This window comes from Sus scrofa, unplaced genomic scaffold (genome assembly GCF_000003025.6).
Source record: "Sus scrofa isolate TJ Tabasco breed Duroc unplaced genomic scaffold, Sscrofa11.1 Contig2162, whole genome shotgun sequence".
NCBI classification, from domain to species: domain Eukaryota; kingdom Metazoa; phylum Chordata; class Mammalia; order Artiodactyla; family Suidae; genus Sus; species Sus scrofa.
This window is the reverse complement of record NW_018085037.1, coordinates 61,601-122,898: the sequence shown is the minus strand read 5'-3', so window position 1 is coordinate 122,898 and position 61,298 is coordinate 61,601. Positions and strand designations below refer to the sequence as shown.

At 38.4% G+C, this 61,298-nt stretch overlaps 1 protein-coding gene and 3 pseudogenes across 1 annotated transcript; 2 read left to right on the top strand and 2 right to left on the bottom strand.

Annotated features, from left to right (window-relative positions):
- Nucleotides 1-17,368: 17,368 nt before the first annotated feature.
- LOC110258486 lies at nt 17,369-18,838 on the bottom strand (annotated as a pseudogene).
- Nucleotides 18,839-29,509: 10,671 nt separating this feature from the next.
- Nucleotides 29,510-30,448, top strand: LOC110258482 (olfactory receptor 2J3-like). The gene has a single exon (XM_021081745.1). It carries the CDS (start codon nt 29,510-29,512, stop codon nt 30,446-30,448), a length of 939 nt encoding a protein of 312 aa, XP_020937404.1.
- Nucleotides 30,449-36,309: 5,861 nt separating this feature from the next.
- On the top strand, nt 36,310-41,635 carry LOC110258485 (annotated as a pseudogene).
- Nucleotides 41,636-43,751: 2,116 nt separating this feature from the next.
- LOC110258484 lies at nt 43,752-44,950 on the bottom strand (annotated as a pseudogene).
- Between the last annotated feature and the right edge of the window lie 16,348 nt (nt 44,951-61,298).

Here is a 61,298-nt window from a genome sequence, read left to right as displayed (position 1 = left end):
TTACAGTAATTCAGTAGTGATAATATATCATTATCTCCACTTGTCATGTATATGGTAAAGCAGGCAACCAAATTACTATTGGTGGTAAATGCTTATTATAATTTTATAATATTGTAATATGAAATGATTAAACTATAAGTCACTTTCTCTTTGTTTCTGGCATGGTACTGAGATCATAGTTTTCAATAAATGGAAGTGAAATCAATGGCTAGTGGGAGATATTTGTTTGTTTAAAAGGCATGGGAAATAGGAGGACTCTATGCAGCAGGTATTTTATTTTTTCTACTTCTTTTTTTTTTCACATATACTCTTCCCCACATTTTATATGGCACTAGTGTCAGCTCATCCATCAGTTCCTCTTTAAATTATCAGAAAAATGAACTCACTTCTTGACAACCATGTTTGGTCCTCTGTCATCTTAACTCTTTTCTTATTTCTATATCCTCTATTAATCAGAAGAAGCCTTAAATTCTACTAATTCTTTTTTTTTTTTTTGCTTAAAAATTCCACTGACTTCTTTTGCTTGGAGATGTAATGAACATTCGTTTGAAGTAGATAAATAATAAGAATATATTGTATAGCAAGGGACTTTACAGCCATTATCTTGTAATAACTTACAATGGCAAATAATCTGAAAAAATACTGAATCATTTCCCTTTGTACCTGAAGCTAATATAACACTGTAAGTCAGCTATACTTTAATTAAAAAATAAAATAAAGAGTGTAATGAAACAGGAGGTTTGGAATCCCTGAAAACACTTGGCATTTATTTCAAAATTCCTAGGAAACAAATTGAACACTTTGATTATTTAATCTGAAGCAATCAGAGGCAAGGATGTGGGTGAGATGATCTTGAGCGATTTTTTCCCCTCATGGTAATGTAATTCTCTGCAGTAGACATTACTTACCTTTTTCCCCAAATGTCAGAGAGATATCCATGCCTTTCTGTGTGCCATGTTTCGAAGGAAGTCTGGTCCAAAGATAGGTTGATAAATTCAATGACTTACTAGCTTTCAACCCTAGTGACGTCCTATTATTATCCTTTGCCATAATTGAGATAATTACATATAATTTAACACATAGAACATAAATGAGAAAAGTCCTTAAGATAAGTAACAGTTTTTATAGATATTGTCTCCAGTCACTGAGGCACTGTTGATTGACTCAGCTCTTCTCCACAATTCCTAAAGATTTTAACAAGAAAAGCTATTGTATAGATACCAGAATGTGTAGAGTCATGGAAAGGGGGTTGTACTTTAAATAGAGGGCTTATTATTCATACAATGCTCTATCCTATATTTAGCTCTAGGGATATGAGAGTCCCTTCAAGTTTAATTGGTCGTTGTGTCCAGAGAGGAAATAAGTGAACTCTATTCCCAGCAGCACTGGTAGCATAACAGTGACATGTAGATCGTTCACAAATCTAAAAACTAAGGTGAAGATAATAGTCATGAAACATAAACCATAAAAAAATAAGTTTGGAATTGTTTAATCAGGAGAGTACAAGTCTAAATAAATTATATACCTCATTCTTTAAGTGGTCTCAGGTCAAATACTGAGTCCATTGATGGTGCATATGGGAAAATAGTATTTTGTTCATTGATTTTTGTGATGTATGTGTTTGGACTAAACCTACTAGAGATCTACAAATTAAGAAACTGTATCATGCAATGTCACAATATATAAATTAATGCATCGAAGTTAAGGTTAGCATAGATTCACTGAGACAGAACTAGTAAAATAGTAGGATTGAACAGAATAGTTTTGAAAATTAATTGATGTGTTCAATTTATAACTTAATATGTTATCACCTAATATAAAATTGAAACTGAATTGAGCATCAACATAGATACAACCTTAAATAAAATTCTGTTATTATTTTAATGTGTTTTTTCACTCATTTTTCTCTTGTGTATAATACATTTTATAAATTATAAAAATCATATACAGAATATAATCATTTTATAAATTTACATTTCTCATTTTATAGCCATACAATTCTTTTATTTATTATTTTCATATTAATTTTTTCTACTATTAGATGTTTGCATTTTTGATTTGTCATTTATATTATAGATCACTCAGAATAATTTCTTTTACTTTTTTTTTTTTTTGCTTTTTTTAGGTTGCAGGTGTGTATGGAAATTCCCAGGCTAGAGGTCGAATTATAGCTACACCTGCCAACCTACACCACAGCAACAGTAATGTGGGATCTAAGCACCCTGCAACCTACAGTGCAGTTTGCGGCAGCGTCAGATCATTAACCTGCTGAGCGGGCCAGGGATTGAACCTGCATCCTAATGATACTAGTCAGTTCTTTCCATGGAGCTTCTTGCATTATTTGATCTTCTCTAGATTATCATAATGAAATTAGTGTTAGCATGTGCAGTACATATTCTTAATTAGCTTTCAAAATAATATTATTTATGGACTTGGATTATAACATAAAAGCAAATTTAGAAGGAGATAATAGTAGGGAAGCATAGAAGCATAAGTCCTGCAACATATCACTGAAGAAATATATATGTATATTTTTCTTTTTTTTGGTTCTCCTTATGTCCTGCCAATTTTAATACTGCACACTGAATTGTCCTTATGGTTCTAAGGTTGCTTTTATTTTCTTATTTATTTCTTTACAATCTTAAAAATGCTTTGGTTGTAGTCCCTGTCATATCTCCATTTGCTTCACCAGTCAGCCCACTGAAAAAAATAAAAAATCTTGGATGATAACAACAGGTTGCCACAATTCAAACAAGTCATAACCCCAAGTGAATTATCTGGACAGATGTGTCTTCTTGGTAGAGCATATTAACTGGGTATTGGGTGCTCAGTATGCAGTCCTTCATCTGGTAAATGTGTTATTTTCATTCCTATCAATAAAGATGATCAGAAGGAATTTACATTCACTTAGAAATGACAATATATATCATCCCAGGGCTATCTTTAGTCTTTCACCTTCTGTCATCATATAGACTGAAAAGAACTGAACTCTCTGCACATTCTGCAGGCCATCACACTGGTCAACTATATCAAGAACAACATGCTAATCAGACTGTATGAGCACAAAATAGTTAATACATGCAAAGTTTTGAAAAGACAGCTGTGCTGTAGAAGGTGAGTGAGAAACTGTAAGGATTCCAGGGCCTGACTCATCAATAAAAGTTTTATAAATTCATTGGTCTGAGGCATCATGGGACATCACATCCAAAGTAAAAGATGCATTGTTGCATTACGAATTTCCTAGCATAAAAAAAGAAGCAAAGTGCCTGGCAGATCTCTTTGTTTTGTAGTAAATTTATTTGACACCATAGAATTCTACTCCAATCCATCTTCTGGTAACACAGAAGGATGCCAGCTTTGAATGAAAGCCAGAGTAAGAAAAGACTCTATAGCATGTCTAAGATCTAGTGTAAGTCATCCTGAAACTTGGCGCATATAATTTGTAAGGTCTACATACTAGAGGTATAAGTTGTGGTAGGAAAGCATCAGGTGGAATTTATGCAAGTTTATGGGAAACTAGAAACAAAACAAGTTTAGGGTTTGGAGGAAAATCCTGCTATCTGTGGCAGGAGATTATACATCTTTTGAAAAACAGCTTCTGTCATGTCTCTGTGTCCTGGCAGAGACAAAACACCTGATCTCAAACATCAGATAACCATGCAGCTAAAAGTACCCCCCATGAGCTGGATACTTTCTGACTCACCAAGTTGTTAATGCCAATGGATATAGAGGCAATCATTGTAACAGGATATTGGTACATTCAGGATTGATCAGATGGAAGAAACAAACTACATGAGCAAGTAGCTCAGACTTTATGCTGTCCACCACTTTTACATCAATGTTTCTTCCTCAGGTCACATCTATGTAGCATGGGAGAACCCTTCTAACACACCAATAAAGGAAGAAAAAGACCAATCTTGATTCATGAATAGATCAGCTTGGTATATGTATGCAAACAATAAGGATAAAGACTGAATTATAGTTCCACTCATGGGTGACCTTGAAAGATAGTGGTGAGGGAAACTGCTCCCTGTAGGCAGAATTTCAAGTGATATACCTGGTCATCCACTTTGTGTGAAAAAAAAGAAGTAGCCTGAATTAGACTATGTATATATAACTCATGAGGAATAATAAATGATTTCAGAGGCTTTCCAGGTGGCTGGAAGGAAAAAAAGTTGGAATAAAGAAATCTGGAACAGAGGCAGGGTTCTTTGGAGATATATGGGAATGGGCATATGAAGCCTTTTGTTCTTTGTATTACATGTTAACATCCACAAAATAGAATCTACCATAGAAAGGAATTAAATAACAGAAAATAAAATTGGCCAGAAAATATTGTCAAGTTTCTGTCATATGCCTTGTTCTACTGCCTGTAATACTGGTACAGTGAGCACATGAATACAGTAGCCATGATAGCAGGGATGGAAGCTATGCACGGATTTAGCAGCATACACTGTAGACATTGCCAAGTATCCAATCTTCTATGTATATCTCTCCTATTCTGCATTTAGGGACACAAGAAATACCATAGGGTAGGTCCACAAATCCATTGGACTAACTATAAATTGAACTTAGGCCAGTGCTCCATTTACTTCCTATCCTCAGTTCCCACTCTAACTGGGGGTCATGATGGCATCTTGTGTATCCTGCCTGGCATGTGTCAACTAAGACTCCATATTGAATGACCCTCAAATTCTGGTCTCAATATTTGTCTCTCACCTTTGTAAATTAATCTGGTAAATGGCTTGAGGAAATATTTTGTGGAATATTTATTGTATATCCTTATAGTGGCAGTCCAAAATTCTTCCTTAAGGGATCCTCCATTCCCTTTAATTGATAGGATCTAGATCTGAGAACAGGCTTAGTTATGAAAACTGGGCAAAGATCATTATTTTTCTGTTGCAGCTTCCATTTCACCAACTCTGATTTTTTTCCTAACCAATCAAATCAACTAACTTTCTTATTACGTCTACATCTGTCTTACCCCTAGAAGAATTACAGTTTATTATATTAGACACCACCATAGATCTTTGTGAAACAAGACACTCTTACTGTCCATTATGTTAATTTTATCTAGCTGGCTTTTGGTAGTTAAGAGCTGCCACCTGGACCCTGCTTATCTGGAGTCTTATCATAGGAATTGAGTAAGGAGCTAAGTTCTCTGAAAGCATCTGCTATTATCAATATTGGTCTGCAGAGGACATTAAGCTTCTCAAATATACTTTGCCTCTTCTACTGATACATTTTCTACTCTATTAATAGAGTGTGCCCTCAGGGACATCATAGGGAGTCTAGTTAGGTGATAGGTTCTCTGTACATAATAAATGCATTCCAATATTCCTAACTGTGATCCTTGTGACACTTTAATATTCTGTCAAGGCAGCTGCAGCAACTCCATTGCATTTACTGTAAATATAATTGTGTTAAAATTTTAATAAGATGTCCTTGTAGTATATTAGAACAGAATCTAGTGTTCATTTCCAGGAGTTTAATTCCTAAGTCTTGGGAAAATGTTTTCGTGTCTTAAACTTCCCCACATCCAGCTTTATATTCTGTTTCTCTCCTAAGAAAAGTTCCTGATAATACATGTTAGCCAGGTCCTACATGTTTTAAAAAAGCTATTTCTTTTTATAGCAGAGGCTGTAGTTATTGCTCTGAAGGTGGTGAGTTAGGGCAAGGAGAGATTGTGAGAAGAACTATACCATTTTTCAGAGAACATGTTTACATGATCTCCACGTAGAGGTGCCTTCTCTCCTCTAGCAAGAGGGAAAAAACTACTTCCAGTTTGCAAGGTTCAGAGAAATCTAGATATTCATGTTTTTGAGGTGCCACTGTACAGATATCCATCATTACAGATGCAAATGTCTGACTCTTTCCCTTTTAGGATCCTGACTTTAATATAAACAGTCTGTTCATGTGCATTTTGTATCCTTTGAAATCTTGTGACCCTTATAATCATTTTAAGTGCTTTTCTCTATTCGGGATATAAAAATATCTTTAAATGCTTTCATGGAGGCTTACTTACTGTTACAGCATTCCCTAGTTAGTGGTTCTTTTTTTTCTATTTCTTTTATGGTTTTTATTTTTTCCATTATAGTTGAATTACAGTGTTCTGTCCATTTCTACTGTACAGCAAAGTGACCCAGTCATATTCATGTATATATATATATACACACACACACAAATATATATATTCCTATCCTCCATCATGTTCCATCACAAGTGACTGGATATAGTTCCCTCTGCTGTACAGCAGGATCTCATTGCTTATCAACTCTAAATGCAATAGTTTGTGTCTATTAATTCCAGCCTCCCACTCCATCCCACTCCCCTCCCTCTCCCTTGACAACCATAAGTCTGTCTTCCAACTTCATGAGTTTCTTTTCTGTGGAAAGGTTGATTTGCGCAGTATATTCCAGATATAAGTGATATGATATGGTATTTGTCTTTCTCTTTCTGACTTACTTCACTTAGTATGAGAGTCTCTACTTTCATCCTTGTTACTGCAAATGGCATTGTTTTGTTCTTTTTTTTTGGCTGAGTAGTATTCCATTGTGTATATATACTACATCTTCTTAATCCATTCCTCTGTCAATGGACATTTAAGTTGTTTCCATGTCTTGGCTATTGTGAATAGTGCTGCAATGAACATGTGGGCACATGTGTCTTTCAAGGACAGTTTTGTCCAGATATATGTCCAAGAGTGGTATTTCTAGGCCATATGGAAATTCTATATTTAGTTTTCTGAGGTACCTCCATACTGTTTTCCATAGTGGATGTACCAATTTACATTCCCACCAACAGTATAGGAGGGTACACTTTTCTCCACACCCTCTCCAGCGTTTGTTATTTGTCAACCTGTTAACGATGGTCATTCTGACAGGTGTGAGGTGATACCTCATAGTAGTGTTGACTTGCATTTCTCTAATAATCAGTGATGTTGAGCAATTTTTCATGTGCTTGTTGGCCATCTGTATGTCTTTGGATAAATGTCTGTTCAGGTCTTTTGCCCATTTCTCAGTGGGTTGATTTTTTTTTTATTGTTGATTTGTAAAAGTTGTTTGTATGTTTTAGAGATTAAGCCCTTGTCAGTTACATCATTTGAAACTCTTTTTTTGACCCAGAATCGCCAAAGCAATCCTGAGAAACAAAAACCAAGCAGGAGGCATAACTCTCCCAGACTTCAAGAAATACTACAAAGCCACAGTCATCAAAACAGTGTGGTACTGGTACCAAAACAGACAGACAGACCAATGGAACAGAATCGAGAATCCGGAAATAAACCCTGACACCTATGGTCAATTAATCTTTGACAAGGGAGGCAAGAACATCAAATGGGAAAAGGAATGTCTATTCAGCAAGCATTGCTGGGAAACCTGGACAGCTGCATGCAAAGCAATGAAACTAGAAAACACCCTCACACCATGCACAAAAATAAACTCCAAATGGCTGAAAGACTTACATATATGACAGGACACCATCAAACTCCTAGAAGAAAACATAGGCAAAACACTCTCTGACATCAACATCATGAATATTTTTCAGGTCAGTCTCCCAAAGCAATAGAAATTAGAGCAAATATAAACCCATGGGACCTCATCAAACTGAAAAGCTTTTGCACAGCAAAGGAAACCAAAAGAACACAAAAAGACAACTTACAGAATGGAGAAAATAGTTTCAAATAATGCAACTGACAAGGGCTTAATCTCTAGAATATACAAGCAACTTATACAACTCAACAGCAAAAAAACCAATCAGTCAATGGAAAAATGGGCAAAAGACCTGAATACACATTTCTCCAAGGAAGATATACAGATGGCCAACAAACACATGAAAAAATGCTCCACATCGCTGATTATAAGAGAAATGCAAATCAAAACTACCATGAGATACCACCTCACACCAGTCAGAATGGTCATCATTAATAAATCCACAAATAACAAGTGCTGGAGGGGCTGTGGAGAAAAGGGAACCCTCCTGCACTGCTGGTGGGAATGTAAACTGGTACAGCCACTATGGAGAACAGTTTGGAGATACCTTAGAAATCTATACATAGAACTTCCACATGACCCCGCAATCCCACTCTTGGGCATCTATCCAGACAAAGCTCTACTTAAAAGAGACACATGCACCCGCATGTTCGTTGCAGCACTATTCACAATAGCCAGGACATGGAAACAATCCAAATGTCCATCGACAGAGGATTGGATTCGGAAGATGTGGTATCTATACACAATGGAATACTACTCAGCCATAAAAAAGGATGACATAATGCCATTTGTAGCAACATGGATGGAACTAGAGAATCTCATACTGAGTGAAATGAGCCAGAAAGACAAAGGCAAATACCATATGATATCACTTATAACTGGAATCTAACATCCAGCACAAATGAACATCTCCTCAGAAAAGAAAATCATGGACTTGGAGAAGAGACTTGTGGTTGCCTGATGGGAGGGGGAGGGAGTGGGAGGGATCAGGAGCTTGGGCTTATCAGACACAACCTAGAATAGATTTACAAGGAGATCCTGCTGAATAGCATTGAGAACTATGTCTAGATACTCATGTCGCAACAGAAGAAAGGGTGGGGGAAAAACTGTAATTGCAATGTATACATGTAAGGATAACCTGACCCCCCTTGCTGTACAGTGGGAAAATAAAAAAATTAAAAAAAAAAAGAAAATAGTGCTGCAATGAACATCGGAGTACAAGTGGCTTTGCGAGTCGTGGTTTTCTCTGGATAGATGGCCAGGAGTGGGATTGTTGGATCAAAGGGTCGTTCTATGCTTAGTTTTCTGAGGACTCTCCATCCTGCTTTCCGCAGTGGTTGCACCAATTTACAATCCCACCAACAGTGTACTGGGGTTCCTTTTTCTCCGCACCCTCTCCAGCACTTATTGTTTGTAGACTTTTGGATGATGGCCATTCTGGCTGGTGTAAGGTGGCACCTCAGAGAGGTTTTGATTTGCATTTCTCTACTAATGAGTGATGTTGAACATCTTTTCATGTGTTTTCTGGCCATCCGTATGTCTTCTTTGGAGAACTGTCTGTTTAGATCTTCTGCCCATTTTTGGATGAGGTTGTTTGTTTTTTTGGTATGGAGCTGCAGAAGGTGTTTATAAATTTTGGAGATGAATCCCTTGTCCGTTGATTCACTTGCAAAGATTTTCTCCCATTCTGTGAGTTGTCTTTTTGTGTTGTTTAGGGTTTCCTTTGCTGTGCAGAAACTTTGAAGTTTGAATAGGTCCCATTTGTTTATTTTTGTTTTTATTGTCAGTACTCTAAGAGGTGGATCTGAGAAGATGGGCAACGCCTGATCCTTAACCCACTGAGCAAAGCCAGGGATTGAACCCGCAACCTCATGGTTCCTAGTCTGATTCATTTCTGCTGCGTCACCATGGGAACTCTGTGGATTCTTTAGTTTTTGAAAAATTTCACATTGGTTTTCCGGGAATGGGTAAATCCAGATTGTGAAGCAAGTGCTTTTGTCTTAGACATGCAATATAATGTGTTTTTGAACCCCTTTGACTAAATCGAGATGTGTTTTTCTGAACCCTTTTTATTTCCCTATTTTTTCTTTCTTGCTTTAGCCCTTTACTTATGGGGACCATTTAAATGAAATTATTAGCAGTGCTTCCCCATTTGGCTTCACTTCAGAATAACTGGGATATGTGGAAATTTTAGAAATACAGAATCTAATTCCCGTGCCCTCCCCAGAGGCTATATTATTCTCTGTTTATACTGCTTCTCTGGACAATATCATATAGTTTCAGGGCTTTAAATGCCAGCTACATGTTGATGGCTTTCAAATTTATGTTTCCAGTCTTTTCCACTAAGCATGAAACTGGTAATCCCGACCACCTAATTGCATTTACATTTGGATGTCTAACAAGAATATGAACCTAGGAGTTCCTGTGTGGCTCAGTGGGTTAAGGATCTGGCAGGGTCACTGCCGTAGCTCAGGTGGCCCAGGTTCAGTCCCTGGGCCCGGAACTTCCACATGCCATGGGTGTGGCGAAAGGGGAAAAGAGAAAGAATAAGAACCTAAACATGGCTAAACTAGAACTCTTGATTCCCACTGTGCCAAATCTGCTATCACCTCAATCTTCCTAATCATAGTCTATGGTACAAAGATCTGCCTATCACTGGCCAAAAACCGTAGTCATCCTTAATTATTCCTCTGCCATCACCTTGAAAGTCTGAACTAGTCCAAGTTTAACCTGTTCTTCCCATGTCTACTGTTACACTGAGCACCTGCCTTCTTTTTCCTGGATCACTCAATGGCCTCATATCTTGATCCCTGCTTAATTCATTCTCTGCGTGACAGCCAAAACTCTTCCTTTTTTGTGGGGGAGGGGGGCGGGGAACATTCCTGCGCATGCAGGAGTACTTGGGGCAGGATCAGACCTGTGCCATAGCAGTGACAACGCTGGATGCTGAACTGCTAGGTCACCAGAGGACTCTCCAAAAGAGTTGTTAAAAAAAAAAAGCTAAATAAAATATTTTCGTTTACCTGTCTGAAATCTTTCAAGACTCTTATGTACCTAGAACAAAATGTAGACTCCTTGAGATGGGGGCCAACCGAGATGGCAACAAAGGAGATTCCTGAACTCCACTCTTCCCATGGACACATCCAATGTGCAACAATACAGAGTATTTCTCTCTGAAAGAAATCCAGAAACTACTTGAGTGACTTCTCTACACCTTGAGTGGATGAGAAAATACTCACGTTCTGATGGGTGGAAATGATTGAGACACCCCCTCACCATAGCTCCCCCCTGCCCTGCCCTGCCCTGGCAGAGCACTATACAATTGGGAGAAACTCCCAGCTCCCAATTCCTCCCTGAGGAGCCCAGGGTTTGGACCTCATAAATGTCTATATTTTTTTGCTTTTTTTTAGGGCCACACCCGAGGCATATGGAGGTTCCCAGGCTAGAGTCCAAATCGGAGCTACAGCTGCCAGCCTACACCACAGCTATAGCAATGCCCGATCCAAGCTGTTTCTGTGACCTATACCACAGCTCACAGCAACACCGATCCTTAACCCACTGAGCGAGGCCAGGGATTGAACCCTCAGCCTCATGGATACTAGTTGGATTTGTTTCCGCTGCACTATGAGGGGAACTCCAGAACCGCATTTTTAACACCCCAGCTTTCAAGAGTTCCATCTGAGGGATGGACCCTCCAAACTCTTAACTCTGAAAGCCAGTGAGACTTGCATCCATGAGACCCTCAAGACTAGAGCAAAGAAAGAGGAGTTGTTAACAGATGTAGGAGACGTGACTCATTCCCCTGGGTTGACTGTTGAGGGAGCAAACAGAAAAGCTGATCTCCCAGGCTTTCCCTGAAAGAGGCCCATTGGCAAACTTTAAAAGCAGCTGCCCTAAGGGTCAGACTTTTAATTTAGCCCACATCTGGTGGCTGGCTGTGATCGGCCCCAGAGACTGGGGAAACTGGTAGGCACCTTTTCTGCCATCTCCCAGTAGTCCCCTCCAAATCACCAGTATCTCCCTGGAAGGAGCTTGTATGCAAGTAATGTGCCTCAGAAATTTCACCGCGGCCCAAGGGACAGGTCCCTAGATGGGTAGGCTCTGATGACCGATGGGCCTTACATTCGTGAATCCCACAGGACTGTAGCAAACAATGTTATATGATTGATATATGACACTGTGTATGTTCAAGATGTACAGTGTTACATTTAAATATAACATTATAATTACCACCATAATGTTAGCTAACACCTCCATCATGCCACATAATAACCACTTCTTTTTTTGTGACGAGAACATTTAAGACTTAGTCTCTTAGCAGTGGAAACATTTGTTTTGAATATGGTTGACTATAATCACCATGCTGTACCTTAGATTTCCTGAACTATTTAACCTTCTAGTTGTACTCTTAAACATCTCAGTTCCCCAGCTCTCTAGCCCCTGGCAGCCAGCATTCTACTGTCTGTTTCTAAGAGTGTCTGTTTTAGAATTCACGTACAAGTGGTAATGAGTAGGATTTGTCTTTCTCTGCTTAACTTCTCTGACTTAGCATCCTGACTTCAAAGTCCATTCATGTTGTTACAGATGGCAAGATTTTCTTCTCATAGCAGAATAACATTCCTGTGTGTGTGTGTGTGTGTGTGTGTGTGTGTGTGTTTGTGTGTGTGGTATCACATCTTCTTTATCCATTCACCCACTGATGGACATAGAATGGGCTGTTTCTATGTATTGGCCATTGTGACTAATGCTGCAATAAACATCGAAGTTCAGGTATCTCTTTGGGATCCTGTTTTCATTTTCTTTGGCTATATTCCCAGAAGTGGAATTGCTGTGTTATATGGTAATTCTATTTTTAATTAAAAAACCCCTTCATATTCTTTTCCATAGCGGCTCAAACAATTTACATTCCCACCAACATACACAAAAGTTCCCCTTTTCTCCACATCCTGACAAATGCTTGTATTTTTTGCCTCCCAGATGCTAGCCATTCTACTAGGTGTAAGATGATATGTCATTCTGGTTTGGATGTGCATTTCCCAGATGATCCGTGAATTGAGCACCTCCTCATAAATGTGTTGGCCACTTGTATGCCGTCTTTGGAGAAATGTTATTCACTTCCTCGGACTGTTTTTCAGTTGGGTTGTTTGTTTTTTGGCTATTGAGTTGAATGAGTTCTTTATATATTTTGGATATTAGCCTCTTATCTGAGACATGATTTGCAAATATTTTCTCCTATTCTGTAGGTTGCCTTTGTGTTTTGTAGATTGTCTCTTTTGGTTTTTCGTTTGATGTAGGCCCATTTGTTGATTTTTGCTTTTGCTGCTTGTGCTTTTGGTGTCATATCCAAGCATTCTATTAAAATGGTCTCTTTTCTGGTTAGTTTGGTCCATTCTTCCAAAAATCTGTATTTGTTGGTAGTGCCAGGAGAGATTAGGGTGGTGTTTGCTTTTTTTTTTTTTCCCTTCCAGAATTTGATAGCACAATACATTTGATAAGACATTTATATTTCTTCCATTTCCAGTTGTTTTAGTGACAAATAATTCACTAGAATATTCCTTAGGAGTCTATTTAGGTGATACAAGCCCAAATTTCATGGATTAATTTTAAGTTCTGATTGGCGTTATTAGGTGATTCATGAACTGAGCACCGTCTCACCCAGGGGAATGGGTAACGTCTCCTACATCTGTTAACAACTCTAGAAGGGCATTACAAGGGGTTTTACAAATAGGAAAGTTTTTATAGGAAGAAAGGTGGGGTAAGGGAGTTAGTTAATAGCCAAAGAAAAGCAAAGATTGTTTTCATGCCAGAAAATCTTCTCTTTTGGGGGGAAGAAAGTGGCAAGGGTTTTATCATGCCGGTTGCCTTTTATTCCTCTGGGAGAATGGAGAGGGCCCATGTGACAGATTATACCTCATTGGTGCTGACCAGAAAGTTCCACATACTGGTTGATTAAGATCACATGGGTGGTGAAGGTTGAAACTGCAGTTAGGTTAGGTATTAAATCTAGATTTGGTATCATGGACTTTAGCACAAGTGATGTCATTTTGGGCCTCTGGTTTTCCTCTTTAACACGGGGGACTAGAAACATCTTCCAAGTCACCGCATAAGAGAGAATTCTTGCACGGTTTCTCCATATCAACACCTCATATATTATTGCCATTTTGATTTTCTTGGATTTTATAATTATTATACTTTCTTTAGGAGACCTAAGTTTCATCTTACCTATGCATGTCTCTGAAACAAACCTGAAAAAGAAAATTGCACGGATTTTTTTCCATGTATTTGAGTCTTGTAGTAATTGGGAACAGTACAGGAGGATTTTTTCTTCAAAATTAATCTTTATATTTCCAATTTGTCGTAATGTCTGACATTATGTTAGGTACAATGTTTGGTACCTAAAGTAATTTGATTTATATTTAATATGTCTGATCATTGTGATATGTAATTGCTGGTTAATACATCTACTAGCCAGACATACTTGCCTTTCTTTGCAAAATCAAAACAGTAGATACACATGAAAATTTATGGCAGTCCATCAGTTTGTGTATTTACGTAACATCAAATTGCATGAAATGAATTTCATATGGGTGTTTGGATTTAGTGGTATTGAAAGGTCATTGATTTCACGATTTTCTTTTTTTTGGGAATCATTTTCAGGCAGAGCTACTTGATTAGTGAATGTCGTTAGTGGAAGGAATATTAAATAATACATATGTTCTTTTCTTTATGATATTTGTCTTAAATTTATTTCAACTTTTATTGAGACATCAGTGGGACATATAAAATTGTATTGGTTTTAGGTGTACAATGTTGTAGTTACTATAATGAGTTAACTTTCATCACCACACACAGTTACAATTTTTTTTTTTTCTTGTGGTGGGAACTTTTAAGTTTTCCTCTTAGCAACTCTCAAATAAACCACATAGCATTGCTAAGTACAGTCACCACGCTGTATGTTACATCCCCGGGACTCATTTATCTTATAACTGGATGTTTGCACCTTTGACCACCTTTGCCTATTTTACCAATTCCCATACGTGGAGCAGGGTGGGGCCCTGCTCTCTGGCAAGTACCGATCTGTTTTCTGTATCAATATGTTGAGTCTTTTTTTAGATTTGACGTGTATGTGAAGTCATATACTATTAGTCTTTGATTTATTTCACTTAGCTTAAGGCTTTCAAGTTCCATCTTTTTTTTTTTTTTTTTTGCAAATGGCAGCATCTCCTTCCTTTTTATGACTAAATAATATATTAATATATTATTATTTACATAATTGCATAGATTTTTCAGGTGTTTACATCATATTAATCATATAATAACTATGGATATATATATATATATACATATATATATATATATATACCGCATTTTCTTTATCTGTCATATTTCTTTGCTAAAGCAAAAGCAGTGGTTCCCAAATGTTGACCATATAACATTTAAACACACAAGGTGATTTCTCATAATACCTTTCACACAGTGGGCATTTCATTCATGTATTCTTATTTTTTTTTTTTTTTTGTCTTTTGTCTTTTGTTGTTGTTGCTATTTCTTGGGCCGCTCCCGCGGCATATGGAGGTTCTCAGGTTAGGGGTCGAATCGGAGCTGGAGCCACCAGCCTACGCCAGAGCCACAGCAATGCGGGATCCGAGCTGCGTCTGCAACCTACACCACAGCTCACGGCAACACCGGATGGTTAACCCACTGAGCAAGGGCAGGGACCGAACCCGCAACCTCATGGTTCCTAGTCGGAATCGTTAACCACTGCGCCACGACGGGAACTCCCATGTATTCTTATTGATTGCTCAATCTGGTTTCTGTTTATAAACACATTTTTAATCTCTGAGGCTTTTTACTTATATTCTTTGTTCTAAGAGACATCTGTGCTGGTTTTTAGTCTCCATGACTTTACCACACCCTATTCACCTTGATGTTTTCTGCTGTTTTCAGATCTTATAGAACCTTTAGAGTTCATCTCAAGTGCCATCTACTTCATAAACCTATTTCTGTTTCCTCCTAATCAGACTTATCCATTACTTTTCTGAGAGCCTTTGTACTTTTTGCCTGTGCAAAATAATTTAGCACGTATGGTTAAGTCGTTGGGGGGTAGATTCTAATTATATTATGCAATGTTGTTTTTTCAAATAGATAAAATGGTGTTACTTTTGCTTGCATATATAGTTTCACATTTAAACTTATGATACAGAGATCAGGAAGCACGCAATTAATTCTGTCAATCAGATTCATCATTTGCTTGGCTTGAAAAGTCCGCTGGCTCCAAGTGACAGTGCTCTGCCTGGCCCCCAGCACTGTCCCAATTTGGAAAGTCTCTCCACTGCCTACACACACACGAGATATCCACTACTGTTTGTTCTGTGTAGAGACAAAGATTGTGAAGCTAAGTTTAGGCAACCATTGAAAGAAGTGGCAGGAAAATAGGGAGATCACTTTAATATCCATTTTAAATTAAACACACAGAGGCTTGGAACAAATTAAGTAATTTTTTTCTCAAGTGGAGAGAAATTGAGGTTCAATGACTGGTCTTCTGAGTCCTAGTCTAATGTGTTTGTATCATACAATTTTTCCCCCTCATTAATCTTTTCTATTTCTGCAAGAATATTGACACTGTGCTAGTAGAGCATTTAAGTTAGATGAGCTAGAGCATCTGTGGTAAACTCTCATGGATGTTGATGTGAGACTCAGTTAGGAAAGTAACCTTTCCTCAAGGAGAAAATTAGATTTAATTACGATTACTCTTACTATTACACTTACATTTTTCAAGCGACATATTATTCCACAAGTGTGATATCAGGCTGACTAAATTATGGAAGTCCTGATTAGCTTATAGAAGTTCAGTGTCTTGAAAGGATTTATTGTAATTTAATGTAAATTCCAAGTATATAACCATTAATTGTGAGAAATAAAAGGGAGGTTAAGTATTTGAAATTTTGGTTCAATTTGCAACCCAAATGCCAAAGACTGGAAAAGAAAATAAAAGTAAGTGTAAGCAAGAAAACAAACAATGATGAGCATAACCTGTAATTTTCTCCTGAGTCCATTACTATTGTGTATTTTGTGTACTTGGATAATTGAAGATAGCAAAGTCTTAATGTATTTTCTAGCCCTATTACTTATAGATGGTACTAAGTTAAGAGCAGACTTAAGCACAGAACTTATGTACTCTCTGTGAACCTTTTTTTGTGGGATGGTGAGCTGTTTCTGAAGGCAACTCTAAAAAGGTATTATGTGGACCATAAGAACGTCGACACTATTCTTTATCAAATTAAACATGCTTTATGTGAGTCATTATTGTCGTTCAGACTGGGGAAGTGAAAATTATCCAAAGACTCCTCCTTTCTTTACATTTCAAGAATTGTAATGTGATAGAGGAGAAAATATTACCTTTTCTTTTACAACAATGTATCCAAAGTTCCAAATCCATCCAGATTATAATTATTAATAAGGATTACAATTATTAAACAAAGGCGTCTTTTAGAGATAGGTTTTAGATCATAGAAAAATACCAAAGTTTTATTCATCATCACATTTTCCCATAAAAATATAAACATTATAACATGATATATGACAATGAAAATATTTATTTTATGAAATTCCACTACATACACATATTAGTACAATCCCTCAAAATTTATGTAAATTCCATGTAGATTTATGTCAAAAGCCTAACTCACCTCCAACTTGTCATATTTTCTTTCCATTGGGATTGAGACAATGATGAAATAAATCTTTCATGAATGAATGAGAAATGAGTAAGCCTTTTTTGTCACCTTTAAAATCCTTTAATTTGTGCCTTCTCACTCCTTTGTATCATGATAAAGAGGTAAATAGGCTTAAGTAACTTAGAGCCATTACTCAAGATAATGATATTGATGTCATGATTAGAAGCCAAAAAAGGTAGGGTGGTTATATTGTTTGCATCCACAAAGTGTTTGCATACAAGAATTATTACATAAATCGATCTCTGTGATCTAGGGATTACTTGCCTCAGTAAAAATGAAAGTTAGATAACCTTATTATTGCCTCCATCACATTAATTTTTTCTATGACTTCCAGGTCCTTTTTGATTTAGTAGATTTGTGATCAACTCTCATCAGCTTCTTCAGTGCCTCCTTCATGTCTTTATTCCTTAAAGTGTAAATGAGAGGGTTGAGACTTGGTGTGATGATGGTGTAAAAGAGGGTGAGAAACTTACCCTGACCTCTGGAGGCATTGTTACCTGGTTGCAGGTACATGTAGATAATAGCTCCGTAGAAGATAGACACCACAGTGAGATGAGATCCACAGGTATTGATTGCTTTCCGCTGGCCTGCCCTTGACTTCATTCTCAGCACAGCTTTGGCAATGTAGCCATAGGATATAAGAATAAGGATGAGTGGTGTAAGGACAATGGCGATGCCTAAAGCAAAAACAGACAATTCAACTGCTGTGGTGTCTATACACGCTATCTTGAGCATAGCTGGCAACTCACACAAGAAATGATCCAGAAGGTTGTTTCCACATCTGGGCAGATTCAGAGTGAGTGTACATAGTACAACAGAATTGGCCAAACTAATGCTCCAGACCATGATAATCATCTTGAGACATAAATGTGGGTTCATGATTACCAAATAATGGAGGGGCTTACAAATAGCTGTGAAACGATCGTAGGACATAACAGCTAGGAGAAGGCACTCGATGGAGCCCAACCAATATAAACATAGAGCTGAATGACACAGCCCCCATAGCTGATGGTCTTATGAGGCCCCCACAAGTTAACCAGCATCTGAGGGACGATGCTGGTTGTGAAACATAGGTCTAGGAAAGATAAATTCCGGAGGAAGAAGTACATTGGTGTGTGGAGGTGGGAGTCCAGGAGAGACGCAAGAATGATGGCTGTGTTACCGACCAGTGTGATCAAGTAGAAGGTGGCGACAACTCCTGACAGGGCCATCTCCAGTTTGGGATGGTCAGAGAAGCCCAGCAGAATGAAATCATGCAGAGAAGTAGAGTTTCTTTGGCCCATAGTCCTTCAGTGCCCAAATCCTAAACTGATTTTGGGGTTGGAGAAGGAGAGGGAGGAGAGGGTAGGAGGAAGAGTAGGTGGAGGAAGAGGAGGAGGAGGAGAAGAAGGAGAAGGAATGTGTCAACATAGAGTAAAAATTTGATGAGATACAGAAGTAAACAAGGTAGAGAATTTATATGAATAATTGAAAAAATTAATGGTACAAGTAAAAATTATGGCCAAGTAAGTCTGGTATTTGTAGGTTCTTTTAAAGTAATAAATTTAATATTATATTTTTATTTAGATGACCTTAGGGAGTTCGCTCTTAAACTTAGGGTCTGAATTTTCTCATATGTCAATCTGGAAGTTTGGACTAGAACTTTTTCTAAAATAGTGTGATTGTGTGATTATCCATAAAACTCAGCTACTTGATGTGGGAAAATGTATTACAAGCTTGGACTAGATGTTACAATGTATTACAAGCTTGGACTAATGTAATACATAATAGATGTTACAAGCTTGGACTAAATGTATTACAAGTTTGGACTAGAACTTTTTCTAAAATAGTGTGATTGTGTGATTATCCATAAAACTCAGCTACTTGATGTGGGAATACTTGATGTGGGAAAATGTATTACAAGCTTTTATACACCATTAGAATTATATATTGTCTGAGCAGGGGGGTGAATTAATAATTAATGATTACTTATTTTGATAGGCATATGTTTTATGTAACCTCTGAATAAGACAGAACTTCAGTTAAAATTATATGAATGAAAAAATGAAAATTCTTTTAAAATTAAAGACAATACCATACAATTAATTTCTTAACTATTTCAATTATTATTGTAGCCTCGAAAGATTAATTTGGGAAGGGAAAATACCCATCTATTAAAAATCTCCCATAGGAAATCTCCCCGTAATTTTTCATGCTCATTGTGAGATTTAGAAATGGATCAAAAATGTGAATCCTTTCTAGCTCTTCAGTCTTCATGAATAAAATATTACATTTCAAGCCTTCATTTTCAATTTAATCTACATTTCTCTCTTTTTAAAAATGCTGAATCAAGGAGTTCCCGTTGTGGCTCAGCTTGTTAAAAATCTGACTGATATCCATGAGGATGTGGGTTTGATCCCTGGTCTTGCTCAGTGGGTTAAGGAAGAATCTGGCATTGCTGCAGGCTGTGGCATGGGTCACAGATGTGGCTTGGATCTCGCATTGCTGTGGTTGTGATGTAGACTGCAATTGTGATTTGACCCCTAGCCTGGGAACTTCCATATACCTCAGGTGCAGCCAAAAAAAAACAAATCCAGATGATTTCTCTGAAATTTCTCTAGAGAAAGAAAAAGAAAAAAAAAAAAAAAAAAAAAGGAAAAATAAAAAGAAAAAAAGGAAAAAATGCTGAATCAAAATGTCTGAAATCACAAATCAATAAATAACATTAGGATTATAACTTTTAAAATTGTAAATCACTATGCCATATACGTGAAACATGTAATATGTACACCAGCGATACCTCAAAAAAGTAATAGCATCATGCCCTCTACTTACAATAGAGAATAAATTCTTTTTTTGTCTTTTTGCCATTTTCTTGGGCCGCTCCCATGGCATATGGAGGTTCCCAGGCTAGGGGTCGAATCGGAGCTGTAGCCACTGGCCTACGCCAGAGCCACAGCAACGCGGGATCTGAGCCGCTTCTGTGACCTACACCACAGTTCACGCAACGCTGGATCGTTAACCCACTGAGCAAGGGCAGGGACCGAAACCGCAACCTCATGGTTCCTAATCGGATTCGTTAACCACTGAGCCACGACGGGAACTCCAAGAGAATAAATTTAATCTTTCCTCCATAATGGAGATAAAGAGAATTTCTCTTCAGAGGTTTACAATATTTATTTGTTCTAAACATCCTGAAAGTCAGCAGGATCCTTAGTCTTTGTAGTTCCAAATTCTCTTTCTTTTACGTCCCACAAATTGTTTTACCAACTTAGACACACTATTTTCCAAGAGATATTAAAGAGTAACATTACTGTGATCCAGAGAGCGTTTCCCTGATGTTGTACTTTTTGACCCGTGTGGAGCCCACTCTGTGGAAACCAGATCCTGGTTAAGCATTTGCTCTCCAGGGCTGCAGCTTTCTCCTTTTTTTTTTCCTGCAGCGCCACTGAGAGTTCTGTTTTTTTCCTGATGTGTGTTAAAATATAGATTCTCGACAGGACTCCTCCTTCTTGAACATGTGACTTCGAGGAAGGGGAGGAAACGTGTCAGAAATTCTTACTACTTGTTCTGACTTTAAATCAGCTTGCAAATAGTCTTGGTCCCAGTGAAATATTAAAAAGCAACCATTAATTCAAAATAAGAATAAAACAAATTTCCCAGTATTGCCTGAAAACCCAGACCTCAAGAAAGGTTTCAAAGCCATCCAGACTACATCCCATTGATTTCAGTAGAGTGCCACAGAAAAAAAGCCTGTAAATGAAACAGCTGGAGAATTAGAAGATATTCTGATATTTCACTAAGAGAAATTTAATAGATACAAAAGTTATTCACTGACAGAAAAGCATAAGATAGGGGAATGAGGAAAATGTCTTTTAGACATTTTTCTCTAGTAGTGAATATGTTACAAATAAACTTTTCTGTTAGAGTGTGCATTTCCAATACTCAAATTATAGTATGTGTTATTTCTATAAAATAATCCTACCATTAATAGTACATATTGATTTGGAAAAAAGTTGCTGGAGCGTATCATTAAAAAAGTTACTGGAGCGTATAAAAAAGATATCTGATGCCTGAGGTTGAATAGTAATTTTATGAAAGATATTCAATCTGCAAATCCCTAAATAATAAGTTGAGGATCATAAGATTTAGACTTTTATACAGTCCTAATGTGGCTTTGTCTTGATGACTGTGATTAGTAATTCAAACACTTCAGTATCTGTAACAACTAATTCTGTTTGTGTCTTAGAGGTCAGTGTTTAAACCCCCCGTTTTAGAGTGAGTAGTACTCAGAAGAGTTTTATGAGTTGGCTTATGGTCACAAGACTCCCTTGAGTTAAAATTACATTCCACCAATAATTAATAAAATACAGAAGCACAAATTGATTGCCTTATGTACATGTTTAAATGTTGCAAGTCTCATCTCTGAGTCATAAAACAATTTTAACTATCTGCTTCAGTATGGTAATAATTTTTGTATTCTATATTTGAAACGTAGTGTGGTGTAAAGTAGATGGAGCCAGACTTTCTAAACTGAAATCCTGTGGTTTCAGTTATCAGCCGTGTGAACTTGGGAAAATTATTTAACTTTTTGGAGCATCAGATTTCTTATCTATAAGAGAGGGATAATAATACATACTTTAAGCAGTTAGTATGAGGATTAAATAAATTTAATATACATAAAACAGTATAATACTGGTTAACACATAGTAAGCATTCAAACAAGTGTTAGCTATTACTATTTCAATCAATTCAAGAGGTGTGTATGCTGTAAAAATAATCATTTTTATCACTTTTGGTAGAGCTCATACTGGTATTTGACAAGATATATGGTAAACACCTCTCCTCTTTTTTTTTTTTTTTTGGCAGCACACTTGGCATGTGGAAGTTCCAAGGCCAGGGATTGAACCTGCGCCATAGCAGTAATTAGAGCCACAGCAGTGACAATGCCGATCCTTAACCCGTTGAGCCACCAGGAACTCCAACATTTTCCCTTTTTCAACCATACTTTTAGAACTGTATACGTATAGTGTAAATATTATTTATTTATTTATAAAGATAGTAAGAAACAAAATAAATCAATGACACATTTTTTGGTCTAGCAAAATTCTAAACATATGGAAACTTGACAATATCCACTTTGATTTAAAGATCTCAATTTCATTCTTGTATTTTTTCTATTTGCCTTTAGTTTTCTATAGCTTTATTTTTCTTTTTAAAAATTTCTTTAAAGTTGGAATTGAATTTTATAATTTAAGTCCAATTGTGAAAAATATTCAGTTTTTGTTTAAGAAATTAAAAAACAAAAATGTATATAAATTTTTGTATATGTATATTTGCTTTAATTACATTACTGCACTGTGATTCCCTAGTCCCTTGATCCTTATTCTATAAGTATATTCCATGGGTTGGCTCTCTGGAAAAATTACAGAGCAATCATCTAGATTCTTTAATTTTTGGAAAATTTCCCAGTATTTTTCCAGGATGGGTAAATTCAGATTGTGAAGCAGGTGCTTTTGCCCTAGACATACAATATAATGTCTTTTTGAACCCTTTGACTAAATCAAGAGGTGTTCTTCTATTTCCTTTTTATTTACCTTTTTTTTTTCTTGCTTGCTTTAGTCCTTTACTTTTAGGAGACATTTACAGCGAATTATTAGCAGCACCTCATTGTTTGGCTGCATTTCACAATAACTGGAGTATTTGGAAATTTTAGAAATATAGAGTCTGAGACTCCTATGCCCTCACCAGGGATTCTAGTATTCTCTGTTTATGCTGCCCCATTGGACACTATCATATAGTTACAAGGCTTTAAATGCTACCTACATTTTGATGGCTTTCAAATTTGTATTTCCAGTCTTCTCCATTGAGCATCAAACTGGTAGTTCCAACTGCCAAATTTCATTCATTTTTGGATGTTTAGCAAAAATATGAATCTAAACATGGAGAAAATAAAACTCTCGATTCCCATTGTGCCAAATCTGCTCTCTCTTCATTCTTCCTAAGCATAGTAAATGGGACAAATATCTACTATTACTGGCCAGAAACCTAAGGCATCCTTAATTACTCCCTTGCCCTCATTGAAAATTTATCTATTTCAAGTTTACCTCTTCTCTCCTTATTTATGGCTACTGCCAACAATGAGCCACTCTCTACCTCCGACATCATCCAATGGCCTCCAAACTTGTTTCCCTCCTCTAACTTTATTCCTTTTCAATCCATTCTCCATTTGGCAGCTAAAAGTGTTCTTAAAATTTTTATTTTTTTCCATTTGCTTTTTTGAAATCTTTTAAGAATCTTTACACACTTAGAATAAGATTCAGACTCCTTATCATGACCTAGCCCCTTTTATCCGACCAAACTTCTTCCATTCTCTTCACCCCTGTGTCTCTCTAGGAATGCAAGCATTTAAAAGGTTTTTGCACTGTCCCACTTATCAGTAATATTGTCCCAAGTTGTGTTCTTTATTTTCACTTTGTTTCTCAGCTATCATCTATTCAATGAGAGCTTCCTTGATTTTCTAATCTAAACTAAGATCCTCTCCACCCCAGTCTTCTCTATTATGTTTTCATATTTTTTCTTTAATAGACCTTACTATACATTTTTTTTTCTTTTTTGTTGTTGTTGTTGTTGTTCTTGCTATCTCTTGGGCCGCTTCCGCGGCATATGGAGGTTCCCAGGCTAGGGGTTGAATCGGAGCTGTAGCCACCGGCCTATGCCAGCCCACAGCAACTCGGGATCCGAGCCGCATCTGAGACCTACACCACAGCTCACGGCAACGCCGGATCGTTAACCCACTGAGCAAGGGCAGGGACCGAACCCGCAACCTCATGGTTCCTAGTCGGATTCGTTAACCACTGCGCCACGATAGGAACTCCCAACATTTTGCTTTTTAAAAATGTATTGTCTTAGTCTCTTTGGGCTGCTATAACAAAAATATTGTGACTGGGGACTTAAACCAACAATTATTATTATTATTATTATTATTATTATTATTATTATTATTATTATTATTATTTTGTCTATTGTCTTTTAAGGGCCACACCTGTGGCATATGGAGGTTCCCAGGCTAGGGGTCTAATTGGAGCTACAGCTGCTGGCCTATGTCACAGCCACAGCAAAGCCAGATCTGAGCCTCATCTGCAATCTAAAGCTCACGTCAATGCTGGATCCTCAACCCACTGAGTGAGGCCAGGAATCGAACCCACAACCTCATGGTTCCTAATCGGATTCATTTCTGCTGTGCCACGACGTGGGAAACTCCCAACAATTATTTCTTATAATTTTAGAAGCTGGGAAAGCCAAGATCAAGATGCTGGCAGATTTGGTGTCTGGTGATGGTCTACTTTCCTAGTTTATAGATGCAGTCTTATTGTTGTGTCCTCTCTGGGCAGAAGGGGCAAGCGAGCTCTGTGGAGTCTTTTAGAAGAGCACTATTTCCATTCTTGAGGGCTCTGTCCTTATGACCTAGTCACCTCCTGAAGGCTTACCTCCTAGTACTATCACACTGAATCACATTCATCTGCTTTTATGAATCCAAAAAGATATTATTGTGATTTTGTCAAAGAGTGTTCTGCCTAAGTTTTCCTTTAGGAATTTTTTAGTATCTGGTCTTACATTTAGGTCTTTTATCCATTATGAGTTTATTTTTGTATATGGTGTTAGAGAATTTTTTTTGCCACACCCATAGCCTGTGGAAATTCCTGGGCTAGGGCACGGCTGCCATCTATATCACAGCTGTGGCAACACTGGATCCTTAACCCACTGTGCCAGGGCAGGAACTCCTCAGAATGTCCTAATTTCCTTCTTTTACACATAGCTCTTCAGTATTCTTAGCACCACTTTCTGAAGAAACTGTCTTTTATCCATTGTATGTTCTTGTCTCCTCTGTTGTGGGTGAATTGACCATAGTGTGTGGGTTTATTTCTGGGGTCTCCTGTTCCATGGATCCATGTGTCTGTTTTTGTGCCAGTACTGTACTGTTTTGATTACTGTAGCTTTGTAGTGTAGTCTGAAATCAGTGACGATGATTCCTCCAGCTGTCTTCTTTTTTTCTCAAGATTGTTTTGGCTATTCAGAGTCTTTCGTGTTTCCATACAGATTTCATTTTTTAATCGTTATTTTTTAAATTAATTAATTTATTTTTAGTCTTTTGTCCTTACAGGGCCACACTCATAGCATATGGAGGTTCCCAGGCTAGGGGTCTAATCGGAGCTGTTGCTGCTGGCCTACACCAGAGCCACAGCAAAACGGGATCTGAGCCGCATCTGTGACCTACACCACAGCTCACAGCAACACCAGATCCTTAACCTACTAAATGAGGCCAGGGATCGAACCTGCAACCTCATGGTTCCTAGTCAGATTCAATGGGAACTCCCCATACAGATTTTAAAATTATTTGTTCTGGTTCTGTGAAAATGTCATTGATATTTCGAATAGAGATTTCATTGAATCTTTTGATTGCTTTGGGTAGTATGGTCATTTTAATAATATTTTTTCTTCTAATCCAAGAACCTGTTATACCTTTCCATCTATTTGTTTTGTCTTCAGTTTCTTTCATTATTGTCTTGTAGTTTTCCAAGTACAGGTCTTTTTCCTCTTTAGGTGGTTTGTTCCTAGGTATTTTATTCTTTTCGATGTGATGGTAAGTGAGATTGTTTCCTTAATTTCTCTTTCTGCTCTTTCATTGTTAGTTTATAGAAATGTAAGGGATTTATGTGTATTAATTTTGTTTCCTATAACTTTGCTAAATTCATCAATGAGCTCAAGTAGTTTTCTTGTGGTATCTTTAGGATTTTCTATACATGATATCATGTCATCTGCAAATAGTGACTGCTTTACTTCTTCCTTTATGGTTTGGATTCCTCTTATTTCTTTTTCTTTTCTGATTGCTGTGGCTAGAACTTCCAAAACTATATTGAATAAAACTGGCAAGAGTGGACATCCTTATTTGGTTTCTGATCTTAGAGGAAATGCTTTCATGTTTTTCATCATCAAGTATGATTTTAGCTGTGGGTTTGTTATATATGGGCTTTATTATGTTGAAGAATGTTCCCTCTATGTCCTCTTTTATAGAGAGTTTTTTTTTTTAAATCATAAATGGATGTTGAATTTTATCAGAAGTTTTTCTGCATCTATTGAGATGATCATATGTTTTTTTTCAATTTGTTTATGTGGTATATATCACACTGATTGATTTATAGATATTGAAAAATCCTTGCATCCCTGAGATAAATTCTACTTGAACATAGTGTATGTGAATCCAACATAATGTATTGTTGGATTCAACTTGCTAGTGTTTTGTTTGTTGGTGAAAAATTTATTGTCATTTTAGTATGAGTTCATGATTACGCTGAATGCATTTCTGTGAAGAGTTTTTCCTTGTGACTATGACACCAATTTAACCAGGAAAGCTCCTTGAAGGGCATTAACTGCAACCCTGGGATTTATCCTCCCAATGGCCCCAGTCAAGAAAAGAAAGTCATATTACTCTTTTTGTTCCTGTAAAAGCCCCATTTGCTCTGGAGTAAGGGGTGCATCCCCTGATACCTTAAATGCCCTAAAGAGTTCCCATGTTCTGCTAAAAGGAAATCTTTTGGATAAACCTAGGCTCTCTCTTCTGTGGCAATGATAATCATAATTATTTTCAGACTACTTTCGATAGTTAGATTATGTACATTAGCAAAGATGGACTATGAGGGCAATTAGGTTAATGTTCTTAGGTCACATGACAACCAGAGAGCTTCATATTAGTTTATACATGATGAGGGCATAGACAGGAAGAGAATGATAGAGAAGGTGGACAAACACAGGGAGGTCAGTATTGAAAGAAGTTGATGGAGCACTAAACCAGGTTTACTATAAAGGAACGAATAGGACAAGACTTAGAAAAATGTCTATTAGTAACAATGGGGGTGAGAAGAAAGTGCCAAGCCATCTGCTTTCCCAGTAATGACTTAATGGAAGAAAGAAAATATTTTATTCCATGGTTTATAAAGTCTACCTTTGATAGGGTCTTCATTTACCTCTTTTCCACTAAGAAGAAAATCAAACCACAAACCTTTGAAGTTTTATCTTCCTGAATTCTGTATTTTTTCTGTCCCTTACCTCTTATCCCTTTTTACTTTTAGAAAAATTCTGAAAGACAGGTAATAAAAGTACCACAAAGCTGCTACTTCCTTTTAATTAATGTAATATGAAATTAAGGCAGCTTTATAAGGGAGGAAAACTATGTCTGCATCAGAAAAAGTGCCCATAGCATTTGAATTCAAATATCTTATGATGTATTAATCCTTATTCTAGGAGAATTTTAAAAATCCATTAGAACTTTTCTGTCATACCTTGAAAAGCTGATAGTCATTGACAATACCAATAACATCAAATGGTATATAGATACCTCTATGCCTGCCTAAATCAGTCTTAGCCAACTTCAATGTTCCTGGGTCTCCAGCTTGTAACTCAACCAATCAGACACCTCTGGTTTTTTTAAGCCAGTAAAAAAAGTCCCTCAAAAGATTGGAGGTGAATCTGTTTGGGTTGAATTTGTCTTTTGTCCTATTCAATTAGAGAATGTGAGAGGAGCAGAAGTGGCAGGGCAAAGCTGTTTGGGAATATTTCAATGGTGGATTACTGTGACTTGCAGCAATAACTATATAATAAAAGTGTTTATTTTTTCTATGAAAGATGGATAATGCACAGAGAAAATAAGCAACTGAAAATCAAACTATTAGTAAACATTTGAATTTCTTAACTTTATTATTATTATTATTATTTTTACAAAAGAACCACCACAAGATGACCTTGTATTTGGATTTTATGTGATATTCATGTCATTGTCCCTTATTTTTTTTATTTTTTATTTTTTTTGCTTTTTAGGGCAGCACCATGGTGTGTGGAAGTTCCCAGGCTAGGGGTCAAATCAGAGCTACAGCTGCTGACCTACGTCATAGCCACAACAATCCCAGATCCGAGCTGCATCTGTGACCTACATCACAGCTCAAAGCAATGCCAGATCCTTAACCCACTGAGCAGGGCCAGGGATAAAATCCTGCTCCTTATGGATACTAGCTGGGTTCTTTTCCACTGAGCCACAACAGGGAACTCCCATGTCTTTGTCTGTTAAAAATTAGTGAATTTTCTATTCAGATTCTCTCATTTCAAATCGTATACCTAAAGACATATGATGTAATTGTAAATTATGGCTTAGAATTTAATTTCTTAGCTCTTATTCTAAGAAATTTTGTGGGAACTACCTTTTAGCCTTATTTTCCAGATCTCACAACCTTGTGATATATGCACTTTCAAGTACCACAATCAGAGTTCCTCCTCTCCTTCCTGATCCAAACACTTTCCCTTTCTTGCTCCTTCCTAAACCTTTTCTTTGACTGTCCCTTTTTTTTTTGTCTTCCAAAAAAAGTTGTCTTCTCATTTATGTTTGGAAGCATTTTATCACTGAATTCTCCAATCTATTTCACGTCTCAGTTAATTAATCAAGACTATCAGTCGTTTTTGTTTCTTTGTTTCCATAAAGGCCACTTGAGTATGTGGCTTTACCACCTCAGCACTTCATTCCTCCTTTACCTTCTGGGTGCCATTGTGTGGACATTGTCCAGTGGACCACTTCTGTGAAGTTTCAGCACTGCTGTGATTATCATGTGTTGATACTCATGCAATGAGATTCATCTTAGCTCATTATTGTGAATATTAATAAGTTGGTGTGTGCATGCATGTGTCTTTATACTTGTATTTTCATGTTATTTTTGTCTGAGAATAAGCTGACAACATAAATAAATAAGAATATTTCATCCTTTCTATAAACATATTCAACTGAAATTGACTTTTTCATTCAACATCGACATTTTAAAGTTACTACTGAATTGTTTTTCATCTCATGGTAAATTCTCTCAGCTATATGTAAGATGATTAAAACTGGAGATATTTCTTTCTGTGTAATCACAAAATTGGAAATAATCTGAACATTACGGAAAGGAGGATAAAGATTTTCTTTTTGTAAAAAAAGGGTTTTTTTAAATGAAAAGATATGGGATATCTTTAATCATTTATCCAAATGCTAACTTATGGATGTACAAAGGAACTCATTAGCTTGAGAAGTTATTGATTGTATCTACAACAGGGCAAATGTCTGAATGAAACTTCAAAACAAAACCATAAAAATCCTACTGTCGTATTTCGGGATTTGGAAATGGCATAGATTTTTTCCCCAATCAGTTTTCAGGGGTTTGACAATGAGTGGGGCATCCTTCAGTTTATGTGCTTCTTTCCTCAGGCATTGGAAAAAAATGAATGATGAAGGAAAAAAATGCAAGTTCTGAAGATTACTTTGTTCTAATGGGTTTTTCCAATTGGCCTCACCTTGAGTTAGTTCTCTTTGTAGTTATTTTGATGTTCTACTTGATGACATTGATAGGCAACTTGTTCATCATTATCTTGTCATACTTGGACTCCCATCTCCACACTCCCATGTACCTCTTCCTCTCAAACCTGTCTTTTCTGGATCTCTGCTATACCACCAGCTCCATCCCCCAGTTGCTGGTCAACCTCTGGGGCCCAGGAAAAGCCATGTCTTATGTAGGTTGCATGACTCAACTTTACTTTTCCCTTGCACTGGGATCCACAGGATGTGTGCTACTGGTGGTGATGTCCTATGACCGTTATGCAGCTGTATGTAGACCCTTGCATTACACTGTCCTCATGCACCCTTGTTTCTGCCATCTGTTGGCTGTGGCTTCTTGGGTAAGTGGCTTTACCACCTCAGCACTTCACTCCTCATTTACCTCCTGGGTAACCCTGTGTGGACATCGTCAGGTGGACCATTTCTTCTGTGAAGTTCCAGCACTGCTGCGACTGTCTTGTGTTGATACCCGTGCTAATGAGCTGACCCTCATGGTCATGAGCTCCATTTTTGTGATCATACCACTTATTCTCATTCTCAGCTCCTATGGTGCCATTGCCCAGGCTGTGCTGAGGATGCAGTCAACAGCTGGACTTCAGAAAGTCTTTGGGACATATGGAGCCCATCTTCTGGTTGTATCCCTGTTTTTCATTCCAGTCATGTGCATATATCTCCAGCCCCCATCAAGAGGTTCTCAAGATCAAGGAGAGTTCATTGCCCTCTTTTATACTGTTACCACACCTAGCCTCAACCCTCTAATCTATACCTTGAGAAACAAAGATATAAAGGGGGCAGTTAAAAGATTAATGAGGTGGGAGAGGGAGATGTGATGGATCACCTGTTTAGCAGCTTTTGTTTGAAGAGCATTATCTATCTTGGAGGGTTCTTCTGGTCCTTTGAGACTTTTTTTTTTTTGTCTTTCCTATGGCCGCACCTGCAGCACATGGAGATTCCCAGGCTAGGGGTCCAAATGGAGCTGCAGTTGCCAGCCTACACAAGAGCCACTGCAATGTGGGATCCAAACTGTGTCTATGACCCACACCACAGCTCACGGCAATGCCAGATCCTTAACCCACTGAGCAAGGCCAGGGATCAAATCCGCAACCTCATGGTTCCTAGTCGGATTTGTTAACCACTGAGTCACGATGGGAACTCTGAGACTTATTTTTGATCTATAACCCAGCAAGTTTAGAAGAAAAGTTCTGCTCCAAATTTGTTGTTCTTTTAATTAAAAGAATTAACCAATTGGTTAACCAATTAACCAATTGGTTAATTCTGGACTATTATCTAGAGATAAACTTTTTGATGTGTACCACTTTAATCTATTCAATATTTAGTGTCTATAGAAATTAGGCAGTGGGTTTTAAAATTAATACACTAATTTATAGAGCAAATATTAGTATCTATAGAAAGAGAGGGGCATACAGCAAAGACTTGGGCTAATGGAGTTTTTGGTCATTAATAGCCATTACATTTACCTAAATGGTAAAAATTTTTTGGCTGAAACACACTTTTTCCAAGATACTACATTACATGAGTGTTTTGTTTTGTGGGTCTATATATATATATGTATATATTATAAAGAATTGCCTTTCTAAATGGTTCATTCATTCATCCATTCCTTTATTTATCTACTTATTCATTCATTCATTCATTCAATTCATTGGCTAAATATCTTCTAGATTGTTGGCTTGGTAACATAGATGAATTTTTCCTGAATAGAACTCACTTTCTAGTGGTGGAAATGACAGTGTTAAGATAGAAAATGAAGTATCTGTATAGGACTTAGTTTCCAATGGGCACAATGCTAATAAATTAATGTATCTTTAAAAAAATCTAAAGCAAAAGAAGTTTGGCCAAAACCTTGAAAATAAATACCAGATGGTAATTTCTGCAGGAAGGTAATCTCATTACATGAAATAAAACCAAACAAACAGAACAAGTTTAATTTCCTTTAGTTGAGTTAATGACAAGGATATCGTTTAAATTTAAAGTACCTTAAAGCTTTTCTTTTTAAATATCATTAGTCTTTGCTGTGTAGCATGAGTTTTTTTTTTTAATGTAGAACATAAAATTGGACCATATTTTTTAAAGTTACCATTCCTTATGGTAGATAATGACCAAAAAATTCACAGCTGTGAGAGATTCTCAATTAATACAGCAGATATAGGCTTCTCTTCTCCCTCTACTTTTTCAAGGTAGTTAGAAGTATATGGATAGTGGGAACAATTTCTAACATTGTGATTTATAGACTGCTAATTCATGAGAACTTGTAAACTGGGAACAATCATGTTAAATAATGTTAGAGGATCAAATATCTGAAGCAGTTAATACCAGGCTCTGAAAACAACTTGATTCATCTAATGGATGTCTTAAAAACTTACCCATTTTTATACATGGATGTCTTCTTCTTATTGAATTCTAAGTGGCATTTACATATTCTTGACTCAAGTCCTATGTCAGATAAATGTTTTATAAATGTCTTCTTCCAGTCTGTGGTATGCTTTTATTTTCTAATAGTGTCTTTCAAAGAGCAAATTTTTAACTTTAATGAAATATGCATTGTTTCTACAAAAAAGCATGCTGGCATTTTGATTGTGGTTGCATTGAATTTGTATACCAATTTGGAAAGAGCTGACATCTTGGTGATATTGAGTCTTCTGATTTAGGAACCCAGTATATATCTCTATTTATTTACATCTTTTTAGTTTCTCTCAGAAGGATTGATGTTTTTATTATACAGATTTTGTACCTATTTGGCAAAATTCATCCCTAAGTATTTAATGTTTTCGAATGCCATTGTGAATGACATAGAAGTACAATTGATCTTTGTATATTGACCTTGTATCCTGTGACTGCTAAATACGCATTTTATTTCTGGTAGACTTTTAATAGATTTTTAAAGATTTTCTGAGTACATGATCATGTCATTCATAAATAAGGACTTTTATTTCTCTCTCTCCAACTGTTATTTCTTTTATATTGCTATGTTACTCTGTTGCACTGGCTGTGATTTCCAGCTTAATGTTGAATGGAAGAACTGGGAGCCAAAATGCTTGCCCTAATCTTAAGGGGAAAGCATTGTCTTTTACTAATAAGTATATTAGCTATGCTTTATCTGTGTCCTCTACCAGGTTTAGGAAGTTGCATTTTTTCCTTGCTTTTCTGAGGTTTATCATGCAAGGGTATGAAAATTCTGTCCAACACTTTTTCTGCATTTTGTGAGATGATCTGATAGCCTTTCTTCTTTATTCAATTAATACAGTAAATTTAATTGGTTAATTTTCGTAACTTAAAATAACCTTGTCTCCTGAGGGAAAAAAACCTCTTGATATAATATATTGTTCTTTTAAGGCCATTCTGGACTTCATTTGCTAATCATTTTTTGGTAAGAGTTTTAGTGTCTATAATCATGAGCAATATTAAACAGTATTTTTCTTTTCTTGTGATGTATGTGTCTAGTTTCTGTACCAACTTAATGCTGGATTTATTACATGACTTGGCGAATATTCCCTTCTCTATTTTCTGAAAGAGTTTGTTTAGCATTGGCATTACTTCTTCTTAAATGTTCAATATAATACTCTTGTGGATATATAAGTCCATAGTTCTTTTTGTGGGACCATTTTAGATTAAAACTTCAATTACTTTCATTGTTATAAAAGTATTAAGATTTTTCTATTTCTTTAAGAATCTGTTTTGATTATTTGTATCTTTCAAAGAATCTACTGATTTCACCTTTGTCATCAACTTTATTATTCATAATATTCCATTATTGTCCTCTTAATGTTTGTAGGATTCCTACTGACCTCCATTTTATTTCTGATCTAGTAGTTTATATCTCCCACACTTTTGTGTGAATCAGTCTAGATAGAGATTTGTCAGTTTCATATTTTATTTTCAATAACTTTGTATTTCACATATCTACTTTTATATTTACCATTCCCTTTCCTTTGCTAAATTTTAGTTTAACATCATCTTCCTTTTTTAGCCTTTTAAGGTAAAAGCTTCTGTCATTGATATTAGATCATTTCCCTTTGTTTAAAATAAGCATTTAAATCTATACATTTTTCTTTAAGCACTGATTTAGCTGCATCTCACATATTTTGACATTTTCTATTTTAATTTTCACTTTGTTTCAAAGACTTTTTTTTTTTTTTTTTTTTGTCTTTTTGCTATTTCTTTGGGGCCGCTCCCATGGCATATGGAGGGTCCCAGGCTAGGGGTCGAATCAGAACTGTAGCCACCGGCCTACGCCGGAGTCACAGCAACACGGGATCCGAGCCGCCTCTGCAATGTACACCATAGCTCGCAGCAACGCCGGATCCTTAACCCACTGAGCAAGGGCAGGGACGGAACCCGCAACCTCATGGTTCCTGGTCGGATTCGTTAACCACTGCTTTGAGGAACTCCTCAAAGACTTTCTAATTTCCTTTGTGATTTCTTTGACTGAAGGGAGTGGCACAGTTGGTGTTATCATAAAAGAATGACAAAAAACAGATATGAGAAAATAAAGATTCTAGTAAAAGTGATAATTTCCTATAAATCTATAAATATTTGACTATTGTACATCATTTCTATCTTCTATGTAGCTTTTGTGTTGTTCACACAAGTTTAAAGAATTTGTTTTTTCTGAGGTTTTTTTCTTTCTCCCTTATCTGAGTTACAGTTCTCTGTCTTTTCATTTTTATAGGTTTTTGGTGTGGTGCCCTTTTTGCAGATAATACAGTTTTAACTTCTCTTATTTCTGTGTCTGCCTCCCTTGTGGCTGAAGTTGGTCCAGGGGCTTGCTCTAGGCTTCCTGATGGGAGGGATAGGTGCCTGCCCACTGGTGGATAGGGCTGCGCACCAGCTGAATAGGGCTTTGTCCCTGGGTGAGATTAGACGTGGCTGTGTGCCTGGGCTCTTTAGGCAGCCTGTTTACTGATGGGTGGGCTGTGATCCCACTTGGATTGTTGTTTGGCCTGGGGCTTCTCAGCGCTGATGGGTGGGGTCAGGTTTTCCCAAAATGGCCACCTCCAGAGAAACTCACGCTGATGGATATTCCCAAGAGCTTTGCTTCCAATGTCCTTCCCCACAATGAGCCACAGTCACCCCCTGTTTTCCCGGGAGATCCTCCAAGAACTGCAGTCAGGTCTGACCCATATTCCTATGGAGCCTTTGCTTTGCCCTGGGACCCAGTGCACATGAAAGTCTGTGTGAGTCTTTCAAGAACAGGGTCTCCATTTCCCCCAGTCCCATGGAGCTCCTGCGCACAGGCCCCACTGGCCTTCAATGCCAGATGCTCCAGGGGCTCTTTCTCCCAGTGCCTGATCCTTAGGCCTGGGGATTTGATGTGGGGCTCAGAACTCTCACTCCTGTAGGTGAGTCTCTGTGATACAGTTACTTTCCAGTCTGTGGGCTTCCCACCTGGGAGGTGTGGGGTTGTTTATATCATGTAATCGCCCCTCCTACTTCTTGATGTGGCCTCCTTTTTGTCTTCTGGAATAGGATATCTTTTTGAAAGTTTCCAGTCCATTTGGTTGAAGGTTGTTCAGCATTTGGTTTTAATTTTGTTGTTTTTAGGAGAGAAGTTGAACTCCAGTCCTTCTATTTGGCCATCTTAATCTCATCTGCAAAATAACTCTTTTCTTGAAGTGTTTGATTCAAATATTCCATTCCTTGGGTTGTCGCTGGATCATCCTGGGCAATGATTAGTCTCCTTGCTTGCAGCTGGCTGCTGTAGCTGCAGGTAGATGACATGACGTGTGGAGTTGTATCCCCAACCCCAGGGGTGGGAGCCAGGCTGCCAGGGAAAACTAAAGAATTTGTCTTGAGAGTGGAAAATTCTAGTGTACAGTAAAGGCAAGTTTGTAACAAGTGCAGGTCATTGTAATCTCCAGAACTAGAAGGCCTTATTGATCAATGGGTGATTTAGAGTCTTGGAAGAAGGCATGGGGGACAAACAGCTTAGGAATACTATGCTATTGTATATTCCTTGGGATAAGCAACTCATTACTTGCCCCAATAAGGGCCTTTTTGATTTGTCAGTACCAGAACCATCTTTATTATATTAGATCTGGGAATATATATATATGTATATACATATATATATGTATATATATATTATATAGACTTAAAAAATAATTCTCAAAATAGACACAACCTTCTTAAGCTTTATCTTCACAGACATCCTTGTTTCTCAAGGTATTGGTGAAGGTATTGACACTGAAGGTGGCAATTACACAGAAAAGAGTAAGGAACTTGCCCTAGTTTTAGCAATAAAATTTTGTTTGCTGGAGAGATATTTATACCTATAATCTGATATATTGCTGTCTGTATGTCTGTCTGTCTATCTATCTATCTATCTATCTATCTATCAATCTATCATTCATCATCATCATCCCATCATCACCTAACTTGGGGTAGCATAGGAGAAATACATGATCAGGAAATACAGATGTTGAAGGTTTTCTTTTCTCCAGCTCCTGAGTTAGTTAAAAACCTACAGGCTTATGTATCTACACTAGTACTATATTGAACATTTAAGAAGAAGTAATACCAATGCTAAACAAGGTTAAGGTCAAGTTATCACATGCAATGTACCTATGAGAGATGAGAGAATGAGACACCCAATGATAACGGTTGTGAAGACAAAAGCTTTAAGGGTCATAGTGTCTACACAGTAGTGCAGCATCTGGACCTTGGGTCCAATATGACCATTACCAAATTTGTAAGTACATGATGCCATTTAGTACAAGGTTTTCCAGACTGCAGCTTACTTGTCATATGTCTTGACAGCCAGGTGAATACATTTCACCTTTTCCAGTGCTTGATGGCAAACCTAGATAGGTTATGACCTTTATCTGCACCCCAGATACGACTATATAACATTGAGTGAATGGAGCCTATGGTAAGACACACTTCTAGTAATGAAAAGGTGACTCCCTGACACAACATTGGTTTGAGGAACTGAAAATTTAGAGTTGAAAGCAAGAAAATATTTATATTTCCCAGGAGAGGAAACAGATAAAATGTGAGGGAAATCATGAAAAGAATTAGCTCTAGAGCAGAATAGTCAGAGAAACCTACCAAAATACAGATTTCTAAAGATCTGATATTGTTCCTTTTCTTTTCTCATAGCCTTGTTTTACCTCTTGGGAAGATAGTGAGTGTTGGTGAAAAGGACATGATTGACAACTCCAAAATGAAATGCTCTTAGGGGAGAAGTGCACATTTGAGTAGAAGTTTTAGCAATGAGACATTAAACAGATATGATATTGGAGATGAACACATTTTTGGGGATGATTATTATGGGTCTTGACTATGAATACTTACTAACATTGTATGTCTTTTTATTTTGTCAGGTATACGAAAGTGATTTCCAAAATCTGAGTATGTACAAGGGGAAGTAAGCTCAATATTTTTCCTTCTTTCCTTTCTGTAATTGGGGGAGTTTCAAATCTTTCATTTTTCCACTCATATTTAACCCAAGAGATATTTCCCTACATGCCACTGACATTCTGACTTTTATCTTTGGATCAGGGAAAACCAAGATCACTTTAAACAAATGATTAATTCTTGTAAACTTGCCCTTGTGGGATCTAGTCAACCTGTGAACCCAATAAGCTTCTAAATGACCAGGCAATACCTTAGAATACAAATGATAGGGTTATTTTTGATATATCCTTATAATTTGAACTATTCTTTCAAATCTTATGTATTAACATTTGTCTCGATTAGATGAGAATGAACAGCTTCTTCTGGCACTTTGATAACCTAGGCCCTGTTCTACCCCAACCTCAGTGGTATCATCATATTATAAGTCACTGGTGTGTTCTCACTCTTGAAGTGTTTATTTTTTCCTAATAGCTTATGAAGATGAAAAGAATGGGAAAATAAATAAATCATATTTAATAATAAACAAATACCAGTGTCTAGAACTCTACTCCACTTGAAGCTCTGTCCATGATAATTTAATAGTTTATAATCTATTCTAATTCACACTCTTCTCAAATAAAATACTCAATTTACCAGAATCCTACAGAGATTAATTAATGTTATTTCTCCCTTTTAATCCTCCATGCATGATTTGTGCCTTATGGTCTATGATAATCTGACAAAATGTTTTGCATTGGTTTCATATCACTGAGAATGAGTATGGACTCTGAAAATTACCTAAAATCAGCATATATATTTCCTTTTCTTTTTTTTAAGCACTGTGGAAAATGTTTATATCTTTTTCTTATTGAATGCTTATAACAGTCAAGACCACAGAAACATAAAGACCGTTTTCTGGTACTTCTCTTAAACATAAAGCAAAATACCCAAATGCTCTCTTAAAATCATACTTTTTAAAATGATATCACTTATATGTGCAATCTAAAGTATGGCACAAATGAACTTATTAAAAAAAACTGAAACAGACTCAGAGACTTAGAGAACAGACTTGTGGTGGCCCAGGGGATGGGCTAGGAGTTTGGGATTAGTAGATGCAAACTATTACATTTAGAATGGATAAGTGATGAGGTCCTACTGTGTAGCACAGGGAACTAAATTATAAATCAACTATAATTTAATATAATCTTATTATAAAATATAATTTTCAAACTCAGATTTTCTTTCTATAGATGGACTATATTAACCAGAAACAATATAAAAATTTAAAAATATTCATTAATTTATAAACTCATCGTATAATGTTTTTTTGTTACAGCAACAAGTCAATTATTGGATATAGTCTTAATTTCATTTTTTATATACTATAGCAATATAGTATATATTATATATACTATATATTATCAATTATACCTTGATAAGACAGCAAGGGAAATTATTCATAAAAATATTTTGGAAATTTTAAATAGTTACGTTAAGTTTTCAGAGTTTTGGTGGTTACCTTCTGAGTTATAGTTTGAATGGTATTCAAAGATTATTTTCAATATTTTGCAGGGCTAAACGTGGCCTTGAATTTTAGAGATGTTAGGCAGAGACAATTTACTCTAATTAATAGTAAAAATGTACAATTTAGTTTTTGATGTATCCCACTTTTCAAATGTCTCATGCTTCTCTACTCTCCCACTTAACACCACCCCTAACAAGTTATTCCTCAAATGTGGCCCTTAGCATGATGAGGAATTGGGGAAGAAATTTTAGGACAACCTGTTCCCTTCCCTACAAAGACAGCTTGGAGCATGTTCATCAGTGAAGGTTGGTCTATAGAGTCATTGTTTTCTTTGGGCAACAGTGTATCATGTTGAAGGTATTCCTCAGCAACTGTTGTAACCAGGACAACTCCTTGAAGGGCATTACTTACCACTTTGGGATTTACCCTCCCAATGGCTCCAGTCAAGGAAAGCATGTCCCATTATTCTTTTGTTTCCATAAAACTCCATTTGCTCTAGGAGAAGGGGTCTATCCCCTGAGACACTAAATGCTCTAATGCTCTTCCAGCTAAAACCAGGTCTTTTAGTAGACTCAGAATTCTCTGTTGTGTAGCATGATAACCACAGTAATTTTCGGACTCTGCTTTCCTAGTGTGATGTGGTAGGTTAGACTCTATGGTACATCCAGCCATCCCTTTATGTTGGTGATGTGAAAGAGATGAAAACCAGAGATCAGGTTGGTCCCTACATAAAGAGGCATCAATTGGGCAAATAGAGGGAATATGATCAGACACAGAAAGGACAGAAGTGAAAGGAGTTGTAGTTGTTTGAGTGTTACTCAAGTGGTAATTTAAGAGTATTAAAGGACTAACATAAGAGTAAAGTAAGCTGATTAGTGATATGGGGATGGGAAGGGGAAACTCATATCACCACTCTTTCCTCCATCATGTCGTATTTTTTTTTTTTTTTTGGTCTTTTTGCTATTTCTTTGGGCCGCTCCCGTGGCATATGGAGGTTCCCAGGCTAGGGGTCGAATCGGTGCTGTAGCCACTGGCCTACGCCAGAGCCACATCAACGCATTATCCGAGCCACGTCTGCGACCTACACCACAGCTCATGGCAACGCCGGATCGTTAACCCACTGAGCAAGGGCAGGGACCAAAGCCACAACCTCATGGTTCCTAGTCGGATTCGTTAACCACTGCGCCACGATGGGAACTCCCATCATGTCGTATTTTTGAAAACCGAGATATTTCACTCCACAGTCTGTGAAAACAGTCTTTGATGAGGTCTTTATTTCTCACTCCCTGGTAAAAATAAATTTAACCATAAAGTTCCTATCTTTACTTACATCTGGTAGTTTTATTTTTTTGTCTCTTATCTCATATCCCTTTTAAATTCTTTAAGAATGCTGAAGGATAGTTCATGCAACAAACAGATCAGTATATCCCAAGCTGTACTTTTTGTTTTGTTTTGTTTTTTGTTTTTTTTAGGACCACATCTGAGGCACATGGAAGTTCCCAGGGTTAGAGGTTGAATCGGAGCTGTAGCTGCCGGGCTACACCACAATCACAGCAATGTGGGATCCGAGCTGCATCTGTGACCTACACCACAGCTCATGGCAAGGCTGAATCCTTGACCCACTGAATGAGGCCAGGGATTGAATCTACATCCTCATGGATACTTGTTGGGTTTGTTACCTGCTGAACTACAACGAGAACTCTGAATTTGATATTTTTGTGAGGGCAGGCCAGCTCTTTTGCCCAACTTGTCTCAGTGTGGGTTTGTCTCATATTTCTTCATTTTAAAAGTCAGGCTGTGCATTTTTGGCAGGAATATGACTGAAGTGACATTGTGTCCTGTTTAGAGCAACATGTCAGTAGTCACATACTGTTGGTTTATCTCAACATTGGCGACGTTAATATTGATTACTTGGCTATGGTGATGTCCACCAGGATTTCCTCTGGTAAAGCCTACTACTTTTCATTTTGTAATTAACAAGTAATTTGTGGGGAGATATTTTATTTTTATTTGATTTTTATTTTTGGCTGTGCCTGTAGCATGCTGAAGTTACATATTTCTGGGCTCTCTTTTCTGTTCCATGAACCTATATGTCTGTTTTTGATAATACCATGCTGTTTTGATGACTGTGGCTTTGTAGCATAATCTAAAATCTGAGAGGGTTATACTTATAGCTGTGTTCTTTTTTCTCAAAATTGCTTTGGCAGTTGTATTTCCATTTATTTTGAGTCTGTGTAATTCTTTTGTCAGGTAAAAGGAGTGAATGATGATGGAAAAACTCAATGCAACCACTGAAAGCTACTTTGTCCTACCAGGTTTTTCCAATTGGCCTCGTGTGGAAGTAGTACTCTTTGTGGTTGTCTTGATGTTTTACTTGATGACATTGACAGGCAACCTGTTCATCATTATCTTATCATACCTGGACTCCCATCTGCACACTCCCATGTACTTCTTCCTCTCAAACCTGTCTTTTCTGGATCTCTACCAGCTTCATCCCCCAGTTGCTGGTCAACCTCTGGGGCCCAGGAAAAGCCATGTCTTATGTAGGTTGCATGACTCAACTTTACTTTTCCCTTGCACTGGGATCCACAGAATGTGTGCTGCTGGTGGTGATGTCCTATGACCGTTATGCAGCTGTATGTAGACCTTGCGTTATACTGTCCTCATGTACTCTCGTTTCTGCCATCTGTTGGCTGTGGCTTCTTGGGTAAGTGGCTTCACCAACTTGGCACTTCATTCCTCATTTACCTCCTGGGTACCCCTATGTGGACATGGCCAAGTGGACCATTTCTTCTGTGAAGTTCCAGCACTGCTGCGACTGTCTTGTGTTGATACCCATGCTAATGAGCTGGCCCTCATGGTCACGAGCTCCGTTTTTGTTCTCATACCTCTCATCCTCATTCTCAGCTCCTATGGTGCCATTGCTCGTGCTGTGCTGAGGATGCGGTCAACAGCTGGACTTCAGAAAGTCTTTGGGTCATGTGGAACCCATCTTCTGGTTGTGTCCCTGTTTCTCATTCCAGGAATGTTTATATATCTCCAGCCCCCATCAGGAGGTTCTCAAGATCAAGGAGAGTTCATTGCCCTTTTTTATACTGTTGTCCCACCCAGCCTCAACCCTCTAATCTACACTTGAGAAACAAAGAGGTAAGAGGGGCAGTAAAGAGATTAAGGGGTGAGAGTAAGCCTGTGTACTTGTGAAATTAGTAGAATAATATCATATGATACCAGTGACCTTCCAGTCCCACGTTTGTAAAACAAAGAATACAGTATGTGACGCTGAGGCCAATAAAAGAGCATAAAACACCTGTATCTGGCCTGGAAGCCAGAGCTAGTGTCTGTGATTATCTGATGACACATCTGTGCCTGCACTGCTGAGATACACTCAGAAGAGATAACTGAGCATGTGTTTAGGGAATATGCTGCACAGGAATGGGTATGAGGGGACGTGAACAAAGACTGGAGCCATCTGTCTGTGTTATTCAATCCATGATAGGTTGCATGAGCTTTGGTGTAGGTTGCAGACGTGGCTCAGATCCCACGTTGCTGTGGCTCTGGTGTAGGCCGGTGGCTACAGCTCCGATTCGACCCCTAGCCTGGGAACCTCCATATGCCATGGGAGAGGCCCAAGAAATGGCAAAAAGACACACACACACTAAAATTAGATACGGGTCACAGTTGGTTCTTGTTTGGAAGAACATGCCATTCTCCAACCAATAGTTTGCTTAGATTTTGATTGTACCAGAATGCATGCCAGAAAAGTTCCAATGATTCTCGTTTTTCTTACCTGTTAAATTCTTCACTACACAACACTGTTGATTTCTCATCATATTGATTCAGTATCAAGTAACAATAAAATCCTTTATTTGCTTAAAAACATAACTAATTTTTCGATGAAGTTTTAGGTTGAGTATGAATCCTAGAACTAAGTTTATTTTTGTAACTAAGGTACATTTCCCTTTTAATGATACAGATTCTGAGCATCAGAGAGCTACTTGTGTTGCTTGAAGTAATCAAGTTGCTTTCCATTCTAGAAATATCAATTGTTTCTTTCTCATAATGATTCTTGCACTGTTTCAAAAGGCATTCCTGGATGTTTCCAACATGTGCCAAATGTTTACATGTTGTGGTTCATTATTATATCACTAATTTTCTCTTACTGATTCAGAAGGTTCATGCTTATGATCTTTAAAAGAAATGTTAAGAAACTTATGCACATATTTTGTCCACCTATTTAATTTATTTTAATATTTAAGAATATATTTTAAGGTTTTTAGGTAAATATTCAAACCCTGTATACTTTTTTTGTTAAACAAGACCCACAATGAGTCTTTAAGGAAGCAGTAGCATCTCCATAAGTTGAGGCTGATTGTCTCATAAGACTCCTGGTTGGTCTAAGGTTTATTTATTTATTTATTTATTTATTTGAATTGATTACATTTATTGTTGTACAATGATCATCCAATCCATTTTTATAGGATTTCCATCCCATGACCCCAGTGCATCCTCCCATCCCCCGAACTGTCTCCTTTGGAAACCATACGTTTTTCAAAGTCTGCGAGTCAGTATCTGCTCTGCAAAGAAGTTCATTGTGTCCTTTTTTCAGATTCCACATGTCAGTGAAAGCATTTGATGTTGGTGTCTGATTGTCTGACTGACTTCACTTAGCATGATAATTTCTAGGTCCGTCCATGTTGCTAAAAATGCCAGTATTTCGTTCCTTAATGGCCGAGTAATATTCCATTGTGTATATGTACCACATCTTCTGGATCCACTCCTCTGTTGAGGGGCATTTAGGTTGTTTCCATGTCTTGGCTATTGACAATAGTGCTGCAATGGACATTGGGAGGACATGTGTCTTTTTGAGTCATGGTTTTCCCTGGATAGATGCCCAGTGGTCTAAGGTTTAGAGTGTCTCACTTGGAATGCCCAGTGGCAGTATGCTGCCCTTAGACATGGCCAATCTAACAGAAAGTGGTGAATATTTTAAGGACACTGTCATAGGAAATCCACTGATGAATAGTTGCCGTGATGACTAGCTTGATGAAGGGTTTATATTATTACTTTATTCACTTCTTAATACCATTAGAATTTTAGTGTGTGCACCATAATAGAACTCTTTTTAATACATTTCCACAAACAGTGCCCTTATGGGTGCATTATTAGCCAAGTGTCCCCTTGGTCTAAGAGCATTAGAAAGAACATGAGAAGTAGGACATACTTTGCAAGAAGACCCTGTGCCATGATCTGGGGAAGTGTGAGACAAGAATGATTTGTCAGAGAAACTCCTATATACCTACTCACTTGTTAAATAATGTCATTTGATGTCTGCGAACTATCACTTGGAAGTGAAAACGCTCCTCACCAGGTTGCCCCAGGCACCCTTTACATCCTTGTTCCTCAGAGTGTAGATGAAAGGGTTGAGTGTAGGAGTCACCACTCCATGAAGAGAGCCATGAACTTGGGCTGGTCCCTAGAGATGGAGGAAGGGGGCTGAAGGTACATGCTAATGTCTGGACCATAAAAGAAGAAAACTACAATGAGATGGGAGGAACATGTGCCAAAGGCTTTTTTTCTTCCCTCCGAAGATTTAATCTTAAATACAGCATGTCCAATAGAAGCATAGGAAGCAAGAATGAAGCACAGTGGCACAGCTAACATGAAAATGCAAACCACAGAGAGTGTGAGCTCATTGGTGCCCTTCTCACCACAGGCGGCCTTTATCAGAACGGGAATCTCACATATCAAGTGATCCAGTGTGTTGTGACCACACAGTGGTAAGTGTAATGTGACAGTGGCCTCTGAGACAGCGTAGGTCATTCCACTCAGCCACACAGTGGCCACCAGTAGAATACAGGTGCACCGATTCATGATGAGGGTGTAGTGCAGCGGCTTGCAGATGGCCACGTAGGATCGAAAGACATAAGAGCCAAAAGCAGACATTCTGTGCCTCCCATTGTGTGGAAGAAATAAAGCTGAATGGCACAGCCCAGATAGCTGATTGTCTTCTCAGATCGTCCCAGGTGAAACAGCATCTGAGGGACAATGCTTGTGGTGTAGCACATGTCCAGAAAGGAGAGGTTGGTGAGGAAGAAATACATGGGGCTGTGCAGACGGGAGTCTAAGGTGGACACCAGAATGATGGCTATGTTTCCCACCATGCCATGGGGTATGTTAGAAGCAGAATAATGAACAGAGGAAGCTCTAGCCAGGGACGATCCGCAAAGCCTAGTAGAATAAACTCTTCTGGATGGCTTTTGTTAATTCGTTCCATTATCTGCAGTTTGCTTCCCCTGTATCGGAGCAGTGGCAGGAAAGGTAGAAAGATTTTGAGAAATGACAAACACAATTGTGTATAGTGGGACTATATGCACACAATTAAGCATCCATTCGTAGAAGATTGGGTGCAGTCACTTGGGTGGGTGGGGGAGGATAATTAAAAGATGTGACACCAGGGGACTTAATTTCTCCTCATGACCCTACAGCATAAAGACAGCTACCTTAAGCAAGTAACCAACCTTTCTGAAATGGAATCTACTACTCTGTGTGATAAAGTGACAATGAGCATGTCCTTGGGCTCTGGTAAGGATTGAATGCCAAGCAGAAGCGACTGTGTTTCAGATGCTCCAAAGTAATGCTTTTTCATCCCTTGGTTTGTAGAAATACCAGCTAAGTTTATTGGTTCCTACCTTCAGGTGCCTGATGAAGTAGATGTGGCTGGGTCTTAGGAATCAGATAGGTCTTTTTCAGAATCCCTGCTGCAAGGCCTTACTGAAATGTTAAGAAGAGTGAAAGGGTGGAGTTAGCTCTAGCACAAGGAGGAGGTGGAGAGAACCTAGCCCTACCCTTAGTTATCATCTAGATAGGCTTGTGCAGATGCAGGTTGAATTATTATATCATCCCCATGGGGACTAAGAAGGCTTTTACAATTTAAATCCATCTTGGTCATTTAGAATTGAGCAAGAAACTTAAACCCTTAGATGACAGCTTGCTGAAGTATAAACTGAGAGACTTCAGCTATAAATATGTTTCCCCCAACTCAAACATTTGTTGTTGGATGTCCCTTTTCTTGCATAACTACTTTGTTGAAACCAGGCCGTTGATTGTTCATGTCAGAATTCATTATCTATCTTGTAGGAGTATTTCTTTATCCTGGGGGCTTATCTTGTTTTTAAGTAAGGCCTTGGCCTGTTATCAACAGCTTACTTACTTATATGTAGCTACAAATAGGACATTTATGTCCAGGGAACTGGAACAGGAGGAAAGTATTTCCACTGAGGACCAGAGAGTCATTGGTTTAGAGGCAGCAGATTACATTTGTAGGCTGGCAAAGCACAGTTTTCACATACTCTGTTTCTCTGAGTCCTCAAGGCCATCGTGTGAGGTGTCACATCAAACTCCCCTGGGCTAAGATATTATTTTGATTCCAAAATAACCCTAGGTCTGTTGTGCACAGTGAGATAATATCATAACAATTCCAGCTAATCCTTAATGAGCCCTGTGTGCCAAACACTACAGTAAACCTTTCAGACCCATGAATCATGTAGTGCGTATCCCCTAACCTTATGACAAAGGAAATGTTAGTATCTGAATTGTAAGATACTGTTAATCATTCATCCCAGTTGTCTGCTAATGACTAGGGAGGATCTAAAGATCAAAAAGCCATGAATCCCTTAAATGAGGTATTGAGATGGTGAGACTATAAATCCAGTTTTCAAGGTTCCATAGATGTATAGCTAAGCTCTAAAATTCTATGCTCGAACTCTGCTCTTTTCCATGTCATTCTCCTGGTATTTCATTACTTTCAATTCTCTGATATCATGACATTTTGTCCAATTTTTGATCTACTTCCAATAATATTCCATCAGGACATCAGGGCCTCTTTATCTCTGAATTTTTTTTCCTTTTGTCCTTGCCCCTAGGCATGCAGACATTCAGATATCAAAGCTGAGCCACAGCAGTGCCCTAAGCCACAGGAGTGACAATGCTGGATTCTTAGCAGATAGGCCTCCAGGGAGCTCCTGTCTGTGAATGTTTAAAGTACTTTGTCTCTCCATCTCCACTAAGGTTTTTCATTCTAGCATATCCTTTTTTTTTTGCCACACCCATTGCATGTGGAACTTCCCAGGCCAGGGATTCAACCCATACTGCAGTTTTGGCCTTTGCCACATCTGCAGCAATGTGGGATCCTGAAGCTGCTGTGCCACAAGGGAACTTCTCTAGTGTATCTTTTTGTATATCATTTTTCATCACACAGCGTATTATTTATATTGACAGAGACTTTTAAGTTATGTGTAGGAAAATGTTATAGAAGAAAGGAGAGGTTTTTATCTGACTTCAAAATGTCTGGATAAAACAGGTGGATGGGTCAACCCATCAGATTTCTACTGCATATTTTAAAAGTTGACATGATTGGATGAAGGCTACACATTTCATTCAGGTATTTAATACCTTTCAGGAATAGTGTTTATTCAAATTTACATGCTTTTAAGATGGGTTTAAGTGATAGACTGAGAGACTCTGATTACAAAGAAAAATCCATTGCTTTCTACAGGCAGGAAACTAGTTATTTCCAAAGTTTAGAGAAGACTTCCAGAAATGAAATGCTGTCTGGTTTCCCGATGTATATTTGGTACTCTGATGTACACACATTCCAACCTTCCCTAAGAAGGTTTTTTTTTTTTTTTTTTTTTTTTTCTTTTTTTTGTCTTTTTGCTATTTCTTTGGCCGCTCCTGCGGCATATGGAGGTTCCCAGGCTAGGGGTTGAATCGGAGCTGTAGCTGCCGGCCTACACCAGAGCCGCAGCAACGTGGGATCTGAGCCGCATCTGCAACCTACACAACAGCTCACGGCTACACCGGATCGTTAACCCACTGAGCAAGGGCAGGGACCGAACCCGCAACCTCATGGTTCCTAGTTGGATTCGTTAACCACTGCGCCACGACGGGAACTCCTAAGAAAGGGTAGTTTTTAAAACAAGTATCTTTTTACTTACCTTATGTTGATAACTATAGTTTAAGCAAATGGAATTATAAAGGAACACATTTGAATTTTTCCAACTGGCCTAGGACAGAGAAATCTGTAGTACACAGATGAATATTTAAGAATGATATTCAGAAGTGTGTATTCCATTCGACACAATGCTGCCCCAAAGAAGAAAGCCCATATTAGGAAGACGACAGTAGGTAATATCAAGAGTGCTTTGCATGTGTGCAGTCTATTATATCCCGGAGTCTCTTGGGCATTATTTTCAGACAGCCTGTTAATGCTTATCCCAGATGAGTTAGCAGACAAATTCCTTTGGGACAGAGTTCTCCATGGAAATGCTTCTGGTGTACAATTGGTTATCTACTGAATTGAGGTTGTTAGATATGTTTTAGAATAAACTCATTTGATTTCTCAAAACACTGGAAACTAATTTTACTTGATTATTTTATTCACTTATTATCTTTGTAATGTTTCTTTTATTGGCAATGCTTTTTTAAATTGAAGCATCATTGACATCCAACAAGACATTATTTTTCAGGTGTAGAGTGTAATGCTTTGACCTTCATATACATTGCTAAATGATCACAGTACATTAACCATCAGTCGCTATACAAAGTTACAATTTTTTCTTTGTGCAGAGATCTTTAAGACTTATTTTCTTAGCGGTTTTTCAGATCTGCAATAGTGACTGTATCACATCAAACCTGTACCACAGAAGTGACCTGAACCACTGCAGCGACAATGCCAGATCCTTAACCTCCCACCTCACAAGGGAACTCCAGGGTTCTCTGTTTTGTTACATGGATCTATGTGTCTGTTTTTGCTTGTTTGTTTTTAGGGCCACACCTATGGCATATGGAAGTTCCCAGGCTAGGGGTTGAATCGGAGCTGCAACTGCTGGCTTATGCCACAGCCGTAGCACTGCTGGATCTGAGCTGTGTCTGCGACCTATACCACAGCTCACGGCAATGCCCCTGAGTGAGGCCAGGGATTGAACCCACATCCTCATGGATACTAAGTCAGACTTGTTACTGTTGATCAACAATGGGAACTCCTATGTGTCTGTTTTTATGCCAGTATCATAGTGTTTTGTTTACGACTGCTTTGTAGTATAGATTGAAATCAGGGAGCGTGATGCCTCTGGCTTTGCCCTTAAGATTCATTTGGCTATTCAGGATATTTTGTGTTTCATACAAAGATTTAAAATTACTCATTCTAGTTCTGTGAAAAATGCCATTGGAATTTGATAGGGATTTCATTGAATCTGTAATTGCTTTGGGTAATATTGATATTTAATTCTTGCAGCTCATGAGAGTGGAATATATTTTCATTTATTTGTGTGTTCTTTAGTTTCTTTTGTCAGTGTCTTATAGTTTTCAGTGGACCGGTCTTTCTTCATTTCTAGGTATTTTATTCTTTTTGAGGTGATTGTATATGGGATTCTTTAGGTCTGTTTCTGATCATTGTTGGACAATAATTTTAAATAGGGTTCATTTAGACCAAAGCTAGTTTGAGTAAAAGGATGTGGAGACATTCACGTGAATTTCTTGCATATCTTATTTTGTTCACCTTGTAGAATATCTCCAATAAGATATAATATTTCTGGCTGTACCTAATAAATAAAGGGACACAAAAATAAGTTGAAGAGAGAAGAAAAAACCGGAAGTGGTCTTTCTGGGAGGAGGAATAAAATGACATTAAAAATCCTTTAAAATATTTAATGATTTTCAGAGTTCCCGTCTTGGCTCAGCAGAAACGAATCTGCCTAGCATCCATGAGGATGCAGGTTCAATCCCTGGCCTCGCTCAGTGGGTTAAGAATCTGGCGTTGCTGTGAGTTGTGGCATAGGCCATCAGCTACAGCTCTGATTCGACCCCTAGGCTGGGCTGGGAATCTCCATATGCCGTGGGTGCGGCCCTAAAATAAAAAGACAAAAATAAATAAATATTTAAAAAATTTAATGATTTTCTGATATGAAGACTGATAGCTTCTCTCTCTTTCTCACACACACAAACCCATAACATCCCACATAATAATAGTCCGATTTATATACGAACATTAAGATTTAAAAGTTACACATACAATCCATGAGTGCATTATTCGAAAAGCAAATTCAAATGTACTGAATAACAGGTACAAATAGATATGTCTCCCTTTGAACATCCTCTTTCCACGGCCCATAATCTCACTATCTTTTCCCTAAAGTAAACTACTAGTATCATATGATGTGTATTGTTCCACTTTACAAGTGTGATGGATATTCGCTGAGAATATCCACTTGCATAAGAGAAATGCAAATCAAAACTACCATGAGATATCACCTCACACCAGTCAGAATGGCCATCATTAATAAATCCACAAATAACAAGTGCTGGAGGGGCTGTGGAGAAAAGGGAACCCTCCTGCACTGTTGGTAGGAATGTAAACTGGTACAGCCACTATGGAGAACAGTTTGGAGATACCTTAGAAATCTATACATAGACCTTCCACATGACCCTGCAATCCCACTCTTGGGCATCTATCCGGACAAAACTCTACTTAAAAGAGACACATGCACCCGCATGTTCATTGCAGCCCTATTCACAATAGCCAGGACATGGAAACAATCCAAATGTCCATCGACAGAGGATTGGATTCGGAAGATGTGGTATCTATACACAATGGAATACTACTCATCCATAAAAAAAGAATGACATAATGCCATTTGCAGCAACATGGATGGAACTAGAGAATCTCATCCTGAGTGAAATGAGCCAGAAAGACAAAGGCAAATACCATATGATATCACTTATAACTGGAATCTAACATCCAGCACAAATGAACATCTCCTCAGAAAAGAAAATCATGGACTTGGAGAAGAGACTTGTGGCTGCCTGAAGGGAGGGGGAGGGAGTGGGAGGGATCGGGAGCTTGGGCTTATCAGACACAACTTAGAATAGATTTACAAGGAGATCCTGCTGAATAGCATTGAGAACTTTGTCTAGATACTCACGTTGCAACAGAAGAAAGGGTGGGGGAAAAAATGTAATTGTAATGTATACATGTAAGGATAACCTGACCCCCTTGCTGTACAGTGGGAAAAACAAAACCAAACAAAACAAAAAAAACAAGTGTGATGGATATTTTTCACTGTCTTTCCTCCCTCGCCCAGATCCACTCTTTATCCCACTATGTATGTTGATCTCTATGCTCCACTCAAAAGTCTGAATCAAAGGAGTCCTTGATATGTGGCTTCTGTCTGGATTCAGCCAATGGGGGTCACGAGTTGAGGATTAGAGAAAGTGAGAACAGCTAGTTTGGTTTATTTTCCCTTGGCTCCCTCTCAGCTGGGACACATGAGGTGGCCTGTATTGCTCAAGCAAAAGTCATAGCTCTTGGAGATAGCTGTGTATTACAGTTTCTTTTTTTCTGGTTTCCAGTACCACTTCCCCACTTTGTTGCTTCAGGCCTTGGGTGTGTGACAGGCTTCCATTGTGGCTAGTTCCAGGGTAGTGCATGTACAGTACCCATATAGACACCCCTTGTAGGGGTTCTAAATCCTTCTCACACCTTTGATCAATATTTCCTTTTTTCAGCTTCCCTCATTTTCCCAGATGGGTGTGGCATCTATTATATCTGATATAACTCTCCATTTACAAACAGACCAGCATCATTCCATGCTTCAGAACTTCTGAATCGAGGGGAGAGGACAAGATGGCGGAGGAGTAGGAAGACACGCTTGCCCTCTCCCACAAACACAACAAAAAAAGCACATCTACAGAATAAATGACTCGCACAGAACAGCAACCAATCGTTGGCAGAGGAACCTAAACTCCAATAACGGCAAGAAATTTGTGACATTATTGGGCAGAACAGGAGAAAAGAGGAGAGTGAGAGAAGGTGAATCCGAGTGGGACGGGGGCTCCCGAAAGGGAATTGCAGAGGAGAAAGGGATCCCGCACCCTGGAAAGTCACCTACCGGGCGAGAGATCAAACGAACCGGAGGAATCTCCAGATGCAGAGAAGAGTGTAGCAGTAAGTTGGAGTATGGAAAAGCCGATCAAGAACCCAATGGACCATCTGAACTACGGGCACAGTCACCAAAAATTGAGACGCCTGGGCGGGGGCTGGGCACGAGTCCTCGCCTCCGAAGGTTAGTCCCCGAGAGGGGGCCGGGGGACGCCGGTGGGGGCTGGGCACCGAGACCTCGCCGCTGAAGGTTAGTCCCCGAGAGGGGGCCGGGGGATGCCGGGTGGGGCCTGGGCACCGAGACCTCGCCGCCGAAGGTTAGTCCCCGAGAGGGGGCCGGGGGATGCCTGGGTGGGGGCTGGGCACCGAGACCTCACCTCCGAAGGTTAATTCCTGAGAAAGGGCCGGGGGACGCCTGGGAGGGGGGCTGGGCACCGAGACCTCGCCGCAGAAGGTTAGTCCCCAAGAAAGGGCCGGGGGGCGCCGCCTGGGTGGGGGCTGGGCACCGAGACCTGACCTCGGCTCCAGAGATTAGTCCCCGGGCTAGGGGGGCGGGGCAGAGCGGAAACTGCTTGGGAGGTCTAGAAACCAGTTGACAGGGCAGAGACTGCCTGGGAGACTAGAAAACAAAGCTGTCGCAGAGGAAGGGAGCAATACTTCAGGGGTGGGGAAGGGGAAAGCCACACCAGAGGGAACCTGGGAGAAGAGCCTGGTCTATGCCCGTGCTGGGGAGGGGAGAGAAGAAGGGGTGGGTCCCCATAGAATACCCTCCACGCCACAGCAAGCTTACAGGCCCACTAGCTAACTGAAAACTGTGCTTCCCAGTGCATCCCCTCCCCCCACCCCGCCACGCCCTACGCTCTCACGGACCTGGGGCTGCCTGCCATCCAGGAGGGCTGGCCTCAACAATTGCCTGAAGCCTACCACCACAGGGGCAGTCCCTGCACAGGCCTGCTTGCCCTTTGGAGGGGCTACACTTCCGCAGAGCAGCACCAAACAGCACCAGCCCCCGAGAAAAGGCCTGCAGCCTGGAAAAGCTAGAACAAGCTTAGCCAGGCTGTGAATAGATCGGCCTAATTCTCGGAAGGTTTTTCTGAGTCGGGTTGCCCCGGGGAGGAGCCTCTTCGGTTTCCAACAGCCCTGCTACCCGCCCAAGCCCCCAGGGGATGCTCTAGTGGACCAGCTGCATAGGACTGCCAGCTCCAGGCAGGACCCCCTGCAGCCCAGAAAAGCTGAAACAAGCTCAGCCAGACTGTGAAAAGATCCGCCTACATTCTCAGGCTGTCATTCTGAGTTGGGCTGCCCTAGGGAAGAGCCTCTCAGGTTCTCAGTGCCCCAGATAGCTGCTCCAGCCCCCAGGGGGTGATGCACCCCTAAAGAGCAGCTGCCCAACACCGCCAACCCCCTGCAAGAACCCCACAGCCTAAAAACACCAGAGCAAGCTCTGCATGACCAAGTGAAATCTGCTACCATCGTGGTGTGGACCTCCCAGTCCTGTCTGCCCTCAGGAAGTCCTCCTTTGCTTCAAAAAAACACGGTTAGCCCCATCAACACTCCAGAAAAGCCACACTGCCTCAAAAAAGATGGACCAACAACGCCAGCCCTCAGGAAATATTCCACGGCAGTGACAAGGCAAACACTGCCCGATCACGGAGAGTACAACTCCCTCAGGAGAAAGAAAACAACAAGCAAGATGAAGAAGCAGAGAAACCACCCCCAGTCAAACCAACAGGAGAACTCACCTAAAACAGTCAACAATGAAACAGATCTCTGCAGTCTGACAGACCTGGAGTTCAAAAGAGAAATAGTGAAAATACTGAAGGAATTAAGAGAAGATATGAACAGTAATGCAGATACCCTCAGAAAGAAGCTAGAAAATATAAGGAGGAGCCAAGAAAAACTAGAACATTCATTTGCAGAGATGCAAACTGAACTAGGGGCAGTAAAAACCAGAATGAATAATGCAGAAGAACGAATCAGTGATATGGAAGATAGAATAATGGAAATCACTCAATCTGGTCAACAGACAGAAAACCGAATCAAAAAACGGGAAAGCAATATAAGAGACCTATGGGATAATATAAAGTGGGCCAATCTACGCATAATAGGAATTCCAGAAGGAGTAGAAAAAGATAAGGGAATGGAAAACATATTTGAAGAAATTATCGCTGGAAACTTCCCAAATCTAAAGGATACTGGATTCAAGATACAAGAAGCACAGAGGGCCCCAAACAAACTGAACCCAAACAGACCCACACCAAGACACATCATAATAAAAATGGCAAAAGTTAGTGATAAAGTGAGGATCCTAAAGGCAGCAAGAGAAAAACAGAATGTGACCTACAAGGGAACCCCCATAAGAATATCAGCTGATTTCTCTACAGAAACACTACAGGCCAGGAGGGAATGGCAAGAGATATTTAAAGTGCTCAAAGGAAAATATATGCAACCTAGAATACTCTATCCAGCAAGAATATCATTTAAAATAGAAGGGGAAATAAAAATTTTTCCCAACAAACAAAAACTTAAAGAATACAGCAACACAAAACCCAGGTTAAAGGAAATATTGAAAGGGCTTCTCTAAACCAAAAAAAAGGAAGGAAAGGGAAGAAAAAAGAAAAGAAAAAAAAAAAAGAAGAAGAAGAGGAAGAACTAGGACTGAGGAAACTGCAATCAGAGAGCAGTCACTCAAATAAGCCAGCACACAGATTTAATCATGAACATGCTTCAAACAAAATAAAATTAAAAAGAAAAAAATAAAAAAGAGTCATCAAAACCATAAAATGTGGGCAAGGGATGTCAGGAGGTAAATAACCCTTTTTGTATATATGTATGTCTCTCTTCTTAATTTTAATATAGTAATGAAGTGTTTGAACTTACAGGACCATCAGGCTAAAACACACATTTATGGGAAGGGGTTAGCATACTTAAAAAACAGGGCAACCACAAGCCAAAACCAAATATTGCATTTGAAAAAAATGAAAAAAAAAAACACTCAAGCAGATAATAACAGGAGACCATCCAACCAAAAAAAAAAAAAAAAAAAAAATGGAGAACCATAGAATCAACTGGAACACGAGATTCAAATGGCAATAAATAATCATCTATCAATTATCACCTTAAATGTCAATGGACTGAATGCCCCAATCAAAAGACACAGAGTGGCTGAGTGGATAAAAAGGCAAAAACCTTCAATATGCTGCCTACAAGAAACTCACCTTAGGACAAAAGATACATATAGATTGAAAGTGAAAGGGTGGGGAAAAATATTTCACGCCAATAGACATGACAGAAAAGCAGGAGTCGCAATGCTCATATCAGACAAAATAGACTTTAAAACAAAAGACATAAAGAAAGACAAAGAAGGACACTACTTAATGATTAAGGGATCCATCCAAGGAGAGGATGTTACTATTGTCAACATATATGCCCCAAATACAGGAGCACCCAGATACATACAACAAATATTAACAGACATAAAGGGAGATATTGATGAGAATACAATCATAGTAGGAGACCTAAATACCCCCCTCACATCAATGGACAGATCCTCTAGACAGAAAACCAATAAAGCAACAGAGGTCCTAAAGGAAACAATAGAAAAGGTAGACTTAATTGATATCTTCAGGACACTACATCCAAAAAAAGCAGAATACACATTCTTCTCAAATGCTCATGGAACATTCTCAAGAATCGACCACATATTGGGACACAAAGCAAATCTCAATAAATTTAGGAGCGTAGAAATTGTCTCAAGTATCTTCTCTGACCACAATGCCATGAAATTAGAAATCAACCATGGGAAAAGCAAAGAGAAAAAACCTACTCCATGGAGACTAAACAACATGCTACTAAAAAACCAATGGGTCAATGAGGAAATCAAGAAGGAAATTACAAACTACCTTGAAACAAATGATAATGAAGACACAACCTCTTAAAATCTATGGGATGCTGCGAAAGCAGTGCTCAGAGGGAAATTTATAGCAATCCAGGCCTTTCTCAAAAAAGAAGAAAGATCCCAAATTGACAACTTAACCCTCTACCTAAATGAATTAGAAAAAGAAGAACAAAAAAGTCCTAAAGTCAGCAGAAGGAAGGAAATTATAAAGATCAAAGAAGAAATCAATAAAATAGAGACTCAAAAAACAATAGAGAAAATTAATAAAACCAAGAGCTGGTTCTTTGAAAAGGTGAACAAAACTGACAAACCCCTGGCCAGACTCACTAAAAAGAGGAGAGGAAGAACCCAAATCACCAAAATTATAAATGAAAAAGGAGAAATCACAACGGATACAGCAGAAATACAAAAAACCATAAGAGAATACTATGAACAACTGTATGGCAACAAGTTTGACAATCTGGAAGAAATGGACAATTTTCTAGAATCTTACAGCCTGCCAAAACTGAATCAAGCAGAAACAGACCAACTGAACAGACCGATCACTAGAAATGAAATTGAAGAGGTCATAAAATCACTCCCTACAAATAAAAGTCCAGGACCAGATGGCTTCACAGGTGAATTTTACCAAACATATAAAGAGGAATTGGTGCCCATCCTCCTTAAACTCTTTCCAAAGGTTGAAGAAGAAGGAATACTCCCAAAGACATTCTATGAGGCCACCATCACCCTCATTCCAAAACCAGACAGAGATACCACCAAAAAAGAAAACTATCGCCCAATATCATTGATGAATATAGATGCAAAAATTCTCAACGAAATCTTAGCCAACTGAATCCAACAACATATCAAAAAAATTATACACCATGACCAGGTTGGGTTCATCCCAGGTTCACAAGGATGGTTCAACATACGCAAATCAATCAGCATCATACACCACATTAACAAAAAAAAGATCAAAAATCATATGATCATCTCAATAGACGCAGAAAAAGCATTTGACAAAGTTCAACATTCATTCATGATCAAGACCCTCGCCAAAGTGGGTATAGAGGGAACATTCCTGAATATAATCAAAGCCATTTATGATAAACCCACAGCAAATATAATCCTCAATGGGGAAAAACTGAAAGCCTTCTCACTCAAATCTGGAACAAGACAGGGATGCCCACTCTAACCACTGCTCTTCAACAGAGTTTTGGAAGTCCTGGCCACAGCAATTAGTCAAACAAAAGAAATCAAAGGCATCCATGTAGGAAGAGAAGAGATCAAACTGTCACTGTATGCAGATGATATGATACTATACCTAGAAAACCCTAAGGACTCAACCCCAAAACTCCTTGAACTGATTAATAAATACAGCAAAGTGGCAGGATATAAGATTAACATTCAGAAGTCAGTTGCATTTCTGTATACCAGCAATGAAACATTAGAAAAGGAATACAAAAAAATGATACCTTTTAAAATTGTACCTCACAAAATCAAATACCTCGGAATACACCTGACCAAAGAGGTAAAGGACCTATATGCCGAGAACTATAAAACCTTAATCAAAGAGATCAAAGAAGATGTAAAGAAATGGAAAGATATTCCATGTTCCTGGATTGGAAAAATCAATATTGTGAAAATGGCCATCCTACCCAAAGCAATCTACAGATTCAATGCAATCCCTATCAAATTACCCATGACATTTTTCACAGAACTAGAACAAACAATCCAAACATTTATATGGAACCACAAAAGACCCAGAATCGCCAAAGCAATCCTGAGAAACAAAAACCAAGCAGGAGGCATAACTCTCCCAGACTTCAAGAAATACTACAAAGCCACAGTCATCAAAACAGTGTGGTACTGGTACCAAAACAGACAGACAGACCAATGGAACAGAATCGAGAATCCGGAAATAAACCCTGACACCTATGGTCAATTAATCTTTGACAAGGGAGGCAAGAACATCAAATGGGAAAAGGAATGTCTATTCAGCAAGCATTGCTGGGAAACCTGGACAGCTGCATGCAAAGCAATGAAACTAGAACACACCCTCACACCATGCACAAAAATAAACTCCAAATGGCTGAAAGACTTACATATAAGACAGGACACCATCAAACTCCTAGAAGAAAACATAGGCAAAACACTCTCTGACATCAACATCATGAATATTTTCTCAGGTCAGTCTCCCAAAGCAATAGAAATTAGAGCAAATATAAACCCATGGGACCTCATCAAACTGAAAAGCTTTTGCACAGCAAAGGAAACCAAAAAGAAAACAAAAAGACAACTTACAGAATGGGAGAAAATAGTTTCAAATAATGCAACTGACAAGGGCTTAATCTCTAGAATATACAAGCAACTTATACAACTCAACAGCAAAAAAACCAATCAGTCAATGGAAAAATGGGCAAAAGACCTGAATACACATTTCTCCAAGGAAGATATACAGATGGCCAACAAACACATGAAAAAATGCTCCACATCGCTGATTATAAGAGAAATGCAAATCAAAACTACCATGAGATACCACCTCACACCAGTCAGAATGGCCATCATTAATAAATCCACAAATAACAAGTGCTGGAGGGTCTGTGGAGAAAAGGGAACCCTCCTGCACTGCTGGTGGGAATGTAAACTGGTACAGCCACTATGGAGAACAGTTTGGAGATACCTTAGAAATCTATACATAGAACTTCCATATGACCCTGCAATCCCACTCTTGGGCATCTATCCGGACAAAACTCTACTTAAAAGAGACACATGCACCCGCATGTTCATTGCAGCCCTATTCACAATAGCCAAGACATGGAAACAATCCAAATGTCCATCGACAGATGATTGGATTCGGAAGAAGTGGTATCTATACACAATGGAATACTACTCAGCCATAAAAAAGGATGACATCATGCCATTTGCAGCAACATGGATGGAACTAGAGAATCTCATGCTGAGTGACATGAGCCAGAAAGACAAAGACAAATACCATATGATATCACTTATAACTGGAATCTAACATCCAGCACAAATGAACATCTCCTCAGAAAAGAAAATCATGGACTTGGAGAAGAGACTTGTGGCTGCCTGATGGGAGGGGGAGGGAGTGGGAGGGATCGGGAGCTTGGGCTTATCAGACACAACCTAGAATAGATTTATAAGGAGATCCTGCTGAATAGCATTGAGAACTATGTCTAGATACTCATGTCGCAACAGAAGAAAGGGTGGGGGAAAAAAACTGTAACTGCAATGTATACATCTAAGGATGACCTGACCCCCTTGCTGTACAGTGAGAAAATAATAAAAAAAAAAAAAAAAAAAAAAGAACTTCTGAATCGCCATTTCTTCTACCTAAAATGCTCTTCTCTTGACTTCATCATGGCTAGCTCCTTCCTGACTTTCAGTTTTGAGCTTAAACACCCCTTCTAAGAAGGGATACCCAATGTGCATTTACTTCCCAGTCTCTCTATCACATAATCTTTTAAGTTTCATTGAAAGATTATTTTCCAAGTTATTTTACATTCTGATTCCCTCTGAAAGATGTAAATTTTATGACAATAGTAACTAAAAAATTACAATGGAGTCATCTTATACATATTATTATGTCACTTGATTTTTACACACACAGACTTTCTCATGGTGGAGAAATTGACAAACCGATACTTAAAACATTTTTCTTTTCTTTTCTTTCTTTCTTTCTTTTTTTTTTTTTTTTTTTTTTTTTTTTTTTTTTTTTTTTTTTTTTTTGTCTTTTCTACGGCTGCACCCGCGGCACATGGAGGTTCCCAGGCTAGGGGTCTAATTGGAGCTATTGCTGCCAGCCTACACCACAGCCGTGGCAACGCCGGATGTCTAACCCACTGAGCAAGGCCAGGAATCGAACCTGCAACCTCATGGTTCCTAGTCAGATTCGTTAACCACTGAGCCACGACGGGAACTCCCATTTTTCTTTTTTCTACAAAATGCTATCTGATATACTTTTGCTGCATTTTCTATGTTTTGGCATGTTGTTTCTGTTTTGATTATTCTCAAAGTATTTGGTTATTTCTCTTGTAATTTCCTTTGATTTATTATTTACAAGTACATTGTTTAATTTCTACATGCCCATATGTTTGTCAATATTTTTGTTACTTATTCTAAGTTCATTCAGTCATGTTTAGAGGATATACTTTCACTCATTTTAATTTTTTTAAGGGCTGCATCTATGGCATATGGAAATCTCCAGGCTAGGGATAGAATCAGAGCTGCAGCTGCCATCCTACCTACAGTCACAGCAACCCGGAATCCAAGCTGCATCTGTGACCTACACCACAGCTCACAGCAATGCCAGATCCTTAACCGGGTGAGCGAGGCCAAGGATGGAACCCGCATCCTCATGGATTCTAGTTGAGTTGGGTACCACTGAGCCACTACGGGAACTCCCCTTTCAGTCATTTTAAATTTATTGTGAGTTGTTTCATGGCCTAATGATCTATTCTGTAGAATGTTCCTTATGCAATGAGAAATATATCTATTCTGCTTTTTTTGAATGAAGTGCTCCGTATATGTTAGTTTTGTTTACCTTGTTTGGCTCTCTCTTTCCTTGCTGATATTCTGTCTAATTTTTCCATCCATTATTTTAAGTGGGGTACTGAAGTGCAGCAGTTATTGTGGAATTAACCAATTCTCCAATTAGTTCTGTTACTTTTTATGTTATGTACTTGGGCAATCTTTTGTTGGATGCATGCGTGTTTGTTAGATCTTCTTGATGGATAGACTAAATTTATCATCATAATTTTTTTGACCATAGTAACAATTTTTGTCTTTATGTCTATATTCTCTGATATCCACATAGCTGTTAGTGCTATCTTTTTTTGCTTTTTTAAGATTATTTTTTGAAGTATAGTTGTTTTAGAATATTAGAAGGAGTTTCAAGTGTATAGTATAGTGATTCACTACTTTTACAGATTATACTCTATTAAAATTGTTGCAAGATAATGGCTGTAATTCCATGTGTTAGACAATAAAACCTGGTTTCTTATCTGTTTTGTAGTAGTTTGTATCCATTAATCTCATACCCTTCTCTTGCCCCTCCCCTCTTCCCTCTTTTCATTGGGAGCCACTAGTTTGTTGTCTATGTTTGTGAATCTGTTTCTGTCTTGTTATACGCATTGATTTGTTTAATTTTTTAGAATCCACATATAAGTGATGAGAAGAAGTGTTTGTAAATATGTCACATCAATGTGTCTTCTTTATCCCCTTCATCCATTCAAGTGTTCATGGATACTACGTTTGCTGTCACTTCTGGGCTATTGTAAATAATGCTGCTCTGAACATTAGGGTGCCTGTATCTTTTCAAATTTGTGTCTTTGTTTTCTTTAGGTATCTACCCCAAAATGGAATTGCTGGATCATGTGGTAGTTCTATTTTTAACTTTTTGAGACATCTCCATAATGTTTTCCGTAGTGGCTGTACCAATTTATAGTCCTACCCAGAATGGGAAAGGGATCCCTTTTCTCTGTTTCCTCACCAATATTTATTATTTGTGTGGTTTTTGATGACTGACATTCTGATAGGTGTGAGGTGACATCTCATTGTAGTTTTGATTTACATTAATCTAATAATGAGTGATGTTGAGCATCTTTTCATATGCCTATTAGCCATCTATATGTCTTCTTTGGAAAAACGTCTCTTCAGATCTTCCACCCATTTTTTGACTGAGTTGTTCATTTTCTGATATTTGTTGTATGAGCTTTTTAGGTATTTTGAATGTTAGCCCCTTATCATATAGGCTTGAGTATTTTCTCCTATTCAGTAGGTTGTCCTTTTTTTGCAGCTCATTTTCTTTGCATGTGAAAGCTTTTAAAGTTAATTAGTCCTGTTTACTTGTTTTTGCTTTTATTTCTTTTGCCTGAGCATGTGGATCCAAAAAAATATTGCTATGATTTATGTCATTAGAGCGTTCTGCCTGTGTTCTCTTCTAGGAGTTTTATGGTT

What these genes read in the sequence shown, in the direction of transcription:
- LOC110258482 (XM_021081745.1), top strand. Translation starts at nt 29,510, where the DNA reads ATGATGAAGGAAAAAAATGCAAGTTCTGAAGATTACTTTGTTCTAATG.